The following is a 72,089-nucleotide window of genomic DNA, read 5'->3' on the forward strand; positions in this document are numbered from 1 at the left end:
GGTCTTCGGCCTTTTTGACTTGACTACCATGTCATCTATGTAGACTTCCATGGTATCTCCTATTTGGTCTTTGAACATCATGTTGACTAACCTTTGATAGGTTGCACCGCATTCTTTAATCCAAAGGGCATAGCAAAGATAACAAGATATTCCTCTTTCGGTGATGAAAGTCAGTACTTTCCGATCTGCAGGGTGCATCTTTATTTGGTTGAATCCACTGGAGGCATCCATGAATGTTAAAATCTCGTGGCTGCAGCAGGCATCCACCATTGCATCGATGTGTGGCAGGGGGAATGGATCTTTGGGGCAGGCCTTGTTTAGGTCGGTGTAGTCTACACATACTCTCCATTTGCCGTTTTTCTTTTGGACGACTACTACATTTGCAAGCCGTCGTCGGGTACATTACTTCCCCGATCATTCCCATGTGCAGTAGCTTGTTAACTTCTTGGTTGATGATTTCATGCCTCTCTGCAGCAAATTTTCTTCTCTTTTGCTGTACAGGCTTAAATGATTTATCAATATTTAGCTTATGGGTTATAATATTAGCATCTATACCAGTCATATCAAAATGTGACCAAGCAAAACAGACATTTTAGTTTTGAGAAAGGCGACCGGATCGGGTCCGACCGAGTCCGTGCATCTGACCCTACAAGTACCTTCCTGTCAGGGAATTCTGGGTCCAAAATGACCTCTCCTGTTTCCATCTGTGATTGTGCAATATATTCTTCCCTGACAGGTGACTTTAATTGCTATGCAAGGGACTTACCTAACTTTGAGGGTTTCAAAGCCTGGGTGTAGCATTCCTGAGCCGTCCTTTGTTCTCCCCTGATGGTGGTTATCCCCCATTCGGTTGGTATTTTCACACATTGATGGTATGTTGATGGGATTGCTTTGATGTTGTGGATCCATGGTCTGCCCAGGATTACGTTATATGAAGATAGACAATCCATTACCCCGAATCTTTCATATGAAGCCACGCCTTCCACATAGGTTGGCAGGCTAATTTCTCCCAGGGTGTTCTTCGTTTCTCCGTTGAACCCAACCAGGACGTTGGATTTCTTGATGATCTTTCCTTCATCTATCTTCATAGCTTTGAGGACGTCAAGCATCACCAAACTGATTGAACTGCCTCCGTCTATCAGGATTCTTGATACCTTAGCTGTGCCAATTTGCATGGTAATTACCAAGTCATCATGGTGTAGATCTGATATTCCCTGCAAGTCTGAGTCATCAAAAGTAATAGCAGGAAATGACTTAGGTCTAAGAGGGGGCTGAAGTCTAGACTCCCTGGATATTCTTTTGGCAGCCGAGCTGGTCAGACCACAGATTTATGATCCTCCATTTATGAACTTGACTTCATAGATGGGGGGGAGGAGGAGGAGGATCTCTGCCGCTCCCTGAATCTCTCTTGTTTTGTCCTTCATCTTTGTTCTTTGGCTGCTGGATTAAGTCCTTCAGATAGCCTTTCTTTAGGAGGTATGCCACTTGTTTCCTGAGTTGGATGCATTCTTTTGTGGTGTGCCCGATGTCCTGATGAAAGTCACACCATCTCGTTGGATCTTTCCTGGGGTTGTCGGATTTTTTAGGCTATTTGACCGTATCTCCCAAGCTTTCCAGGCGTTTCATTAACCCTGCAGTATTTATAGAGAAGTTATATTCAGGAATAGTTGGTAGGGTAGAAAAGTTACCTTTGTGTTCTTGTGTCATGTTGACTTCAGATCGTTCAGGCCTGGAATAGGGTGCTGATCTGGTATTGCCTCCTTTCTGGTAGGAGCTTTTCCTGTTAGTGTGTCCATAGCCTTGCTTTCCTCCGGATGAGTTTGTCCTGAAGTTGAGATCTTCCTCCAATCTGACATGCTCTAAGGCGATGGATTGAACAGCGGCAAAGGTTGGGCATGCTTTCTTGGTTAAGTGTGCATAGATGTCACTGTCAAGCAGGACTCCTTGCACAAGGCTTCTACTGCTGTTTCTTCGTCACACCTGGGAATGGCTACCTTCTCTTTGACAAATCTTGCCAGGAATTCTTTGAGAAATTTTTCAGGAAGTTGTTTTACCCTGAACAGGTTACTGGGTCTCTTGGCCATGTCTCTACTGCTTGCGAATTGTTGATTGAAGGCATTGATCAATTCTGCAAAATTCTTGATACCTCCATTTGGGAGATTAATGAACCATTGTAATGCTGCTCCGGTTAGGGTTGTACCAAAGCCTTTACACATGCAGACCTGCCTGAGTTCACTGGGTATTGAGGCAGCCAACATCTTCTGTTTGAATATGGCAACGTGATTTTGTGAATCAGAGGTCCCATCATAAGTTCTCATGGATGGGACGGTAAATTTCTTGGGGAGATCAATCTTTGCAATTTCATCTGCAAAGGGTGAATCTGCAAAGCTATCAACTTCTACTTCACCACGAGTGTCCGGCACTCCGTATATTTTCTATTTTGTTGTGGAGTTTTTGGATTTCTGAAGCATAGCCATCATTATTCTTTGCTTGATTTTGTTCGTTTCATCATTGGAAATGATTTGGGTACCGGATAATGTATCCTTCTACGGAGTTCCAAAATTGGAAAAGTCAATATTTTTGATAATGGATGAGAATGGGGTTCCTGGTTCGAATCTGGTCTTGGAGCCTGAAGCCTGATTTTCCAATTTTTTCCTCAGGCTAGACTCAGATTCTTTCACCCTCGATTTTTACCTTACGCTTGGTGCCTTCTCTTGAATTGTCTCCAATTCTTTGATCTTGGCCAGGGCAGCCGCTAATTGTTGTTCTGAGGTGAGTTCCACCATTTTTGTATGTGAATATTAAATGGAGAATGGTAAAAGGATTTTTTTTTTTGATTAAAGAACTAGATGCCCCACGCTGGGCGCCAATTGTTTTAGCAGGATTTTCCCTGAATAGGATCCGGCTTGAATAATTAGGGTATCTAGTTCAATAGGTATAGAATAACAATATAAATAATAAGAAAGAGTTATATATAAGAATGTTGCCCGTATTACTCTGGAAAGCTAAGTAATAATTTGTGTATATCACTGAATATTCAAGAAGGGATGAGAATTAAAGTGTGAATAACCAATAAATAATGAATCGTCTTACAAAGTGTCAGATTACAATATTTATAGTTCTAAAAATACTAACGTTGTATTGATCTCAACGTCCTTCTCTATTGTCGGAGTTGTTACCGGATTAATAGGGCACATTCCCTATTAATCCGGTTGACTCGTTCTCCTCTAACTATTCTTTAACTTAATTCCTTTTTGCACGTCTTGATTCATGGAGATGTTATAGTCTTATAGTTTAGACTTGGTCTTCCTTGAGAATAGGACATGAGCATTTATCTTCATATAACCGTTTTGCTGCTCTTTAGCTTAATCCAGTCTGCTTAGGTGTGCTGCCAGGCTATTTCGTGCTTACCATCAGGCTTTTCTTCTGGGATTTAGTAGCCTACTTATCCTGTAATACTCTTCATCTACCGAATAGTGGTTAGATTTGTCCGGTCTCTGGTTGTCTCAATCAGCCTAGTAAGGTCAGGCCAAGTTAGAGTCAGACCAGGCTAAAGTGGGCCTAACAAAAGTATTATAAGTTGTGAAATTTATAGCTGAGAGAAAATAATAAAGAATAAATGATGAATAAAGAATAGATAAAGTAATGAGAGTTGTTGATTTTTTAGGAGAGAGAAATTAATAAAAGATGAATGAAACTTACCAAAAAAGGAAAGAGGGAAGATAATCAAACTTGTGTGAAAAAGGAAAGAGGGAAGATAATAGGAAATTGGATATGTAGGGGTTTTTTTTATCAAAAGTTACTAATATGATGTTTAAATAAATATAATAAAATAAAAAATATTCGATGTTTTTTATAACCAACTTCGATGTACACTTTTCACTATTGCAAATCAAAAGTTTATTGTCTCGCTTAATCGTGACCCTGGAAATCAAAAAAAAAAAAAAAAAAAAAGTTGTTCATGACTCATGAGTGAAATTGGGCTTGAAAGATAGGTGCTAACTTAAGATACAGATTTATCATACCTTCTGTTCTTGTCATATATTAGAACTATACAACACTATAATTTTAAATTAATTATGCCTTTTGTTTTGAAATTTAATTAATAATATTTTTGTAAAAAATAAAATGTAAAGCGTTCGTACTTGCGCCCGCAAAAGTAAAATGCGTAGTCGTACCTCTTTACATAAGTGGGGATCAGTAAGATATTTAATATCAATCCGCTTCGTATTTAGGACATAACAAATGTGCCCACCACTTTCTTCTAGGTACCTATTTACCCGCCTCATCATGTAGCGATTTCTCGTTTACCCGCCGATTAGATGTTACATTGCATTCCTATGCCTTGAAGGATCAATTTACTTCGCTTTTTAAAACATAAAATTAAAGCATAATTCTGCCGTATACAATTTTATTGTGTTTATGCTATAAGGTTTTGAAAAAAAAACAATGAATTATAATTAATTTATGTAAAAGAATTTATATAGAGTTGTACATTTAAAAATGATAATATTAAATTTAACTATTACATTTTGTGTAAAGGAAAATTTATAAATGGATACAAAACAATTTCCATTGAAACAAAAAAGACTCGACAATATACAACTCCCTATTAGACAACTCAAATTTGAGGAGTTGTCAATACTTAATAGTGGACCTGACAAATCGGTCTTTAGGATCGGGTCATTTTCGAGCCAACAACTTATCGGGTCACCTTCGAGTCGGGTCAATCTTGGTCGATTGGGTCATTTTGGGTCATGGTTTTGGCATAATTAAGTCATTTCGAGTCATGACTTTGACATAATTAAGTCATTTCGGTCAATCGGGTCATTCTGCTTCACTCTCAAGTCGGGTAACTTCGGGTCTTTAGACACTTTCGATTGACTTCAAATCATTTTCGGGTCCCGGGTCAGCCTTATCGGATCGACCAATCTTTAACCGTCTACTCCGTAGTCGGTAGCATCAAATCAGAGAAAATCACCCAGCCCATTATACCTGGTCTACAATACAAATTGCAATCAATACCTATCTCATTACCCAAACAATCTATTATAAATTTTCTCGTTTTTAGAACTCAACTATTACTAATCAATTAATAAATTATACAACCAGTTGTATAGAAAAAAATCGAGCTTTAGAATTATTTAATTGAGCTTATACCCTTATTCTCAAACCCTTATTCTCTCTTTCGTCTCTAGCCGCGCGCTCCTTTATTTCACTAATACTCCCTCCTAGTCGCTATAATGTTCCCTCTTTCCTGAAACGGATTATTCAGATAATGTTCCCCTTTCCTTTTTTAGTAACTTTTTCATCTATACAATTACCATTCTATCCTTACTTCTTTCTTATATTTACACTTTATACCTACACTTTATTTCCTAACCCAAACACTAACCCACCTTATTAACCCACCCAATTAACACTAATACTAACCCATTAACTAATCCAGCCCATTTATCCCTAACCCTAATTGTACCCGCCATATTTAAGGCCCTAATCACCTAAACCCTAATCTCACCCTCTCTCTCTTCCGCCACTCTCTTCCGCCACTCTCTTTTCCCTTTCTCTATCTACTTCTCTGTCAATCTCCATTAAAATCCTTCGTTTCTCATCTTTTATCCTCCCTTCTGATCTACAATTAAAATCGTCTCTCAATAATTCAATATGTCAATGGATTTTTATCTAAATCGCCATAAATTTGAATTTTTTTTCAACTGTGCTCCAGATCTGAGGTATGTTGATGATGATTTTGATGACGGTCCTTGTTTGTTCAACAACTCCGTTGATGTTGTTGAGATTGATGATGATTGTGGGGGTCAGAAGAGGAAGACTGAGTTTGAGAAAGGGTGGGAAGTGATGGCATCCTTTATGAGTGTTGATGTTGAGAGAAGGATGAAGATTTTGAGGGAAAGGCGTGAAAGCCCGGAGTACCGTCGTTTGGTTTTGACTCAGATGGCGAAAATTGATCCTATGTTTGCCATTGAAAGTGAGGATGACGAGGGTGTGAAGGGAGATGAAGTCATGCATGAGGATTTTGTTGATGTTGGTGGTTACAGTCAACCCATTTTCGACTCTTGTGATATTGTTCCTGACACCTATGGGGAACTTGATACGTTTGTCCCTGATTCTCAGTTTTCGAGTATGTTTCTGCCTGATTTGGAAGGCGAATACGATGGGAGGTCTAATTTTATCACTCATTCTTCTCCTGATTTATTATTTTTATCTTTTAAATTTGGTTTAATGGACTAATGATGTTAATAAACTGTTATGGATTAGATTAACTCCTTTTTTTCGATGCTCAATGATAATTTGAGAGCTAAATGATGACAATCCATGCATTACGCCACCATAAAAAATTGTGATGCACGCTACGCATGGATTGTGATCTGTGGTTATCTTAACTTAAAACTCAATGATGTTGAAGTTTTACTGCCATAGCACATTTGCCATTTAACTACTTCAGTTTACATCAACTGCCCAAAAGGATTTAAAAACTTGTGCAAAGTTCAAAAGGGTACATAAATTGCATGTCTGCATACATCTGTTTTTCTGCTCTACATGCTTGTACTCTGATTGCATTCAGTTTGTTGTCTTCAAAAAGTTGACTTGCCTGATTCTGATTTATCATTCCTTGTTGTTTACTCTGAATGCATTCATCTGCCTATCTTCAAAAAGCTGAGTATTTTGTCCTTCAGTCTATCATTCTTGGTTCTGCACTAATGTTCCCTTCATTTACAGTAATGTTACCAACAACTTCAGTTTGGCCTGTTGGGTCATTACTGCAACCTGCATGCTCTGTTAGTTCCAAATCATTTTCTGCACTATTAATTTCATCTACCAGTTCACTTATACTACTTGCATGACCAAGATTTGTTACATATTGTATGCAATTTTTCACCAGTTCTGTGTTAGCAGTTAGATATTCAGGTAATAAATCTTGTGCTGCTAGTTTTGATTTGTGCATATGAGGTATAGGATAGTCAATCCCACCTTTGAGTTGCATTATCTCTATCATACATGCCTGCAAAGTAATGAACACATAGTTAAGTTTAATTGCTTCTAACTGTTCATAAGCTTGCATAACATTGTCAACAAGTTGCTGGAGTGTGTTTGCTTTTTCCTTTTGCTGAAGTGCCTAAATGGCTCTGAAAAACCCCAAATCAAGAACATTTAAGTCTGGAGAATTTGGAGGCTGACAAGTTAGTTGAATGTTCCACCCATCTTCATTAGCATGCCTTCTAAAATCCTCATCCATGTTAGTTATATGGGGTCTTGCATTATCTTGCTGTATCAGAACATTCTTACTAGTATTATCCTGCCATTTAGCCTTAATAGCAGGCAGCACATTAGAAATCAACATTTCTTTTGTTACTTTCTTAGTTATTGACTCTATATTCTTTGTTTCTAATGTGCCTGCAGTTCTGTTTTTTGATTTTCCCTTAGCTGGTACCTCCATTACAAATGGCCATATACCAATTTTGCCATCACAAATTACTTCTTTATTTTCACCATATTTAGGTCTTGATACCGCACACATAAACATAACCTTAGTTATGAATCTTTTTGATTGGGTACATCTAAAAGGTCTCCTTTCTTTTTTTCCTACATAAAACCTTTGACTTGGTTTTGTAATAAAAAACCATTTTTCATCTATGTGAATCACATTACTTTGATCCTTGAAAATAAACTGTTTTGTGTGTTTATCATAATGAAGGTGTGAAAGACAATAAATTAATCGTTCAAGTTTGTTCTTATCTGATAAAAGAGGCTTGATTGCATTTGTATGTGAATCTATGAGATCTGCCTTGACCCATCTGCTGACTGTTGATTGACTAACACCCATCCCTTTGCTTACTCCTTTCTGAGTTGTCCTCTTTAGTAACTCAATGCTCTCTAATTTTTTCGTGTCAAACACCTTTCTTTTTGGCATTTGTCTTCCTTTGAGCTTGCTATTTACACTGATCCCATGCCCTGCTGCATGTTGCATCTTAGCCTGTTTCCAAAGTTTGGTAACTGTTTTTCTGCATACGCCAAACTGTGCTGCAACTTCATTCATTGCCCCATGTTTTAGTTTTCCATCATTGGTTTTTTCTAGTAAAAGATGACAGATTTTTTCTCTTTCCAAGTTATCTAGATTTGGTTTTTTCATTTTTTGCAGTCTTTATTGAGAATTTAGTGACAATGTTTTTGTTAGAAAGGATTGTTTTGGCTCTACACAAATAAATGAGGCAAAATGATCTCAGCCTCTCCAATTATATACCCATGAACTTTGCACACTGTTTTAGACTAAATTTGGGCGCAAAACTGAAATGTTTGTGATATTTGGCTCCTAATTTGAATTTGGTGCCAAATTTTCATATGTGAGGCAACTTGCTTTGATGGATTAAGACTTTGACACTTTGGTTTTTGGTTCAAGGACAACCTAATTGCCTGCCAAGATAGGAGAAATCCATACTGATTACTGAAGTCCTCTAATCACCTACTTCTCGTCTTTTTTTTTAAAAAAAAAAAAAATTCTGTATTTTGTTTAGTAATCAGGTACTAATCATGTGTAATTTGATTTTATTAATACTGTACGTAGTATTATTGGTAAACGGAGGCATGTCTCCGTATGTAATGGTTGTTAAACAACCAAGTTTTGTACTATAATTAGTTATAATCAGTTGTTAGTCTTAATATAGATAAGACGGTTTAGCAATTTAATTAAGCATGTGCAGTTTTGTGTTAACCTTTTGGAGGGAACAATTACCAAAGATCATTACATTATTTAACTACTAACTATTCTTCTCTCTCTCTCCTACCAATAAACCCTACCTTTGTCCTTTATTCTTTTATATTCACTTTTCTTAAGTATCGTGCCATTACCAAAGGGGAACATTATGACGACTGGGAGGGAGTATATCAAATACGGACATCACGTTAAAGCTCATGGTTTGTCCTTGTCGCCAACAGTGCTTGGTGCAATCCTCCTCGACCTGATGCCAAATTAGTCATACAAATTTTTTTTGTAATTGCATGAGGTTACTTGTTATACATGGTCCAAATGGCTTTTTTTTTCTTTAAAAAAATTTGAAATCAACAAAGTGTGACCTTTTTTTTTTCATTTTGTATATTATTTGAAATTAACAAATAATACCAAACACAAATACCACTACTGGGACACAGTCACAGAACATACTACAACTCAATATATTTCAAACCCTGCTGAAGCTCCTAGAAAATCAGAAAGACCTAGACAAATTTCAAGCAGATTGAAGGAATATCATTGTTCAGTCAAACTACCCTTTAAACCCACAGCATTTGCTTCCATGGTTTTCCAAGAAAAGTTACTGAATGAACTTTCCATGTTTGATCCCGAGTATGTTAGCACTCTAAGTCATGTGTTCCAAGAGCATGAACCTGGTTCATTCTTTGAAGCAGAGAAACATGCCAGATGGGTTATGGTAATAGGTAAAGAACTGGCAGCACTTGAAGCCAATAATACTTGGGAATTGACCTATTTACCTGCAAATAAGAAAGCAATAGGATCAAATTAGGTTTATAATTAAAATCAAGCACAAAGCTGATGGGAGCATTGAAAGATTCAAGGCAAGGCTTGTGGCCAAGGGATACAATCAGGAAAGACAAAGACTATAAACACACTTTCTCCCCTGTGGGTAAGTTTGCTACAGTAAGGACATTATTAGCTCTTGCTGCTATTAAAGGTTGGCCATTGCATCAACTAGACATAAACAATGCATTTTTGCATGGATATATTGATGAGAAGGTTTATATGACGCCTCCACGAGGGCAGGGGCGGATCCAGCCCATTGGCTATATGGGCTGGAGCCCAACCTGTTTTTTGAGAAAAAAATTATTAATAAGCAAACATTGTAATTAATAAACAAAATTATGCTCTTGGCTTAGTGGCAAAGTATTGTGATTTCCAACACAGTAATTATTTTAACCATTTTTACTTGTTGGAATTTGTGTTTTTTTGGGTTTTATACTTTATAAACTCGTAGTTTTATAAGATACGGAATTTTTTCTGTGTACTTTTATTGCCTGTCATGATCTTTTATTAATCTCCTTTTTTTATGAAGGGCTTATTATCTAAAAATTTCGTCGGAACATATAACTTTAAGAATTTATCGGCAGAATAATAAGAAGAATAGTTATATGTAAGCTTTATAATCTCGTAGTTTCTATAAGATACGGAATTTTTTTCGTGTACTTTTATTTTCTGTCACGATCTTTTATTACTCTCCTTTGTTTATGAAGGGCTTATTATCTAAAAATTTCGTCGAAACTTATAACTTTAAGAATTTATCGGAAGAATAATAAGAAGAATAGTTATAGTTATACGTAAGCTTAATTAGCATATAGGTACTTGGGTACTATAATGTCCATAAAGTGTCAAAAATCATAATTTAAAATTATTGGCTCGAATATGAAGAAAATGAAGCATAATAATTTTAAACCCTCTTTAAATAGCGTCTCGAAATAAAAAAAATTTATGAGTAAGCAAAATTTCTAGCCCACCGTACATTTGATTCCTGGATCTGCCCCTGCACGAGGGTATACAAAGGTTGTTGAGGGCCAAGTATGTAAATTGAAGAGATCTTTGTATTGCCTCAAACAAGCCAGCAGACAATGGAACATTCAGTGACTAAGCAAGCTTAGGTTTTATACAATCAAAGCATGACTACTCCTTGTTAATTACCAAGAAGAATGAGCAATCAAGGAGTTTTCTTGTCATCTTGGTTTATGTAGTTGATTTGATCATCACAGGAGACAATGAAGATGAAATAAAGGAGGTGAAGAGAAGTTTAGACAGGACCTTCACTATAAAGGATATAGGACTAATGAGATACTTTCTAGGTTTAGAGGTGGCAAGAAATTATACAGGAATTTTATTAAACCAGAGAAAGTACATCACTGATATAATTAAAGATCTGAAAATGGAGAATTGCTCACCTACTTCATTTCCTTTGCCAAGAGGACTGAAGTTGTCCACAGATCAAGGTGAACTTTTGCCTGATCCAGAAAAATATAGAAGGTTATTTGAGAGACGTACTCTTATATTTGTACCTTACAAGACTTGATATCTCTTGCATTTATCTCAGTTCTTGACCCAACCCAGAGTTCCACATCTACAGGTAGCCTTACATGTAGTAAGGTACCTAAAACCATCTGCAAATGCAGGACTTTTCTACTCAGCTAATAGCACTTTGAATTTATCAGCATTTTCTGATGCTGACTAGGGGCAATGTGCCTTCAGCTGTAGATCCTTGTCAGGATACTGTGTACTTCTTGGGGACTCCTAAGTATCTTGGAAAACAAAAAAAACAAAAAATAGTGAGCAAATGTTCAACAGAAGCTGAATATAGGTGTATGTCCTATATAGCAAGTGAGGTGGTTTGGATGGAAATATTGTTAAGGGATTTAAATCTTGAAGTACCTACACCTATCAGATTTTATTGTGATAATAAGGCAGCAGAACATATTGCCATCAATCTTGTGTTCCATGAGAGAACAAAGCATTTGGGCATAGATTGTCATTATTTCAGGGAAAGGATATAAGGACTTCTTACACCTGAGCATGTGAGGTCCAGTATGCAGGTTGCAGACCTAATGACTAAGCCTCTTGGAGGACAACAACATGCTTACTTATCAGAAAGTCTAGGTTTACAATTTCTTGGTGGTTGCAGCTTGAAGGGGGTGTGTGGAAATAATAAAGACACTCAAGCTGCCAATCATGAATGAGCACACGGATTGCTGACTTGGCAACATAGTTAGTTAGTATTTGTGTTAGTTTAGAATCATCTGTATATAAGCATTCATTCTATTGCAGTACTAACTTAACAGAATTATAAACACAAAATATCTTCAATAATATACTGCATTTTATTTACCTCTGTTTTCTTCCTTTCCAAGCTTTATGAGCTCAACAGTGGAGGTTGATCACTAGTTAATTTCACAAACATGTGTAGCTTTTAATTATAATTATAATTATTTAGATCATGTATAGTATGATTGTTAATAAGGAATAGAAATATAATTAGTTGGTCGAGTATAATGGGTGCCGCACTACACCCGCCTCCATTGGGGAATGTATGGGTAGAGCATTCGGAATGAGTGCCTTGACTATTCCCTTGGAATTTCTATTCGAAAGGGAACGGGTACAAATATTCCACCCATGATGGGTGATAGGATGGGGCTAATATCCACCTACGCATCAAAGATGTTTCAAGTTTACGTGAGTTAAGAAAATATTTGTAATTAATGATTTTTAATTAACTTATGGGACGAGTGATTCGCTTACATTCAAAGTTCGATATGAAATAACGCAGGAGTATAAGCACATTAATGATTGAATTACAAATGCTTGGGTTAAGATATGAGAAACGTCTTCACCGATTATTATACCAATTATATATTAATTTGGTCTGAATGTTAGGAGTATTATAAATGTTGAATCTCAATTCAACATTGTATTTGATTTTTATGTGTAAAATGGTGTACATTTATACTATAATATTGAATAATTTTATAATTATAAATTTCAAATGACTTTATATATTTTCTATACACAGGGGCGTCTTAAAACAAATGGAGGCCCGGTGCACCGAGAAAAAATGAGACCCCAAATACGAATGCACAAGGGTATTATACTTCGATTTTTGTATTGAATTTAATCAAAAAGGCTTATAAATTCGGTGTCCAAAATCGGAGGCCCGGTTCCTCCGCCCGTGGTTGCACGTGGTGTTAGACGCCCCTGTCTATACATGTCCCTACAATTTTACACTAGTCCTAAGTTAGTGTGGATTATATATGGGAACTTCTTTCAAATTCCGCATATGCCTTATCTCCATCGGTACATTCCAATACCGTCAATATACTCGAATAAATACACTAATACATATACTCCGAACTTTAATATAGTAAGACCGACCCTTTAATTTTTATTTTTATTTTTAAGCAAAGGCGGTAAGAAACCAGTAGACCACTACAAGAAACTAAGAAGTCGCATAATTTCGGACGAAATACCGAAAAACAAAAGTAGTGAAGAGTCAAGGACGAGAACACCTAAGAGGGGGAGGGGGTGAATTAGGTGTCCAATTAAAATTTTTAAGCTTGAATTAAGCTTCTTTGAAATCTAGGACAATAGACTAAACTGATATGGACAATACGTTAAATGATATAGGTGTTTATACTTAGAACTATTTGAGTTAGAAGTATATACACACGAATTCAGCTCAGTATATGTCACAGTAAAGTCGACTGTTGCACAGACCAGAAAAGTATGAATGAAAGAGTATTTTTTGTTCAACTTAACAATGAAGATATTAAGTGAATACTTTTTAAGTTAAATACTCTTAGCAATGAAAATCTTAAGTGAATCTCTTTTAAGTTGAAAACTTGAGATACTTAATCGTTTTAAGTTCACAAGATTGAATCAACAAAGTGTCCGAGACACGATATTGAACACGTGACACGGCATGTTGCGAGATAAACAATATATAAATAAGGAGAACAAACGTAAAAGTAAATGAACAAACAAGACGATGTTTAAAAAATTGGTTCAGCCTCTACTCCGAGGCCTACGTCCAACCGTTATTTTATTGCTTGTTTAGAAATTTACTCAAACAACTAAACCCCTTACAATTAAAATAACTCGCCAACCTACTCCGGTTGCATTTACTTGAAGCTACTCCGCTTCAAGACTTTCACTTGCTCAAAGCTACTCCGCTTTAAGACTTAAGTTCTGTCTCACAGGTTTACAGAGTCTTTGAATCTCAATCGTTCACTTAATGAACATGGAGATCACAATTAAGACCTAAACACGAGAATCATGGAACAAGCTCATTATGTCACAGTGCAGCGAACTGTACATGGAGATTTACAACCCTTTTGAAAAACGTTTGAAGACTTTTAAAATAGAAAATAATTTTGCAAATAAGTTGAAGAACAAGAGCTGATGTTTTGCAAAGTGTTTTAACAATTAATGCTCATAAAAGTCTTGGGTAATAAATGATGCAAAGACACCCTATTTATAGTGGATTTGATCATCTAAGTAGTACAACTTAGGTTAATTAAATCCAATATTAAAATAGATAGCCTTTGAGTGATTGTAAGTGTTAGGCTATAGGCTTGGAGCACAAGTCATTGATCAAAATCAGAAAACTCTTCCCAAAACACTCAACATGTGACATTTTACCAAAATGGCAAAAAGCATTTCTAGCTTTAAAACTTTGACAAGTTCAACTTACCATTTTAGTAAAAGGTAAATGCACAAATCTAGAGGATTAATCAATGTGGATTTATGACTTAAAATTTCAGATTTAAAACTTCAACACATTTGACAAGTGACAACTTACCACAAATGGAAGAGTGCTTTAGTACTTGACTAAATCAACTTTCCATTCATGTAAAATTAGATGCACAACTTTAGAGGAGTCACATGTGAGTTTTGCAAATTGATTTTTTCAGATTTGTTTTCAAACTGGGATAATTCAAATGTAAAATCTTTTAGAATATGAAATTTGTAAAGATTTTGATACTTAAATATTTCGAATAAAAGTCCCTCCATACGGTAGTATCAGAAACCACAGTGCAGTGCACTGTTGCATGGTTTTGCAGCCACTTGACGTAAATGAGAATGTTACACTTACTCTTACATTTTTCGACTTAATGCTAGGATCATATCATTGTCTTGACTTCTTGTTGACTTCATCTTGATCATGTTAAGTCGTCTTCGAGAGCCAATTTGATTGCTTCAATCACTAAGCATTTATAATCGTTTACAACATTTGACTAAGGCTAAGGGATTTCTTATCATAACTTTATCTTGATCATTCTTGAATCATCTTTGGAAATTCATTGAATGCTTCAAAACTAAACATTATAACTAAGAAGCAAACAATTAAATAACAATGAAACTTGGCATCATCAATCAAGTGTGTTCTAACAAATTCCCCCTTTGATGATGGCAAATTTTAATAATGTGTGAAGTTCCCCCTTAACCTATGGTTAGCCGATCTTTAAGCATTCAACATAAAACATACAAGACATGATCAAGGCATGAAAGAGTCAATATACTTAGTCTAAGTAGAACATCTAACCAAGGTCGCAAGACATATTACGGTGAACGCAAGCCTAAGAGTTAAGGGGTCACACATAAGACATAATTGAACTACTTCCCCCTCTTGACATCATCAAGGGAGGACAAAACATAGTGACGAACACAGTTTGACATAGTTTAACAACAAACAAGGCAAGGTTCAACAAATAAAATAAGTACGGTTTGCAAAAGAATGTGGAAAACATTAAGCAAAAATGGGTTATGTTGATGGAGAACAGGGTTAGAAATGGAGTTAAGCAAGGCATCATCAATTTTCTTGGAGCTTTTCCCCTCAAAGTTTGAATAAGTACCAAAAATTCTTCATTTCAAGTTCGAATTTTCTCACTAACCAATTGAGTAATGGCTACAAGAATCTTACCCAAGTTTCAAGGATTAGGAAAAGAGTTGGTGATGAATGATTGCGGATTAGGTATAGATGCAACATTCACCTTGACAGCGGCATAAATCTTCTTCTTCCATTTTTTTTTTTTTTGGAAAACGCTTGGTGACAATGAGCTTATCATGTTAGTTTTTTTCCAAGTCATCATTAAGGATTTCAAAGATTTTCTCATTTGTAGCATGTGGTAAGGGCAATGGGTCAAGACTATTATTAAACATACTATCTTCATTCAAATTACCAACATCTTCATAAATTTCATCTTCATTTTCAACCCCAATATTCTGGTCATCTTCCTCAATTAGAGTTGTGGTTTCTTTCGTGTCACAGTGACACATGCTGTGGCATCAGCTTTGGGAGGAGAAATAACCTTGGATTTCTTAGAGGAAATGGGTAATTCGACATATGAGCTTCCCAACATTTCATTTGTGGCAGCGGATTTAATGGGAGAAGGCATTTGTTTCTTTGAATTTTCTCTTTTCTTTGGGTCATAAGTATCTTGAAGATTTTGAAGTCTCGGTCGTATGAGGGTTTTGGAGGCTGTTTTTTTTGAAGTGTTGATTCGGACGGTTTTAGTGACATGAGAGAGGTAGAGAGGTTTGATTTTTGAATGTGGGTTGAGTGGTTCAATGCAATAACAATTCAAATGCAAGTATAATTATTCATATTTTTCGAACCTTATTTTTGTATGAAGTAAACTAATTAACAATTAGGGTAATCACATGTATGTCCTCATCTTTAGTCAATCATTAAGGAAAATAAAATAATATTACTCACATATCACCCAATAAACCAATTTCCAACCGAAGTTTTACGAATTGTTCTCTTTCAAACGGTTTTGTAAAAATGTCCGCTAATTGATTTTCCGTTCTACAAAAACTAAGACAAATATTCCTTTGTAAAACTTGATCATGTAAACACCATGTCTTATGTCGATATGTTAAGTTTTAGAATGTTGTATTGGATTCTTTGAGGTATTAATTGCACTAGTGTTGTCACAAAATATAGGGGTAGTCTCGAAAATAAGGCCATAATCATGCAATTGTTGACGTACCCAAAGAATTTGTGCACAACATAGAGCGGCACTCACATATTCACTTTCGGCCGTGGACAATGCAACAGTGTTTTGCTTCTTAGAAGCCCATGAAATGAGACACGGCCCTAGGAAAGTAGCAATGCCCGAAGTGCTTTTCCTATCCAATGTATCACCGGCATAGTCCGCATCCGAAAAACCTACATGATCAAGTTCGTAGTGAGTTGGGTACCAAAGATATAGCCTTTGTGTTCCAATCAAATACCTAAAAATCCGTTTGACGGCTTTGAAATGAGATTCTTTAGGATTTGGTTGGAAACGGGCACAAGCACACACACTAAATTGTATGTCGGGTCGACTAGCGGTTAAGTAAAGTAAGGAACCGATCATACCTCGATACATGATTTCACTAACACTCTTACCATTTTCGTCTTTGTCAGGATTGATGTTAGAAATCATTGGTGTAGCGAGAGGTTTAACATTAGTCAACTCAAACATACTTAGCATTTCCTTCAAACACTTTTGTTGATGAATCATTGTACCTTTCTCACTTTGTTTGATTTGAAGACCAAGGAAAAATCCAAGTTCTCTCATCATGGTCATCAAAATCAGAAGTTATTAGATCCAAAAAAGTATTTAAAAAGGACGCCATTTGTTGCACTAAAAATAATGTCATTGACATATCCTTGCACAAGCAACAATTCCTCGCACTGTGACTTGATAAATAATGTCTTTTCAACCAAACCACGTAAACAACATTTTCCAAATAAGAACTTTGAAAGCTTATCATATCAGGCTCATGAGCCTGTTTTAAACCATAAAGTGTTTTATTAAGTTTTAAAACGTGGTTAGGGAACTCATTATTTATAAAGCCCGGTGATTGTTCGACAAAAATCTCTTCTTCAAGATATCCATTTAGGAAATCAGTTTTTACATTCATTTGAAAAAGGTTTTGTCAACATGAGATGCAAAAGCTATAAGCATACGTATGGCTTCAAGCCTAGCTAGCGGTGCAAAGGTTTTATCATAATCGAATCCCTCTTATTGGTTAAAACTTTGCACCACTAGTTTAGCTTTGTTCCATACGATTTCGCTAAAATCAGCAAGCTTATTGCGAAAGACCAATGTTGTACCAATTACATTACACTGGCCTAGGGGTAAGATGTCATACCTCATTCCTTTGATTTAATTCCTCTTTCATGGTTGTCACCCAGTATGCAACAGTGAGTGCTACTGTGACATTGACAAGTTCAATTTGAGAGAGGAATGCATTGAAGGCACAAAAGTTTTGGAGTGAGGATTTGGTTTTCATTCCAAAATTTAGATTACTGGTTAGATTTGAGAGAGGGTGAGCTTTGGTGTTTCCATTTTTCCTTTTTCGAATAAGTGGGTTTGAGGAATCGGTTTGTTCTTGTGTAACAGTCGAGGTGACTGTTGCATGGGGATTATTTGAAGGGGATGATTGTGATTCGTTCATTATTTGGTTGGGCTGTTCTTCACCATCCACATTCCCCCTGGATGAGCTAGTATCTTCTTGTGTTGGAGGACGATTAGTTCCCCCTGAATTTTGGATATCATCCTCAGGCAACAGTGGCTCCAACTGTTGCTCAGCCTCTTCCACCACTTGATCCATATCTTAACAAATCATCCCAATCTCGAAATCATCATCTTAATCTTCTTCAACCTGTTCATAAGACACAAAAAGGACTAGATTCATCAAATATGAAATGAATGTTTTCTTCCATTTTAATGGTTCTTTTATTGTGCACTTTATAGGCCATGTTATGATCCGAATATCCAATAAAGACGACCTCGTCACTATGAACATCGAACTTATCCAAGTTGTCTTTCCCAATTTTTGAACAAAGTATTTGCAGCCAAAACATCTTAAGAGGGAATATTGGGATTTCTTCTTTTCAACAAATCGTAGGGAGTTTTATTAAGAATTTTACGTATCATAACATGGTTATAAATTAAGCATAAAAGTGTTGATGGCTAAAAAATAACTACTTTGGCAACTTACTACTTAGAAGCATGGTCCTAACCATATTCTCAAGATACGGTTCATACGTTTAACAAACTCATTTTGTTGAGGTGTTTTACGTTGGAAAACTTATGACTAACACCATGTTCATCACAATGGGTTTCAAATGATGAATTCTTAAATTTCGTTCCATGGTCGGGTAAAAAAAAATCAAATTTATTTTACACACTTTTCAACCAAATAAGAAATTCATCAAATGATCCATCTTTAAAGATAAAGTAAGTAGCCAAACATATCATAAAATTTCATCAACACACATGCACAAGAACCGACTTCTACCTCTACTTTTAATATACATTGCTCCACACAAGTCTATACAGAAGAGTTTTAGAGGTTTTAGAAGTACAAGAAAAATAATTTTTGGATTTAAGGAGCATCTTACTTGTTTTACTCTAGCACAATCATCATACATCTCTTTAAAATTGAATTTTAATGTTAGGAATGTCATCAATAAGGTCAAGCTTTCTAAGGGTGTTCAATGTTGTAACATTTACATGATCTAATTATTTATGCCAAAGCCACGAGTCATTCTTTAAGACACACATACAAAACATGATTGGACCGGACAATGAACAAAAATTAGTCAAGTAAACATCATTAGCATGTTTTCCTTCAAGAACAAGTTCCCTTGTTTTTGCATCAAGAATTCTACATTCACTAACAAGAAATTCAACAACATTATCATTATCACACAAAAAAGAGACACTAAGAAGATTGTGCTTCAAACCTTTGACAAGCAACACTTTGTCGACACGTTGTGACGATGACTTACCAACTTTTCAATACCAACAATTTCACCTCTTTTTGTTATGGTCAAACATCATGGTGCCACCTTTGTAGGCTTCTAGTGAGAGAGATTGGCTTTCACTTCCGTCCACAATCAAAGTACCAATTGCTGCTGCCTCTCACTAATGCCTTTAACAAATCAAACATTTAGTTTAGGAACCCAAATTAATTTGGGTCCCTTCTTGTGAATCATGTCCTTTACCAAGTCTTTTCGGATCCACACTTGCTTGACAACCTTAATGTTTCTTTTAATGCCATTCATTCTCTTTGTACAACCATTAAATACATGACCAGTCTTGCCACAATAATTGCAAATAACATATTCAGGAAATCCAACATGTTTTCTTCTTCGGAAATATGTTTTGCTTGGTTCTTGGTTTTCGAATGCAACAAAGGTGCATGTTATCACAGCATTTGAAAACGAGTCCAAAGATTCTTTTCACTTTGTTGTGACTGACTCGTAGAAAACTTTAAAACAGTTTGACTTCCTTCCTTTTTCTTGTAAAACTCTTTTGCATCATTTAACTCTTTGTTTAAAATCTCAATTTTGGCAAGATAGTCAAGATTTAATGTTTGCACATTTTCAAAGGCGCTCTTAGCATGACTTGTTTCATTGTGTAGCATTTCTGCTAATTTTTCAAGTTCCTTAAGATGACTTTTACAAGAGGTTAGGTCAATTAAAAGTGAGTCTCTTTCTTGTGTTAACATAGAAACATGTTTGGTTAAAGACTCGTTTTCCTTTTCAGCATCATATGTCACAGTGGGTGTCTCTGTGACATTCAAATGCAGTTGACCTTATTTACAAGAATCAGATTTTGCCTTTTCAGTTTCCTTACTTGTTTCTCAAGACAAGGTGAAATGTTATCAAGCTCCTTTAGACACTCTCTTAGACCAACATTTTCCTCGGCTATGTTTTCAATTTCAATTTGCATAGCTTCAAGTTTATTGTTTTGGACACGACATTTATCAATGAATTTATCTAAGAGTAAACATACTTTGCTTTTGGAGAAGGATCGAACCTTTGTCTTGAGATTATTTACTTCATCTTCGAAGTCAGAATCAGAATCATCGGGATGAGCCATAAGACATTTGAATGTTTCTCTTTTTGGAGACCTAAGGGCATCATTATTAAGACGAGTAGTAAGACACAACTTGGCATCCAATTCTTCCTCAAGGATCTCGTCCTCATCGGAATCGGACATTCCCCAAACAGCACACATTACTTTATTCTTGTATTCCTTCTTAGCCAAGTCACATTTTTCTTTAGATTTGATGTTACCCCACTTTGGACATTCATTCATTTGGTGACCTTTTTCGTCACATTTAATGCAACCAACAATGGAAATAGATCTCTTCTTTGAAAAATGTTTCTTACTAGAATTGTTGTTAAACCTTTTAGGATTATGACCATTAACAATATCCGCAATATTTCTAGTGAACATTGCAAACTCATCGTTTCCATCATCTTCCTCATTAATTGAGGATGATTTGAAAGCAAGCCCTGATCTTACTTTAGAGCTTTCACCAAAACGCTTCATGAGAGTTAACTCATGAGCCATAAGTGAGCCCATTAGTTCATTGAGGGTTAAAGTGGATAAGTTTTTGGCCTCCTCAATAGCCGTAACCTTCGGTTGCCAAGTTTCTGTTAAACTTCGAAGGATTTTACGGACCATATCCTCGGATTCAAGATTTCTACCAAGACTCTTAAGGTCATTAACAATACTAGAAAAGCGAGAGGAAAGACTATTAATTGACTCATCTTTCATCATATTGAACATCTCATATTGTTGCATGAGAAGGTCAATACGATGCTTTTTCAGTTGAGACGTCCCCTCATAAGCAAGGCTTAAGGTGTCCCAAATTTCTTTGGCCGAGGTACATCCGGAAATCCGGTTTACTTCTTGCTCGCCAATGCCATATTGAAGAATGGACATGGCTTTTGAGTTTTTCTCGACCTTTCTATAATCAGCCTCGACATACTTATCCTCACTTTTTGGGGCAGTAGTACCATTAGCACTAGTAACCGTGGTAGCAAGGGGCCCTTTTTGGATTATCAACCAACACTCATAATCTGTACTCTTAACATAGTGTTCCATGCGATTTTTCCACCATGAATAGTTATCCCCAATGAAGATAGGATGCTTAGTATGTTTCCCGTCCATGACTCTAGGATCAACTTTTTGGTAATTAACCAATATCAAGAGCACGAGGCTCTGATACCAATTGAAGAGTCAAGGACGAGAACACCTAAGAGGGGGAGGGGGTGAATTAGGTGTCCAATTAAATTTTTTAAGCTTGAATTAAGCTTCTTTGAAATCTAGGACAATAGACTAAACTGATATGGACAATACGTTAAATGATATAGGTGTTTATACTTAGAACTATTTGAGTTAGAAGTATATACACACGAATTCAAATTAAGATATATGTCACAAGAAAGTCGATCCTGACGACAGAAAAAGTATGAATGAAAGAGTATTTTTTGTTCAACTTAACAATGAAGATATTAAGTGAATACTTTTTAAGTTAAATACTCTTAGCAATGAAAATCTTAAGTGAATCTCTTTTAAGTTGAAAACTTGAGATACTTAATCGTTTTAAGTTCACAAGATTGAATCAACCAAATAGTCCGAGACACGAGATTGAACACTGTGACACGATGATTGCGAGATAAACAATATATAAATAAGGAGAACAAACGTAAAAGTAAATGAACAAACAAGACGATGTTTAAAAAATTGGTTCAGCCTCTACTCCGAGGCCTACGTCCAACCGTTATTTTATTGCTTGTTTAGAAATTTACTCAAACAACTAAACCCCTTACAATTAAAATAACTCGCCAACCTACTCCGGTTGCATTTACTTGAAGCTACTCCGCTTCAAGACTTTCACTTGCTCAAAGCTACTCCGCTTTAAGACTTAAGTTCTGTCTCACAGGTTTACAGAGTCTTTGAATCTCAATCGTTCACTTAATGAACATGGAGATCACAATTAAGACCTAAACACGAGAATCATGGAACAAGCTCATTATGTCACAGTGCAGCGAACTGTACATGGAGATTTACAACCCTTTTGAAAAACGTTTGAAGACTTTTAAAATAGAAAATAATTTTGCAAATAAGTTGAAGAACAAGAGCTGATGTTTTGCAAAGTGTTTTAACAATTAATGCTCATAAAAGTCTTGGGTAATAAATGATGCAAAGGCACCCTATTTATAGTGGATTTGATCATCTAAGTAGTACAACTTAGGTTAATTAAATCCAATATTAAATAGATAGCCTTTGAGTGATTGTAAGTGTTAGGCTATAGGCTTGGAGCACAAGTCATTGATCAAAATCAGAAAACTCTTCCCAAAACACTCAACATGTGACATTTTACCAAAATGGCAAAAAGCATTTCTAGCTTTAAAACTTTGACAAGTTCAACTTACCATTTTAGTAAAAGGTAAATGCACAAATCTAGAGGATTAATCAATGTGGATTTATGACTTAAAATTTCAGATTTAAAACTTCAACACATTTGACAAGTGACAACTTACCACAAATGGAAGAGTGCTTTAGTACTTGACTAAATCAACTTTCCATTTATGTAAAAGTAGATGCACAACTTTAGAGGAGTCACATGTGAGTTTTGCAAATTGATTTTTTCAGATTTGTTTTCAAACTGGGATAATTCAAATGTAAAATCTTTGAGAATATGAAATTTGTAAAGATTTTGACACTTAAACATTTCGAATAAAAGTCCCTCCATACGGTAGTATCAGAAACCACAGTGCAGTGCACTGTTGCATGGTTTTGCAGCCACTTGACGTAAATGAGAATGTTACACTTACTCTTACATTTTTCGACTTAATGCTAGGATCATATCATTGTCTTGACTTCTTGTTGACTTCATCTTGATCATGTTAAGTCGTCTTTGAGAGTCAATTTGATTGCTTCAATCACTAAACATTTATAATCGTTTACAACATTTGACTAAGGCTAAGGGATTTCTTATCATAACTTTATCTTGATCATTCTTGAATCATCTTTGGAAATTCATTGAGTGCTTCAAAACTAAACATTATAACTAAGAAGCAAACAATTAAATAACAATGAAACTTGGCATCATCAATCAAGTGTGTTCTAACAAGTAGCAAGATACCTTTATAGTATGGATACCAAGACATCTACTACTCCGTATTAGAATTTAGAAATAGGTAATGATATATCACAACTCAAATTTTTTATTTCCAAATTTTGATTTCTGATAGAGTATATTTAATTCAAGTTTATGTCGGAAAACAGAAACCTGAAGTGCACAACTTCTACAATTACCACAACAGGTTTACCCCCTTATATCGTCTTTAAATTTCAAACTAAGTACTTCGATTTTTAATTGTTTCTAGTATATGGCTTCCGATTTCTCGATGTTGCCTCTTGATCTTCTTGGTGTCATTGCATTAAAGATTGAAAACTTCGAAGATTATATTAAGTTTTCTGTTGTATGTCGTTCCTGGAATAGTGCTTCATCTTCAGTAAAGCATCAATGGAAGGCTAAACCAATTGTACCATGGCTATTACTTGCTGAAAACAATCAGAATAATCCCGATTGTGTTCGCAAGATTTTTAATCTTTCTAATAACAAGTGTTACAATTTGAACCTTCCGGAGACTTTTGGAGCAAGGTGTTGGGGTTCGTCTTATGGCTGGATTGCAATGATTGAACTTTGATGTTCAATTGTTTAATCCAATTATTAAGGCACAAATTCCTTTCCCTTCTCTAAAACCTTTGTATGATGGTGATGAGTTTGATAAGAATGGTGAAAGTCATCAGCATTGGTTTTTGCGTTGTTTTGCGGAGAGGCTCATTGTGCTTAAAGTACCTCAAAATAATAATTACGAGTTTGTTGTTCTGGTAGTTTATGAGTATTACGATAGCCTAGTTTTCGCTAGGCAAGGTGATCAATCGTGGACACCTGTCTTTGTCAAATCAAAACATCAAATGCTTGATGTTGTCGGAATGGGTGATGAAGTATTTACTTTATATAGAGACGGATCAATTTTGTGTTGGAATGTCGAGGAATTCAACGCTCTTGAGCTTATTAAACCAGCAGACTATTCACCATGTGGCCATGAATTTCTCGTGGAATTTAACACATGGGGTGTAAACCACACATATTTTGTAGGATCAGGTAGCGATCTCCTCGCGGTGCTAAGATATAGGCAAGGATTCAGTAATGAGGATGATACTGATTACGATGATGAGGATGATGCTGATCACGATAATCAAGTTGATACTAATTACGATGATGAGGATGAGGATGATGCGGATGATGCTGATCTCGATAATAAGGGTGATTCTGATTATGTTTGCAGGACAAAAGATTTCAAGGTGTATAGATTTAAATTTGAAGACGAAAGTTGGGAGGAAATTGAAGATTTAGGGGAAGTGGCATTGGTCGTAGGTGGTAATTCTTCCATGTGCGTCGCTGTAACACATGCCAACGGATTGCAACGTAATTGCATATATTTCACTGATGATTTAGATTTGTATTGGCGATCATCAGTAAGAAGGCCGGGTGGACATCATATGGGTGTCTTTGACGTCAAGAGTCACAAAATACGGCGATTTTACGAAAGTGATGATATGTACTCATCCTTTTCCCCGCCAATCCTGTTTATTCCCCAATTTTAAATTATTGGTAGTTCTTTGATCTAATTAATTCTCGTCAAATTTTCGCCAAAAAAAAAATATTATTTGTAATTCCGGACATGCAATATAATTCTTGCGGCAATAATGTATGCAAGCCGTGATTTTTAAAACTTTGAACTTTTACATAGGAAATCAAGCAATTCTGTTAGTGTAAATATGTAAATATTTATATCGTATTATATTATCGTATTATATTTCGCCTTGTAAATTAGGTAACGTATATTGACAATCTATATATATACATAAAAGAGAGTTTTTTCGAGCGATTCTAGAGCGTCCACATCATCAAAAATTAATTTAGGAAAGTTTCATAAATAATATTTTCCACATAAAAAATAAAGTGGAGAATCTTTTAATTATTATAATATCTATATTTCCTATTTTATATTCATGAGAAGTTTCTAATTTTTATATAAAAACTTTGACATTTCATCTAGCAAAAAAATGTCGTTATAAAAATTATGAAAATAATATAATTAGATTCGTGGCAAAAAATGCTTTCATTAGAGTATAGATTTCATATGATTTGCACATACGAGTATTAAAGATGGTGTACTTCTTTTAATATGTTATATGTCCCACATTGAAAAACAATGTTAGTGTGGTGATTATAATACGTATAAATTATATAATTGTCCCACATCGAAAGATTAACATAAGGTGGGTGATCCTATGATTATAAATAGAAGTCATCATTGGACCTATATACCAACCAAAAACCTTTTGAGTCTCTTAAGTATTGCTTTGGAGAGCTCTTAAGAGTTTATATCATTATCTTCACAGTATGATATATACATATTTTTTCTATATTATGTATTATATTCAAGTGATGTTTATAATCTTTATATAAAAACTTATACATCTCATTTGCCAAAAAAATATTATAAAAAAAACGTGCGAATATTAATAAATAGTACTCCCTCCATTCAAGACCAAATACAACATTTTCATTTACACACTTGCCAAGACACAAATTACAACGTAAATATCTTTAAGTTTACATTATAAAAAATTTAAAGTTTGATATTCTCATTATACTTTATAGGTGAATCAAATAAGATCTCACATGACCATATTTTGTCTTACATATTGCAAGGAATCGTAAAGATTCTATTCGTTCATGAATAGTGTAAAAAAAGGAATGTTGTATTTGGTCTTGAATCGAGGGAGTATAGTATTTGCTGATTATTATTAACCTGGGTTAGATGTCGAATTATGTACGAAAAAGATGGTGTATTTCTAAGTATGTTATTTGTCCCACATTGAAAAATATGTTGGTGTGGTGAATATATTACGTATAAATAATAGAATTGTCCCACATTGAAAGTTTAGCATAAGGTGGGTGATCATATGATTATAAATAGAAGGTATCCTTAGAACCTAAATACCAACCCAAAACCTTCTGAGTCTCTTAAACATTGTCTTGGAGAACTCTTAAGAGTTTATATCATTAACTCCACGATATGATATATATATTTTTTATATTATGTCCAAGTAATGTTTATAATTTTTATATAAAAACTTATACATCTCATTTAGCAACAAAGTAACATAATTTTTTTTTTTTGAAAAATTATATAATTAGATTCGTGGTAAATAAATGCTAGCATTAGAATATAGTATCATATTATTTGCACATATTTTAATTACGATAAGAAGTTAAAAAATGTATTATACGAATATTAATAAATAGTACTCCTATAGTATTTGCTTATTATTATTATTAAACTGGGTTAGATGTCGAATTAGGTATGAAAAAGATGGTGTATTTTTAAGTATATTGTTTCTCCCACATTGAAAAATAATGTAGGTGTGGTAAATATACTACATATAAATAGTTGAATTGTCCCACATTAGAAGATTATCATGAGGTGAGGTATCACATAATTATAAATATGAGTCATAACTTAGGGGTATCAACCCAAATCTTTTGAATCGCTTAAAAATTATCTTAGAGAGTTATTATAAGAGTTTGTATTAACGGCAAACCTTAGTTACAACAATACCATACAAATATTAATCACGTAGATATTTATAAAAGCGATTATATATTACTATATTAGTGATATTATAATGTATATTTTAAGACAATCGATAATATAATAACTTTATTTAAGACAAAGTCATAATTAAAAAATAAAATGGGTGCTAAATATACATAAATTTGTTTGTGTCATATAATGATAATCTCTGCACTAAAATAGAAAATTTATGAATTATAATATAATCAAGTGTTGCATAAAAAGATCTTGAATCCACAAACAAATCAATAATGAGCTTTTTTACTTTGATAAATAGTAGAATTAAATCTTTTTAACTTTCAAATATAGGTAATTATTATGCCTCATTACATGTGAGTAACTAAAATACATCATAATTTTTAACCATTAATCAAAATCGCACCAGAAAAAAGAAATATTTTGCATTTGTTTATACATTCTATTGTCCCTTAATTACATCTTAAAAGTCGTGTTAGGAAAAAAAATGTAATTTAAATCATATCATTTGTACATATTTTAATTATGACAAAAAATGGAAAAAACGTACAAATATAAATAGATAGTATAATATTTTCTCATTATTAAATCGGGTTGGATATCGAAATAGGTGCAAAAAAGATGGTGTACTTTTTCGTGTGTTATTTGTCCCACATTGAAAAATAATGTAGGTGTAGTAAATATACTACATATAAATAGTTGAATTGTCCCACATTAGAAAATTCACATACGGTGGGTGATCTTAAAAATTAATTTAGGAAAGTATTATAAATAATATTTTTTGATGTAAAAAATAAAGTGGAGAATCTTTTAATTATTATAAAATTTATTTCCTATATTATATTCAAGTGATGTTTCAAATTTTTATATAAAAAATTTTACATTTCATTTGGCAAAAAAATATCATTAAGAAAATTATCAAAATAACATAAATTGATTCGTGGTAAAAATGACATCATTAGCGTATAAATTTCATATAATTTGTACATATATAAAATTGTGTACTTCTTAGTATGTTATATGTCCCACATTGAAAAATAATGTAGGATTATATAAAAATAATAGAATTGTCTCACATCGAAAGATTAACATAAGATGTAGTGATCTTATGATTATAAATATGAGGCATCCTTGGAACTTAGGTATCAACCTAACATCACTTAAATATTAAGACCTTATAACCAATTTTTTTTAACTAAGTTAATTACCCCGTTGCAACGCACGGGCATCCAAACTAGTATTGTATATTCTCTAGTATATATATCAAGCATTGCTAATCACCCTAATTAGGGGATTACAAACTAATATGGTATCAGCTAGGTTACAATAGAAACCCTAAACGATCACCACCTTGCTTCGGCACCTTTCTTCTCCACGGCTGTCTTTTTCCCCGCAGTCGATCACCTGTTTCGATGGGCGACAAAACAGGAAACGAAACACCACACTTCCAATCCAAGCCTCCTCTCCATCCCGTGTATACCGTCTCAAACATTCAGCACAAGATCCGTGTTCTCGATGGAACCAAGGTCACATACGCGCCATGGGTTCGCCTATTTACGCTACACGCCAAGGCATATAAAGTTCTCTCTCACATCGACGGTACCGCTCCACCCGAGCCTACTGCCGAAAACTACAATGATTGGTGTGAAATTGATGCTCACGTCCTCCAATGGATCTATGGAACGATGAGTGATGACCTTCTTCCTCGGGTCCTTGAAGACGAGTCAACGGCTTATGAGGCGTGGAACCGTGTTTCTGCAATTTTCTTAAGCAACAAGGGGGCGCGTGCCGCTGCCTTAGAAACCGAGTTTAACAATCTTAAACTCGCTAATTTACCCTCCCTTGAAGCTTACTGCCAGAAGTTGAAGGACCTTGCTGGCCAATTGAAAGACGTTGGAGCGGCAGTAACCGATCAGCGACTCGTGTTACAACTTGTCCGAGGTCTACCATCATCTTACGACACCATCGCATCCTTTATCAACCAATCCCTCCCTACTTTTGAAACAACCAGGAGTATGTTGGAATTGGAATCAAATAGGCAAAATGCCCGTGATGACTCCTCTGCCTCCGAGGCTCTAGTCGTCTCGAACTCTTCTTCTCCTGATTCGTTAGGGTGGAGTGACAAGCCCAAATCGTCCCAGCAACCGCCTCGCAACTCTAATTATCGAGGTAATAATTATGATCCGAATTTTAATGCAAATAATTCTAATCGCCGTCGCGACAATCGCAGCACTTCTACTGGCAAACCACGACAATATGCGCCTTCTGGTTCTGGCTCGACACCTTCTGTCGCGTCGTGTCCTGCTGCTCCTGGCCCTTGCCGTACCCGTGGACATCCCCACCATGTCCCTATCCAACGTATCCAGGGTGGTCATCGCCTTGGCAAATGTGGGGTGCACCACGTCCCATGAGGGCTGCTGGCCGTGGCTCTTCTGCCCAGGCCCATGTTGCTGAGACCGAGACTCCGCAACTCACTGATATCGGACAAGCTCTTCACGCATTGGGGTTACAAGCACCCGCTGATGGCCCTTGGTTTATGGACACTGGTGCCTCGTCCCATCTGACCTCCGACGCAGGTACGCTGATTTCTCCTTCAAGTGCTAGTAATATTCATTCTATTTTAGTTGGCAATGGCAATAGCATTCCTGTTCGTGCCTCGGGTACCTCGACCTTACCTGCCAAAGACCGCACGTTATTTCTTACCAATGTCCTATATACACCCCATATAATTAAAAACTTAATATCTGTCCGACAATTTACAAAAGATAACAATGTATCAGTTGAGTTTGACCCGTTTGGTTTTTCTGTGAAGGACCTTCAGAATGGGACTACGATAATGAGGAGTGACAGTAATGGCGAGCTTTACCCCGTATCTTCCGAGTCCAAGTCTCCCTTATCTGCCCATGGTTACAGTTTTCTCACCCATTCCAGTGATGTTTGGCACAGCCATCTTGGTCATCCCGGGTCAAACATTCTTCAGCATCTTAGGAGTCAGTCTTTTATTAATTGCAATAAAGAGTCGAATAATAATAGTCTTTGTCATTCTTGTCAGATTAGTAAACACAAACGATTGCCATTTAATGATTCTACATCTATTACTTTTTCTCCGTTTTATATCATACATGCTGACTTGTGGACAAGTCCAGTTTTGAGTAAGAGTAATTACAAATATTATCTTGTGCTTATCGATAATTTTACGCAATTTGTTTGGGTTTATCCTTTATCTGCTAAATCTGAGGTCTATCAAAAATTTACTCAATTCGCGTCCTATGTCCGTACTCAATTTCAATGTCCAATAAAACAATTTCAATGCGATTTAGGCCGGGAATTTGACAATCATAAATTTAAGGAATTTGCGAGTAAAAATGGCCTCCTCTTTCGCTTCTCTTGCCCACAAACTTCCCCTCAAAATGGTAAAGCTGAGCGCATGATTCGTCGGTTAAATGAAATTGTCCTCGCTCTTCTTTATCACGCATCTGTCCCTCCGTCTTACTGGGTCGATGCCCTACATACCGCTGTCCACCTCCACAATATTCTTCCCACAAAAACTCTCCGCTTCCGCTCCCCTACCTCCGTGCTTTTCTCTAAGGAACCATCATACGATCATCTTTGCGTGTTTGGTTGTGCTTGTTACCCAAACTTATCTGCTCAACGACCACATAAATTAGCCCCTAGGTCCGTTAGGTGTGTATTTCTTGGATAACCTCCCTACCACCGCGGGTATCGTTGTCTTGATTTAAATACGGGTAAGCTCTACATTTCGCGCCATGTCACTTTTGATGAATCAAAGTTCCCTTTTGCCGAGGTACCTCGTGATAAACCCACCTCATACTCCTTCCTTGACCACTCCCTTCACCCCTCACTCTACGACTCCTTTATCCCACCACCACCAGCTGCCCAGCCCAACCTCATGCCACCACAGACCCCTGCCCCTCACACCCCTGCCTCCCCTGTTTCTACCCAGCAACCCGCACCTTCTTCAACCCCTGCCTCCCCTACGACACCTAGTCCCGCTATGTCTACCCAACCTACCACTCCTGCCTCCCCTGGCCACCCCTCCCCTTCACCCTCTCCTCCACCACCACTCCCACTGCCACCCCAACCCAGTCACAAAATGACAACCCGGGGAATGCACGGTATTTTCAAACCCCTCTTACCGAAATCCGCTCAACTTGCTCATCCCCCTGTTGTAACACCCCCTCATACCAAGGTGCCTTACCAGGACCACCCTACCATGAAAGTGTGTTACCATCTCGGTTGCCCAAGGTTAGTACATATCAAAAAGCGTCTGAACTGAGCACATTTATTAAAGTATTGTAAAGTGTAAAGTTTACATCAACCAAATCCAAAACTAATCCAAACAAATACAACTGCAATGTCTGACAACTAAAGAAATCAAAGCTAAGACTCGGACGGTGATGCTATGACTGGTGATGACACACTCCCATGATTGTCCCAAGCCCATCACTAGCAATACCTGTCAAGCCTGCTCACCATCCCCGAATGGATCACTGCAGATTCCACAAACAACAACGGGGTCAGTATTACTCAAACAATATAAGACAGACAAACGATGTAATCAACTGATCATCCTCCAATTCTAATCTTTGTTCACATACTGTAACCGACTACACACCAAAGTGTGTAGCCCTGCCAGATTACCCATCGCAACAGGTAATCCTCGCCGCCAGTGGGTGACCGCAGCCGATCCTACCTAGTCTAGCTCCTCAATGAGCGACAAACAATCCATGTCCCTTAATGTGCACATCCCCTCCCGTGGCGGGTTCCACGGAGGGCGAACTAGGGTGTGAAGCCACTCCCCCAAGTGACTCCATCACAATCACAATCATACAACATCACAGCCGTCTCAACACCCTCATACCAACATCGTCACAACAATCTCCATACTCCGATGATCAACAGATAACAATAATCACACAACAACATGTCTTAACAATGAACAGTAAACTGAGTAGGGAAACCCTACCTTAGCAACCAACAGTAGTATGCAACACGGACAATCAAAATGGCTCCTCTACGAAGTCTTCTCCTATACAATAATCATGTAACACAATTACACATTGCACAATTCCCATAATCCCATTTCCATATATATATATATACAGTAACCCCAAAGAGTACAAATAGCATAAAGATAGAACTTACTAACAGTGCAACGAGAACTTATACGCAAGAGTCACGAAGATTACCCACACGACGATGCTACGGAATGATTAAGGGAAAGATTAGGGGATGATTAGGGTGTAATTAGGGTAACGTAGAAATGATAAAGCTTTGAAAATGATGTTTAGAAACCGACGCGAATATAAAATACCCTAAACATTCCCTAATCAAACCGTCGAAATAACACTCCGCCAGACCGGATACTCGGTCGAGTAAGTGTATACTCGGCCGAGTATCCTCTACTCGGTCGAGTATTCACTATACTCGGCCGAGTATTCCTCGGCAGAACCAAAACGACACACGACAACAGCACTACTCGGCCGAGTAGGCTCTACTCGGTCGAGTAGTCACCAAAGAAAATCCGTAGTGTTACAATCTTCCCCACTTAAAAAGAACTTCGTCCCGAAGTTCACAATCTACTATAAGACAAAGCACAACACTGCGCCACAAGACTATACTAACCACATATAACAACACCAAGGAACTATACAAGTCACCACAAAAATCATTATCCCGACTCAAAGCAAAACAACAAACAAAACCAAACAAGACCGCGACCATCTCCTACCCCCCTAAAAAGACAACGGTTACGTCCCCGTAACCAAACATACCTGATCAAAAAGGTTAGGAAAACGTTCTCGCATAGCTTCCTCGGGTTCCCATGTGGCTTCCTCTACATTATGATTAGACCAAAGGACCTTGAGTAAGACCGTCTCACCATTCCGGGTCTTACGAACCTTGCGATCAAGAATCTCCTTAGGAATCTCGGCGTAGGACAAGGATTCATCAAGCTCGATGTTCTCCATTTCAAGGATATGCGACGGATCGCTCACATACTTCCGTAGTTGAGATACATGAAAAACATTATGCACCATATCCAAAGCTGGTGGTAACGCTAACCTGTAGGCCACCTCGCCAATACGGTCCAAAATCTCATAAGGACCTATAAACTTTTGGCTTAGCTTACCCTTTTTCCCAAACCTCATAACACCTCGCATAGGTGACACTTTTAAAAGAACCTTGTCACCTACCGTAAACTCAATGTCCTTGCGGTGTAAGTCGGCGTAGCTCTTCTGACGATCTTGAGCTGCTCTCATCTTTTGCCGAATTAACTGGATTTGCTCAACCATATCTTGAACCAGCTGTGGCCCTAAAACCACCGTCTCGGAACTATCATCCCAACAAACTGGACTTCGGCATTTCCGGCCATACAAAGCTTCAAAAGGTGCCATCCCAATGCTTGTATGATAACTGTTATTGTATGAAAACTCGATCAGATCAAGCCTGTCTTCCCAATCGCCCCCAAAGTCCATAACACATGCCCTCGATGTCTTCTAAGGTCTTGATGGTCCGTTCTGTCTGACCATCGGTTGCCGGATGAAAGGCTGTACTCATCTTTAAAGTCGTACCCATCAACTCTTGCAGCTCTTGCCAAAACTTGGATATGAACCTCGCATCACGATCAGAAACGATATCTTTAGGTATACCATGTAACCGAACCACATGCCTCCTGTAACCCAATGCCAGCTGCATCTTAGACCAAGTATCTTTCATGGGAACAAAATGGGCTGACTTGGTTAACCGATCAACAATCACCCAAATCATGTTGTTACCTTGTTGTGACCTAGGTAACCCCACAATGAAGTCCATGGAGATAGACTCCCACTTCCACTCGGGTACTTTCAAAGACTGAATCTTACCTTGTGGTCTCCTTTGTTCACCCTTTACCTTTTGACAGGTCAAACATCTGGCCACAAACTCAGCTACATCTCTCTTTATGTTTGGCTACCAAAAAGTCTTCTTAAGGTCTCTATAAAGCTTGTCACCACCCGGGTGAACTGAATAGGGAGTGCAATGAGCCTCCGTCAAGATCACTCTCCGCAACTCTGCATCCTCAGGAACACACCATCTCCCATCAAAACGAACACTCCCATCTGGATGGATAGGAAACCTGGAAGCCGTTCCACTCTCTACCTTTGACTTCCACTCCTGAACTTTAGGATCAAGCTCTTGCTTACTTTTGATGTTCTCATACAACTCTGGCTCGATCGTCAAATCCCCGATGGTATCCCCCTCTCGAATCATAAAGATCCCCAACCTAGACATCTCATCCCTCAGTTTCAGCAAGGACATAACAGTACATAGCGAATGAACGCTCTTCCTACTCAGTGCATCTGCAACAACATTAGCCTTACCCTCGTGATAGATGATCTCCATATCGTAATCTCCAATCAGCTCCATCCACCGTCTCTGTCGCATGTTAAGCTCTTTCTGAGTGTAGATATACTTTAGACTCTTATGATCAGAGGAACACCTTAAAAGTTGCTCCATACAGGTAGTGTCTCCAAATCTTAAGAGCGAACACAACTGCACCCAGCTCCAGATCATGAGTAGGGTAGTTCTCCTATATTGCTTCAGCTGCCTCGAAGCATAGGCTATGACTTTCCCTCCCTGCATCAAAACATAACCAAGACCATTCTTTGAAGCGTCGGTATATACCTCAAAGTTCTCACAACCCTCTGGCAAGGCTAGGATAGGAGCTGTGGTCAAACGTTCTTTTAAGGTCTGAAACGCCGTCTCACAACTCTCATCCCAAACAAATCTGACTTCCTTCCTCATCAAGGATGTCATAGGTCGCGCTATGGTAGAGAAATCTTTAACAAATCTCCTGTAGTAGCCGGTAAGGCCTAAGAAACTCCGAATCTCAGCAACATTCTTCGGCGATTCCCACTTGGTAACGGCCTCAATCTTACTAGGATCCACAGATACCCCCTTCTTAGATATTACATGGCCCAGAAAAGCCACTTCCTCTAACCAGAACTCACACTTGGATAGCTTGGCATAAAGCTGATTTTCTCTCAAGGTCTGCAGGACTATCCTCAAGTGCTCCTCATGCTCTTCCTTAGTCTTAGAATAGACTAAGATATCGTCGATGAAAACAACCACAAACCTATCCAAAAATGGTGTAAAGATCCGATTCATCAAATCCATAAAAGCTGCTCGCGCATTGGTCAACCCAAAAGGCATCACCACGTACTCGTAATGACCATATCGAGATCGGAACGCTGTTTTAGGAATATCCTCATCTGCTATCCTCAACTGGTGATACCCCGACCTCAGATCAATCTTGGAAAACACACCTGCTCCACTTAACTGATTAAACAGGTCATCAATTCTCGGCAACGGATACTTGTTCTTCACAGTGACCCGATTGAGCTCTCTATAATCAATGCACAGTCTCATACTCCCATCTTTCTTCTTTACAAAAAGAACTGGAGCTCCCCACGGTGACACACTAGGCCTGATGTAACCCTTGCCTAGCAACTCATGTATCTGCTTTTTCAACTCTGCCAACTCTTTAGGTGCCATACGGTAAGGTGCTTTAGAAATAGGACCCGTTCCCGGCTTAAGCTCCACGCTGAAATCAACATCCCGCTTGGGAGGCAAACTCGGTATCTCCTCCGGAAAAACATCTTCGAACTCTCTCACCACAGATATCTCAGAAGCTGTCGGCGGCTCTACTCGGTGGTCTCTCACATGACAGAGAATCAAAGGACACTTCTTCCTCAAACATGACTTTAAAGTCATCACAACTATGAACCTACACTTAGGCTTTACCATAAACCCTCTATAGGACACCCTAACACCCTTGGGACCCTTTAAAGACACTCTCTTTTGTCGACAATCTATCCTGGCATCATACTTACCTAGCCAATACATCCCGACAATCACCTCGAACCCATCCATAGGAAACTCTAACAGGTCTACTGGTAAGTCTACCCCTCCAACTACCATGGATATTCCCTTATATAACTTGAGACACGACACGACTCCCACCCGAAGGTATGAACACATCATCTTTTACAACCTCAAACTTCCCAAACCCATAGACACAGCATGACTCTTAAACACAAAAGAATGTGTAGCCCCGGAATCAAACAAAACAAAGGACGGTACATTATGAACAAGAAAGGTACCGGTAACTACATGAGCATCATCTTGTGCTTCCTGCTTGTCCATCATGAAAAGCTTTCCACTGTTTTTCTGTCCTCCACCCTGAACTGAAGCATTAGAGGTACTTGGCTTGGCTGCCGAATCCTGGGTGGTGATGTTGTTCTGGCGCTGATAAGATCCACCACCACCACCTCGGTTGTAACTGCCCTGGTTTCCCTGTCCACCTTTGTTGCCCCATGAACCTCCCGGTCGATTACTAGCAAAACTCTGAGTTGGCCCCTGAGAAAAGTTCCCTGGCCGAGCTCCTGAACCAGTGCCGGGCTTATAACTCGTGCATTCCCGTCTTCGGTGGCCTACACCACCACAGTTGAAGCAAGTAAGGTTGGAGTTGTCACTCACAGCCCGACCCCCATTCTTTCCCCAGCCACGAGATCCTTCCGAAAAACCAGCTCCACCAGAAAAAGCCTTAGCATGGTTGAAGTTCCCTTTCTTGTTGGTCGGCTGACTGTTGTTTCCACCATCAGCCTTCCTCTTTTCTGCAGCAGTCCTCTCATCGATCTCTCTTGAGAGATCTATCATTCTCTCAGCTTGACCCGCTCTCAGGTACACTTCCTTGAGGTCAATAGCAACCCCGGCTAGCATACGACTCACGATCTTAGCAGATAAACCCCTCTCAAAACGGAGAGCCAAACCTCTCTGTCCTAGCTGCATGTCCTCAACATAACGAGATAACTCCAAGAACCGATGATAGTAGTCAGTGACTGTCATCTCCTCGGTCATGGTGAAGGAATCAAAGTCGGATCTCATCTTGTGTCGGATATGCTCCGGCATAAACTGTTCTCTCATAGCACTCTTCAACCCAGACCAAGGAATAGCTCCCTCAGCTTGATAAAAAGCTCTAGCATCTTCCTTAACGTTTTGCCACCAAACTGCAGCTTCACCTCTCAGGTAGTACACTACCTGCTCGACGATCATGTCTTCGGGGCACTTAACCATTTCCATGAGAGCTTCAATCTCACGGTGCCATTTTTCGAGTAGCTTTGGTTCACCTACCCCATCATATGTGGGAAGGTTGAAGCGAGCAATGATGATGCTGAGCTGAGTAGCATCCATCGACTTCTCGTTCCCCTTTCCCACATTTTTGAGAGCTTCAAGGAGAGCCTCTTGTTGCTCAATCATGCGAGCAACCTCATCAAGAGTCATCTCAGAAGCTTGGATCTGCGCAGGAGTTCTTTTGGGCGGCATTTTGAGCTGATAAGAAATAAGGAAACGTAAGCACAAAAGCCTACGGCTCAAAATATAACGATCTTCCGCCATAAGAACACTCGGCCGAGTATACACCATACTCGGTCGAGTAAAGACTACTCGGTCGAGTATCCCCTCAGATACTCGGTCGAGTATCGACTCCAGGAGCAAACGTCAAAAATCCAGAAACAACACTCGGTCGAGTAAAACAACACTCGGCCGAGTAGACACTACTCGGTCGAGTATACTTACATACTCCGTCGAGTTATCACATACAGTAGCGATTGCTACTTTACATCAAACAACACTCGGTCGAGTGCTTGGTTACTCGGCCGAGTACTCCATACTCGGTCGAGTACCTGCCCTGCTCGGCCGAGTCACACTATAAACGGGTATACAGAATAAAGTTCCCCTATCATGCTCACTATTCCCGCAGCAAACACATAATATTAAGGACTTAAATGCCATGTTATAATCATATCAGCATACAAGTTATATATATCAAGAACTTTAATGCCACATTATAATCATATCAGCATAAAATTCATGCATATGCTAAATCCAACATGACAAACATTCACAAACCCGTCACATCCACCATTCCTCCCATCACCACACTTACGAACTTCATCACACATACTTTCAACTATCAACTTTTACCAACATGCATCTTCACATACATGTACATACAGAACCTAACTCTCATCACACTTCCCATGTTACCGGCTTGAGTTAGTTTTGCGACTCCGGGACGTCTCCCGAGTCTTTGCGGTAGCTCCAAACAACTCTCCCCGGGTTCATTTTATTTAGACTCCCTAGGTTCATTAGATTCATTTGTTTTAGGTGCCGGAATCTTCGGCTCTGATACCACTTTGTAACACCCCCTCATACCAAGGTGCCTTACCAGGACCACCCTACCATGAAAGTGTGTTACCATCTCGGTTGCCCAAGGTTAGTACATATCAAAAAGCGTCTGAACTGAGCACATTTATTAAAGTACTGTAAAGTGTAAAGTTTACATCAACCAAATCCAAAACTAATCCAAACAAATACAACTGCAATGTCTGACAACTAAAGAAATCAAAGCTAAGACTTGGACGGTGATGCTATGACTGGTGATGACACACTCCCATGATTGTCCCAAGCCCATCGCTAGCTAGCAATACCATCAAGCCTGCTCACCATCCCCGAATGGATCACCGCAGATTCCACAAACAACAACGGGGTCAGTATTACTCAAACAATATAAGACAGACAAACGATGTAATCAACTGATCATCCTCCAATTCTAATCTTTGTTCACATACTGTAATCGACTACACACCAAAGTGTGTAGCCCTGCCAGATTACCCATCGCAACAGGTAATCCTCGCCGCCAGTGGGTGACCGCAGCCGATCCCACCTAGTCCAGCTCCTCAATGAGCGATAAACAATCCCTGTCCCTTAATGTGCACATCCCCTCCCGTGGCGGGTTCCACGGAGGGCGAACTAGGGTGTGAAGCCACTCCCGCAAGTGACTCCACCACAATCACAATCATACAACATCACAGCCGTCTCAACACCCTCATACCAACATCGTCACAACAATCTCCATACTCCGATGATCAACAGATAACAATAATCACACAACAACATGTCTTAACAATGAACAGTAAACTGAGTAGGGAAACCCTACCTTAGCAACCAACAGTAGTATGCAACACGGACAATCAAAATGGCTCCTCTACGAAGTCTTCTCCTATACAATAATCATGTAACACAATTACACATTGCACAATTCCCATAATCCCATTTCCATATATATATATACAGTAACCCCAAAGAGTACAAATAGCATAAAGATAGAACTTACTAACAGTGCAACGAGAACTTATACGCAAGAGTCACGAAGATTACCCACACGACGATGCTACGGAATGATTAAGGGAAAGATTAGGGGATGATTAGGGTGTAATTAGGGTAACGTAGAAATGATAAAGCTTTGAAAATGATGTTTAGAAACTGACGCGGAATATAAAATACCCTAAACATTCCCTAATCAAACCGTCGAAATAACACTCCGCCAGACCGGATACTCGGTCGAGTAAGTGTATACTCGGCCGAGTATCCTCTACTCGGTCGAGTATTCACTATACTCGGCCGAGTATTCCTCGGCAGAACCAAAACAACACACGACAACAGGACTACTCGGCCGAGTAGGCTCTACTCGGTCGAGTAGTCACCAAAGAAAATCCGTAGTGTTACACCTGTAGCCAACCCGTCCATCTCCCCACTACCTAAATCACCTCATGAGGCTCTTCGGGACCCGAACTGGAATATTGCTATGCAGGACGAGTTTCGAGCACTTAAGGAAAATCAAACGTGGGACTTAGTCCCTCGGCCTGCTGACACTAATGTGATACGGTGCTTATGGTTATTTCGGCACAAATTTCATAGTGATGGCTCTTTACAACGGTACAAAGCCCGTCTTGTCGTAAATGGTAAATCTCAACAGGTTGGTGTGGATTGTGATGAAACCTTTAGTCCTGTTGTTAAACCTACTACCATTCGTACCGTGCTCACTATTGCCGTATCCCGTTCTTGGCCCATTCACCAACTTGACGTTAAAAATGCATTCTTACATGGTGACTTGGCCGAGACAGTTTACATGCACCAGCCCTCGGGATTCGTTGATAAATCAGCTCCTTCGCATGTTTGTCGCTGCGTAAGTCATTATACGGTCTTAAGCAAGCCCCACGTGCCTGGTTTCAACGATTTGCGACCTTTGTTCTTTCACAGGGATTTAAAAGTAGTGTATGTGACACTTCTCTATTTATATATCGTTCCGGTTCTGACACTGCTTATCTTTTACTGTACGTGGATGATATTATTCTCACTGCCTCTAGTACATGTACATTGCGGCGCATTATTGGTTCTTTGTCGCAGGAATTTGCTATGACCGACTTGGGGGTCCTTAATCATTTTTTGGGTATTTCGGTTACACGATCCAGTAATGGCCTGTTTTTATCTCAAGAAAAATATGCCGAGAGCATACTTAGTCGCGCCTCTATGACCGCGTGTAATCCGACAAATACACATGTTGATGTGGGCTCTAAACTTGACGCCGCTGCCGGTCCTTTAATTTCTGACCTGTCTCTTTATCGTAGTTTGGCTGGAGCCTTACAGTATTTGACTATTACTCGGCCTGATATTGCCTATGCTGTTCAGCAAGTGTGTTTATTTATGCATGCACCGCGCGAGCCTCATCTGCATTTTTTGAAACGGTTGCTTCGCTATGTCAAAGGTACACTTGCTTACGGTCTTACTATTTCCCATTCTAAATCTATGTCCATTACAGCTTATTCTGATGCCGATTGGAGTGGGTGTCCTAATTCCCGCCGCTCGACATCTAGCTATTGTGTTTTTCTGGGAGACAATATTGTTTCATGGTCGTCTAAGCGTCAACCGACTGTCTCCCGGTCTAGTGCAGAGGCCGAGTATCGTGGTGTTGCTAATGCCGTTGCAGAGACTAGTTGGCTCCGGAATTTATTATGTGAACTCAAGGTTCCTGTTTCACGTGCTACATTGGTCTTCTGTGACAATATTTCTGTTGTCTATTTGGCTGGCAACCCGGTACAACATCAACGCACTAAGCATATTGAGATTGACATTCATTTTGTGCGTGAGAAAGTTCAAGATGGTTTGGTTCGTGTCCTTCATGTCCCTTCTGCACATCAATACGCTGACATCTTTACAAAGAGACTTCCCCGGTATCTCTTTCATCGGTTTCGATCCAGTTTGAGCGTCCGTCCTCCTCCCGCTCCAACTGAAGGGGCGTGTTAGTGTAAATATGTAAATATTTATATCGTATTATATTATCGTATTATATTTCGCCTTGTAAATTAGGTAACGTATATTGACAATATTGTACATTCTCTAGTATATATATCAAGCATTGCTAATCACCCTAATTAGGGGATTACAAACTAATAAATTCTTTTTAGGTTATTCTGCATTGTGTTTGTTTGGTTATTTACTCCATATTAATTTGCGTCTGTTTCATTCACGTTATGCTGGATAGTGGATAAAGAGTAGAGTATCTAAAGAGGCTATGAAAGTAATCTGTATACTCTAATAAGTAATATTGTGTTAACGGGTTGGTTTCACGTGTAAGACCAACTAACCCACAAATTTTTATTTTCTTAAAGCAAAGACATTAAGAGACCACTACAAGAAACTAAGAAATGACTTGATTCCTGACGAAATATCGAAATATAAAAACGATCTAATTAACTACCTTTGTAGTAGAGCTGACCATTAACACAGGCTGACCCAACCCGGTCCGCCTTAGCACGTTATTTTATGCAACTTGACCCGACCCGACCTGGCATTGGCCCACCAGGCCCGGGCCTAAAATTGCAGCCAGCCTGCCCTTGGCCCTTGCCCGGCCTAGCCCGAGTACAGGTCTACTTTGTAGTATGGAATTCCAAGCCATCTATACGATAATATAAAAAGACAAGTTGAGTAGTTTTAGAAGCAACATGTGGCACACCCTAAACTCATTTCATCTATCATATTTGATATAAACCTCCTTCATCAATAAAAATTTACGTTGTCCAATAATGCAGCTCGCTCTTGACCTCCCTTTACTTCTCTAGCTCTCTCTACAACTTCTAAATCAAATTCAACTTGTCAAATTCAATGTGTCAATTTATTATCACATTATTACATCTCAATTACTACCAAAGTAGTTAAATCACCGTTATCTATTTACATACCAAACCATTTGTTTATCTCCCAGCAGTCGTCCCATATGAGAATCCTATGTAAAAATTGAATTTATTTAATTTCTTATTGTACTTATTTTGCCCTTTAAATATGGAATTATCTTAACTTCACCACTATTTTACAAGGTTGTAACAGTTGCAATTTAAATATCTACATCTGTAATTATTCTGTATATTGAAAGATCAATGTGTTAACACAAATTCGTAAAATTGCAAATAACAAAAATACGAATCAATCAATCAATCAATCAATACATATATATAAAGCAGAAATTTTTCGAGCGATATTAGAGAGTCCAAATTTTTTAGAATTCCTATATATAAAATAAGTTTTATATAAAATTATTATCATTATCCTAATAAGTGTAGATCTAGCTTTTTTCTCTTAATAATTTATGAGAAAATTATCCTAATCGGAGTAGATCTAATAATTTATGAGAAAATAATCCTACTAGAAATAGATCCGTTATTTATGAGAAAAATAATACTAATAGAACTGGATCTAATAATAGGAAAATAACTTTATAAAGAATATTTATTTTAGAAATATTTATAAGGCAAAATGTCATTTAATAAACGTATAAAAGTGTTAAAATTGCCTACATTTTACACAAATTGTATCCTACAACCAGTTGTATATGAGAATTATACAAATTGCCTACATTTTACACAAATTGTATCCTACAATCTACTAACTGTACATTTTATAAACATAGAATTACTCTTTGTGAGAAAAAAAAAAAAGATCCTAATTTTTTACAAATATAAAATATTGTCAAAAATCTAAGTTGTTCGATTTTAACTACTTAGGGAAACCCGTGTTGTAATAAAGATAATTATATTTTAACACTTTTTTGAATATTTAAAAGATTTACAAAGATTCGAGTTGTTAATTATAACCAAACACGTAATTATCTTTTACAAAAACTTTAAAAAAAAGCTGATTTTTATTTTAAAAAAATAATTCAGGAAATAGTAACATGTCATATTAGAAAAAAGAAGTAAAGAATGACATTTACTTAGCATTTGACTTATACAATGGCGGTGGAATGAGAATAATTTCTATAATGACTATATTAGAAATAAACAACTACAACGATGGCATAAATAGTTTAAATCCGACTTTCTATGACTTATCAAATGTGTATGATTAGATTACCAATAATATTCACATAAGATTAAAAACCAATTGAACGACCATTTAATAGTCAAGTTTAATCTTAATTAATTACATTCTGGTGACCTAAAATATTTAATAGTCAACTTTAATCTTAATTAATTATATTTTTAGTGAAATAAAGTGCAAAATTGGAGATTACACTACATATAAAATACAATAATCAACATAATATTGCAAAAAAAAGTGGTTGATTTGTTATGTTCAACATATTTTTTGTAAGTATAGGTCACTAAAGTGGATTGTCAAAATCTCAAGGCACCAAAGTGGAGTTATGCAAACCTTGAGGTACTAAAGTGGAATTAGCCATTAGGCTAAACCTCAGGCCACCAAAGTGGAAATACATCTTTTTTGTAAATGGTTAACCATGAGGTATCTTATATGGATTTAATTAGTTGAATATAAGGTACTCCTTAGTGTAATAAATTAGGTCAAACTTATAAGTTTGACGTTACGATAAAAACAACTAATTGCATATATATTGGTTAAGAAGTGAAACGATTGTACATATATATTTAGTCATTTGAAGTCAGTTTTTTAAAATTGAAACTCTTTTCTGAGAATTTGCTCATTTTATTATTATAAATAAAGAGCTGAATAACAATGTAAGATAATGAGACTTGATTTTGTTAATAAATGACATTTCAAATAAACAAAATTGAGTTATAGTTTTAATAAAATTAATCTTAAACTAATCGAGTTTAAGAGTAGTATCCTAATATCCTACTCCCTCCAATTCACACAAAACTCCTCATTTGCTTTTTCTAGATCAAAGTTTGAAAAGTTTGACCGTAATTCACTCAAAAATACATTTCACGACAACAAGTGGACAATAGGTTAAGTAGATGATGAAATTACCCTTAAAAAACAGTCACAGTTTAGAAAGGTAAAACAATGAATGAGACAACGCCCATAAATGAAAAAGGTAAACAAATGAATGTGACAGAGTGAGTAGTTTATAAGGAACTGAAAATTAGGATCTGATAAATTAGCTGGTTCACTAAAAAATATTTGGCAAACTAACAGGTAGCTGATGATTGGTAAATAGCATAGAAAGACATAATAAGTACTCCATATTTAATATCGATTTTTCTAATGTCTTCCCTAAGGGTACACATTAGGAGTCTAAATAAAGAAATAGTTAAAGAAATATTATAAATTGAAGGATAGGAAAAAAAAAAAAAAAGGTAAGTTTATTTCTTCTCACATGCTACATTTATTCTGGTAAATAAGTTACTTACCAAATGACAAATACTTATAAAAAAATAAAGTAAATGATTTTTTTGGTAAGAATGAGCTTAAGCTTATTTGCTTTGCAAACAAGGCTTAAATATTAGATTTTTTTCATGATCCCCTAACCTTTCTAATATCAAATTTATTTCATTTTAATGTTTGTTCCGGGTGTAATTCCGAAGCAGTTATTTGTTACCACTCGTGGCTTGTAGAATGACGTCTTTGATTGAATCCTCCTTTCGGTCTCCTGAAAAAATGAACAAACTGAGGGCTCGGCTTTGTACCGAGCGAACTCACTCCGACGCTCAAGTCAGTAAACTTAAAGGGATTAAGTTGTGTGTTACTTGGCGAAGTATATGTTGTAGAGAGATAAGGAAGATATTACCAGATTATGAGGTGTTTAGGTTATATTTTTCATCCTTTCCTCAATGAGGGTTGAGGAGTATTTATAGACTTTCACCTTTTGTCACGTAGTGGCCAAGTGGCCAAGTGGCTAACAGGTGGAAAGACCGATCTACCCTCGGCCGATGGACCCATGGCAGGCCGGCCGAGGGGTCTTGGATATGAGTACGCGGATATGTACCCCGGCTGGCTAGTTGCCTGGCCGAGACCCGTGTGACAGTCGACAGTGCACGTCGGCTAAAGTCAGTCTAAGGTGTTGACTTGCTGTGGATATCTTTGACCTTGCTCAATATGTTGACTCGGTCAGCGGGTGCAGAATATGCCCCATCAATGTTTTTTGCCTATGTATCAAAGCCACATGAAAAACATTATTTACAAAAAAAAAATCACAAATTTATTAAACTATATTTCATATTATATATTTTGCGTAGAGTTTTTAAGGATAAGTAGTCTTATTGTAAATAATCAAAGACTACTTCGCTTAAAAACAGATAGTGAGTGCGATAAGAACTGTAACACTATAATTATTCAATCACCCAACGATTTTAATGAAGTTATAAACTAATAACTAATGTTGTCACATATGATAGATACAAGGAGTATAATTATGACACCTGGCCTATTGTTTTACGTAACACCGTTTAGTTTTACTTAGTTGTTGAAGGTTAAAATAATTTGGAAAATTCATAAAGGTATGTTTCAGTTATATAGGGTTCATTTAGGTAATTTGCACCATGTTTATGGACATGGTTTTGTATTTAATTAAAAATTGATGGTACCTGTAGTAGCGACGTACTATAACTATTCGTTTGATGTTTTACAAATGATATGATTACTACTAATTAAACAGCAAACCTTTCGTGCTAAAAGCAACATAGGTGATCAACTACAACAAACCACGAACTTTTGTTTCATCGAATGATTCAATATAGTTAGACCTTTTTTTTTATCAACTTAAGCATATATTTTAAAGATGATCCTAATGAGAGCCCCGTGCATCGCACGGGTTTTCCAACTAGTACATATATATAAAGCAGAAACTTTTCGAGCGATATTAGAGAGTCCAACTTTTTTAGAAATCCTAATAAGAGTAGATTTCAAAAAAAAGTTAAATAAATAAAATTATCCTAATTAGTGTTTAAAACAGATTTTAATAATATTATTCTAATATAAGTAGAACAAATATATTTTAATAAAATTATCTTAATATAAATAGATTAAAATTATCAAATAGATAATAGAAATTCATAATAGTTCAAGTTATCGCATTTATTTTCCCCCGGTTACGGACTTACGGTCTCATACATTTTCAGTTTGTATTCTCGCATCAAAATTCAAGAAGCTGGCGGATAAAAGACGAATTTATTTATTAAAGTGTTATGTTAAGATCATGTAGTGTAATCTTACGTAATTACACGAAGTATAAATTACGATTTCTTCAAAATGTAATCACTAAATAATCATTGGAGTGTATGTATAGAAATCATAAGCATAAATGCCTCCATATACATCCAAGTTATCAATACACAGAACATTTCACTAAATATGTATATGTTACTATTTTTGTTTAACTAATTGACTTTCTATAAGAATGTGGAGATCATTAGATGGAGGAATGAAACCGAGAAAAACTGAAGTAGAATTTAGGGGATTAAACAACTCAAAGCTTTTGTGTAACAATGGAACAACTCATAGTTTTATTCATATGATGAATTGAAGATCGATTCTAGACTCACGCATTAGTAGTATCACTTAATTTCATCTACTACAAAATTTCATATATACCACCAGCATATATCCAAGTAATCTAAACATTACGAAATAGTAGGTACTACACACTCAAAACACACTATATAACTAATTATATGGTATATTAATGTCAATACACATTATTCATATACTATATCTCAGATTTCATTATAAAAATTAACTGAAACCTAAAAAACGAGCTTAAAAGATAACTGAAAATTCGAAACCAATCAGTTATTCGATTAGATAAAAACTACTTTTTAAACTAACCGAAAGATAGCTTTTTTTGATAATATGGCATAAAAGGACATAGTAAGTACTCCATATTTAATATTATAAATTGAAGTATTAAAAAAAACAGGTAGCTTATTTCTCACATGCTTCGCTTATTTTAGTAAATAATTTATCCACCAAATAGTTACAACAAGAAAAGATAAATGAAATTTTGGTCAGATAAATGTAAGCTTATTTGTTTTTTCGAAACAAAGCCTAAATATGAGCTTTTTAATTTCATGATCTCTTGACCTTCATAATATCAAATTAATTTCTTTTTGATAATTTTTTTGGCCCATGTTGACTTACTTTTGAACCTATTGATAGGAGTTAATCTCATGTTCCATTTTTAATTTTATAAGCTTGATTAATAAAATAAATAGCTATTGGTTCAGAATAAATATTAGCAATGAGACATTGTAACACAAAATACGTATATATCATAATCATGAGAAATAGAATAAATTGGTTCAAAATATGTAGCGTTCCATATAAGAAAATTATTAACTCTACGATAAGAAAAAACAAATTTGATGAAAAGGAAAATCTATCACAATTGTCCAATTATATCTCTTTTGTCTTGGATGCAGCGAATATAAATAAAGTTTCAGACTCAAAGTTAATTTTAAATCATGTCAACCATGGGTGTTAGCTAGACATCGGTAAATAAAATATCAGAAATATTTGAAAATTATAGAATAAGCAAGAATATAACATTTATATGGAACGAAATATTTTAAGATTTACACAAGTTGATCTATGGTTTTGAAAATTTTTACTTGTGATAACTAAGGGCATGTAATTTTTCAAATTAATATGGGTATGAGAAAGCCTACATTCGTCATGTCCCCTCGCCCGTATGACATCCTTGATTTTAGTCCCGTTAGACTTTGAGAGCAAAATTCATTATCTTTTAGGAATTTCACACTAAATGTACGTCATCTTCTTCGCAATGATCCTATGTATTGCTTTTGCAGAGTCGTCAATACATTAGTTTGGCCATGATTTTTAACATATTAATGGTCAAAGTTATAAACGACGTTTGACCCTTGAGAAGCAATGGGAAAAATATTTATTAAGAAGGAAAGAGAGTATATATGATGAATATTTAACATAACTCATAATGGTATGATCTACCAAGTGTGGTATGTCGAGTATGTTGTTGAAGAACATCAACTCCGTAAGAGGACTATCTAAAGAGACATTGTCTTATTATCAATCGTCTTGGGAAATTCAAAATAGAAAGGAAGATAATTACGGGTTCCAAAGTTGGCAAAAGGTATGAACCGAGCATAAGAATGACTTTCTCGGATACAAAGATTCCTTTCGTTCTGAAGCGGAGACAATATACATTAAGGCTATGCTACGCTAGACAATAAACAAGAGTCACGGGCAATCACTTAATCATGTTGAAATTTATGTGCTGAAACCAGTTTTTATTAATGGCCACCTTTACGTAGAAGCGTGAAGAACAACATCATCCAAGGGAGACTATTTTTGCTAAATATCGATGATGCGCGAGATTATTAGAATAATAACTCTACAATCAGTGGCGAATCTAGGATTTATGGAATGGGGGTGTTTAATATAATTACTCAAATCAGGGTCGTCTCTAATATTTTGGGGGCCTTGTGCGATATTTAAAATATAGCCACTTTTAACAATAACTTATACTAATATATAATTTTTAATTAATGCTTGATAAATACTAAAACAATAATATAATAAATGAGAGCGATAGCAAGGTTCACCGAAGTACTTATTTTTAAATATGATTACGCTTCTTAAAAGTATCATTGTCATGGTGGTTGAATGAAGGTAAAAAGCAAATAAGTTGATGCAGGTTCGATCCTTCCTAACAGCACTTTCAATTGATTTTTAATATGCAAATTTAAAAATAAACGAAAAAAATGAAGTTGGTGGAGCTCGAACCCAATTTGCCTCAAAGGTGGGTGACTATTTCTACCACTAAACCAATAGAGTTAATTGAAATATAAGCACACAATTATACATATATCTTTTGTTTTTCAAGATTAATGGGGGTGAGGGTTCACCCCCATCACCCCCTATAAATCCGCCCCTGTCTACAATCCAATTATATGTGAATGTTATACAATTGATATAGTCAATACAAAATGCCAACATTTTTGTTGCGTTTTTGTGAGGGGAACTGATGACTAATCACTCCTCATCTAAATCAACTCCAAAAATTTTGTTTGCTCTCATTTTCAGCATGGTTTGACTTTTTGTTAATTTAATAGTTTTATATTAACAGACCATGGTAATGCATAAAATACTAACTTAGTAAGTCAACGATTTTAAATGATGTCATAAAACTAATAAATGATGTTGCCCCGTGAATTCTTTGTAGAATCACAGATATTGTTGATTGTTTTTTAGAGACTAATAATTCTATTGAAATTCAGTTTGGATTTGATGTTGCGAGAAGTTTATTAGGAGCAAATACTCTTAATTGTAAATATATATAATCAAGGTAAAATTATGTTTAAGAGATCTAGCATTTTCTTTGAACACACTATATATAATTATGATAACTGTTTTACGTAACATCATTAAGTTTTATTTAGTTGTTGTAGGTTAATATAATTACAAGACTCATAAAGGTCTGTCTTCGTTATTAAGGATTTATTTTGGTGAGTTGCACTATCTTTACAGAGAGAGCGTTTTTATTGAATTAAAAACCAGTTGTGCTTGCGAAAAAGAAAAACAAAGTACATATTATAACTAAATCACTTGATGTTATAAATACTATTGAATGTCAAATTTTTACGGTCACTAATAATTCATCAATCAACTATGATAACGATGAATTTTTTTCATCAATGATTCAACATAGTTGAACTTTTTTGTTAACTTAAAAATATATTTTTACAAATAATCCTAATAGGAGCCCTGTGCATCGCACGGGCTTTCCAACTAGTAAGAGAACAAAGTATGAAGATAGCACAATGTCCCAATTAAAATTATTTTGCCCTTTAAATATGTTCTCTATTCTCACAATCTTTAATCTTTAATAATATAAGGCTAAAACAAAAGATAGCACAATGTCCCAATTAAATAAACTATTATTAATACTTGAATCCTCTGGCAAGAGAAATATTCTCTGCCATCCTGCGCCTACTGGTAGTATATCAAGAATCGCATTGAGCTTGTTTTCTGCTTCTGAAACTAAGGATGACGGCGTCTCTCCATGGACTTCTCCTTCATTAACGAAAACAGTGTTGACCGTAGTCATAATTAGATTAGATTCAGCGGCATCGTCTAAGTCTAAAAGAATCTTCCCCTCTTCAGCGAGCTGCATGATTTTCTCTTTGAGCGCGATGCACTTCTCCAACGGGTGACTGACAACTCTATGGTATTTGCAGTACTAGGGATCTGTGGTCCGGCCTGCTTCGCATGGACGCTTGGATTCGGGTAATGTAGACACCGAAATTTTATATTTTTGGTATCTATTTATTTTAACAAAATCTTTAGTATTTAAAGATAATTATCAATAAATATTGTGATAATATCTTGGATATTTAGAAATATTTATCTTGCCCTCTAAGCCAGCTACAACTATAAATACACTACAATCTCTAGGGTTAGAAGGGGAGCATAGATGGATTAAGTCTCAAACGACCCCGTCTTCCTACTATCAAATTGTAGGTAGGATGGAATAAGTCACAAAAAGATCCCATCTTTTCTCCCTACGAGATTAAGTCGTTAAGACCCTCGTAGCCCTATCAAAACCCTAAATCCTTAGAGATAGAATCAAGAGAGTTACGGAAATTGTAACCCTTAATCTTTCAATAATAAAACTCTTGTTTTCCGTATTATTTTTGTTCCTCTTTATTGTTTAGAAATATTTATCTTGCCCTCGATGACTTTCTTTTCTAGCAAGTCCTCTTGCGAGATCTGATACTGGGAAAGGATATTTCTTCTTTTCCAACTCCCTCAAGGCCGGGCGTTTCTTCTAGGTTTCTTTAGAAGATGATGGCTCTTTCTTATACGCCTTTGGCTTGGCCAAGATTTTTACTGGTTTTACGACAACTGCAGTCATTGCCTCTTTGGTCATTCCCTTTGACGTCTTCTCCACCTTCTCGAATTCTCGCCTCTCTAACCTTGCTTCCGTCTGATTAAAGAGTCGTCCGCCATGACTAGCTATAGTGATCTCCAGGTCATGGGCTCGCGTGGCTAGATCTTGGAATGTCCTTGGCTTAATCCCATGAAGGATATAGACCAAGTCTAGGTTCATGCCTTGAATACACATCTCGACGGCAGATGTTTCTGACCAACGGTCTTTGCATTCTAAACTAAGAGCTCGCCATTTATTAATATAATCTATGACAAGCTCATCTTTCAATTCCATTGCATGGTGTTGGTAAGTTTCGTCATACTTACGATACGCCTAGTGGTGTAATAACAACTGAGAAACTCTGCCTCTAATTGATCCCAATTGTCAATGGATTCGGAATTCAAATCAGTATACAAGTCAAAAGCCATCCCTTTAAGAGAGCGAACAAACTGTTTGACTAAAAGGACCCCCTCGGTGCCCGCTGTATTACACGTTTCGATGAACTGGGCGATGTGTTGTTTAGTGTTGCCATTTCCGTCAAATTGCGGAAATTTTGGGGGTTGATTCCCAAAATGCATTCGAAGACGGTCTATTCTTTTAGAATAAGGCTTGACGTAACGATGGCCCTCACGGCTTGAATTTGTTGAACTGTGAAAGTCCCTCCTTGGCTCTTACCCTTGGCGTCGTCGGAATCGGCATCGTCGTCATCTTCGTTGATAATTTCATACTCTGCGCGTTTACCAACTTTTTTGTTAACGACGCAATCTGACGCCCCTTCTCCTCATTATCCTTCCAAAGATTTTTAAGGAGGAGTTTCATTTCTGCTAGTTGTTCTTCGGTGGTCTTGGCTTCATGCGTCATTACTGGAGCAACCACAGTATGATCGACTTCGTCGAACCAACTTGTTCCCTTCCTGGTGTTGGGAAATGTGTCCTCAACAATAGTGCGATCACATGATTTAAATATCATTATTAAATCTCATATAAAGAATACGTAAGGGATGATTCAATTATATAGTCAACTGATCAACATTAATCGGTAACGATTGGCTTGCTAGAGTTTGACGTTACTGTCGTGGGACGGTGGTGGTCAGTTGATCCCTTAAGGTCACACCTAAAGGATGATGCCCTTGTCTATAAAGTTAATTAATTGTATGTTGATACAAGTTGATTAATTCCTTAAAAATGAACAATTTATTTTTAATAAGAGGAAATATGTATCTTATGTTAATGTGATTAAATAAGATCACATTTAGTGGATTAATATGTTAATTCACTAAATTATGTTGAGGTTATATAAATGTTTCGAGGTAGAGGTAATTAGTTATTTACATTTATAAGAGGTTGTAAATTTAACTAACTAACTATTATGGGACCCATTATATGTTGATATAATGATAAAATATTACTCAATAAGTTGAGTGAATATATGTTTATTAATTTGTGTCATAATTGTTGTATGATCAAATTAATATTTAATTATATAAGATAATTAAACATAAGACTTATAAGCATTTGTGGGACAAATATTATAAGACAAAAATGGACCATAATTAGTCCATATACACCGATTTTTGGAGGTCATAGGACACTTGTCCTAAGTCTTCTATTTTGTCATAAAAGTTTATGACACAAGCAACACTTGTAATGTTGCACCTACCAAAAATCACTCTACCAATAAAGCATTTGAAAAAGAGTTTTGGGAAGACAATTTTGCTCTTATTAAGAGCATAGGGTCGGACCACCTTATGGTGAGAGAGCCTTTTGTTCTTATTTTTATCTATCATACTCTCAACACATGAACATGCAACAAAACCTCTCTCTTGTTCATAGTTTTTCCTCTAAAAACTTGTGAAGTTTGATTCAATTTGTTCATAAAGATTACTAATATTATTAGTGTAATATATGAGTATTAGTAATCAATTTTAAGGTAAACTACTAAACAAATATCTAGCAAATATTATTTAGTGGGGATAAGGGATAATCTTGGGTGCAATCAAGAGGAGTGACTTCTATACTTGAGGTCTTGGAGGATCATCCTATTACTCATCATAGCTCAAGAACAAGTGAAGGTAGGAGACCTTACTTGTGCCCATAAAACCGAAATCAACAATGTAAGGGACATTGTTTTCTTATAAATCTTTCATTTTGTTATGCATGCACTAGATCTTAAGAACATATAATTAACAAGTTAATTTGTTCACTATTAGAGGAGTCTAATAATAGGTATATGAACCTAACAAGTGGTATCAGAGCATAGGATGTTGCATGCATAATCGGTTATGGTTTTTCCGAGTTAAAAGGTTAACATATAAAACTTAAAAATTTGTGATTTGTAAGTATAAGCCACGAAATCACCATGCATGTTATATATTCTGGTCCTAAAATATTTTTAGGTCATTTGTATGATTCATGGAAATTTATTGCTCATTTTAAGGATTTTTGGTCATTTTATTACATTTTTATGACTAAAATGGGAATTAAAATGCTAAAAATAGTTAAATTTCGTTTCTGACCTTGAAAAATTTATATGACCTCACATGCATATTTTACAAGTTGTGTGTAAAAGGACGAGTTAATTTGATTAATTTTGCATGATTTATGATTTTTATGAGATAAAGATGGATTAAAAGAGGTTAAATGGTTAAAATTAGTTAAATTTCGAATTAAGCCATGATCTTTTAATATGATGTCACATGCAAGATTTACAGAGAGTATGTAAATTTCTAGATTTAAATATCTTCTTTAGCATGATTTATGGATTTTTGAGTAAAAATGGCATAAATAGTGACTATTTTAGCAAAAATTAGCTAAAACGTATTGCATGGCTTGAGAAAATTATTTTAAGTTGAATTAATATCCCACTAATCAGATCTAAAGTTGTAAAAATTATTGGAGCAATTTTCGTATACTTTATGTATTTTATGAGATAAAACCGATAAAATGCAACTATATTTTCTCAAAATTAATTCGAAAATTTTAACCATGTTTTTTTGACATTATGAGGGTCATGGAATTATTCCAGAATGTTCAAAAATTTAAAATTCAAATTTTGAGACTTTTATGAATTAATTTGGATTTATTTCATAAATATTGTGTTTTTAAGGTCAAAAATGAGCATAAAATTAAATCAAGTTGAATTATTGTCAAAAATTTAGTGATGACTAATTTTTGAGTCCTAAAATGTGTTAGGATAATTAACTTGAGCTTAGATGTGATTTAAGTGTTAATTAGTGATTTTAAAAGGTTATTATCACGCATTTCCATGAAACCGGGTTATATGTACGACATAAGTTAAATAGGGCGATTTGACACATCATTTTGCATGATAGGAACATATTATAGTGCTGCATATTTCAATTGTTGAATGTTTTTATTTATATATAATTTTGAATTATGTAATTTTATCTTAGTATGGCCTTAGTTTTAATCGATATTACCCGTAATGAAAGGGAATATTGATTCGGTTGTAATTTAATGTGATCTCGAATCACTTTTATTTTATTTTATTTTTAGTAGTTTTTCCATTTTACAAATGTATAATAGGAATAGCTTTGTATTTTTATTATTATTTGTAATTATGGAGCATCTTCAAGACGGTGCCATTCGGAAAGGTGATCCGACGAAGACGGTGTCTTGGGAGGCGTGTCACTTGACGATTCAAGGGACCAAAGGAGTTGGTTTCCGAATATGTAATAGATTATTTGATTTTCTATTTTAGGAAGGCCATACTAGGAATTTTATTTATTGCTTTGCATTTCTTTTAATATGTTGCATGCATTGCCAAATCGCCATAACAACACATGCATATCATATCGAGTCATCGACCGTGTCAATTATAATTATCGTAGTTCACCGCTTTAGTTCACTTAAAACGTGATAGATAATAAATTGACAAGACCTCTCACATATTAAAAATTGAGATAAAGCCTTACCAAATAGTAGAAACTCATGAAGTACCAATTTCACAAGGGAGTTAATCCGGCTTCACCGTAATACAAACCTTGTTACGTTGGCGAAGTGGGGTAGTAAAATGTTATTACATCGAAATTTGGATTGAGCTCAACGGAAGTATTGTTGACCGTAGTCGCATGTGTTCCGGGCTAAAGATGAGAATTAGAGTAATTTTTATCGACTGAGAGTTCTAAAAGTAGAATCGATTAAAGAGTTAATCCACCGAGTTATATTAATAAGGGATGAATCGGCTCACCGTGCCCGAGTTGATATGAATTTGGATCTCGGAATCATTTATGTAGTTGGGTGGAGGTCACTATATAAATGCAATGCTTGTAGTTAAATTTACGAGTATTATTAAAACGATAGATGATAATTATTTCCTTCATTTCCGTTTTTGTAGTTAATTATACGCAATGAATTCATCTAATACTCCTACACCAATCACCATTGAAACATGGCTCCAATCATTCGATGATAAATGCTCCGAGTATGACAATGAAACGATTAGAGAATTACGCATTGACATTGGTCAGGATGGAATTTTTGCTACTTTACCACCTCCAATCCACCCACTCCAATATTATTGCCCACCACCTTGGAAAAAAATTCTTGTGAAGAAAATCTTACAAAACCTAAGGAATCCTTGTGTGAAGAAACAATGAGAAATATCAAATTGAGTGGGAGTTCTAGCAAGAGTGTCCTTGCAAATGAAAGGAGTATTGGTATTAATAAAGGGAAGGCAAAGATAGGCGAGAAACCCAAACCTGATTATAAATTGGAAATGGATAGTGGGACTACCAAGACCAAGACCAAGAAGGGTGCCAAATCCTATGAGGAATGTCATTATTGTAATGTCATGGGCCATTGGAAGCGAAATTGCCCCAAGTATTTAAAAGATATCAAAGTTGGGCTTGTTACTCCAAGTGGGACTTGGAAATGTGGAAGAGCTAAACAAGAGTGATATGAATCTCCGACAACGAAATGGAGCTCGGGTAGCCACCACTTCAAGAGAAATTTATATACTTGTTTTTGCTAAATAGCTTTGAGTTATGATTTACATAATTGTTATTATGTTCCCACTTAGTCTAAATCATTATTTCCATGTGAGACATGAAAGGATCTATATTTTGTCCTCAAAGACAATTGTTGTATTTTATTGTAAATAGACATGGATGTGAGCCATGTCACTTATCTTTATGATACACAAGTTTTAGACAGTTCCAACTCATGTAAAGATATCTACATAATACGCACCAAAAGACTCATAACAAGTAATCCAAATGATTTGTACATTTGATTTTTCAATTAGGTTACGTAAATGAGAAACGCATTAAAATGCTAGTGTCGACTAGAATTATTAGACCATTTGATTTTCAATCATATGGAATATGCGAATCTTGTCTCCTTTGCAATATAATTTGTACTTCCTTTAGTGGTAAAGGAACAAGAGCAAGTGATTTGTTGGGACTAATACATGCCGATGTATGTGTTCTAAATATGCATCATCGCAAAGGATATTTATGACTACTTCGTCACTTTTACCAATGATTCAAGTAGATAAGGGTATATTTACTTAATCAAATAAAAGGTGAAACATTTGAGAGATTTGAGAAGTTTCTTAAATGACGTAGAGAACCAATTGAATAAAGTTCTAAGCATTACGACCCAATCGTAGTGGCAAAGATCTAAGTAATAAATTTGATTTATTAAAGATGGATTATGACCTAGCGTCACTACCCATAAGATCAAACTAATATGAGTCGGTTTGAGTTGATGAACTCAATTTTGGGAATTTGCAATCCAAAACGGACAAGTAATTCTAATTGGATGGTCAACCATGAGATACCTAGAATAGAGAGTCTATCAAACAGATGACATGGATAAGACTCGTATATTATCAAGCTGCCATGTTAGGATAGCCTTTTGACATGGATAAGACTCGTATATATGTTTGTGTCTCACAAAACTATCTCTCAAGAAGATAGATGTATTTCTGAGAGATAGAGTGGGAGAAGATTGTATCGTCACAAACACCTCTTATAGTTGAAATGTTACTTTGTGAAAGTAATTGAATTAATAGAGTGGGAGTTGGTATTGAACTATTATCTATGAAGATAGTATGAGACCATAGTTCAGTGGGAGTCTATCGCACATGTCTTATTGTTTAAAAAATATTACTTTGTGAAAGTAATAGTATCATGACCTTGTTACATACGAGCCGAAGCATTACAATCCGAAAATTGTTACTCAAGAGTGGATTTACTTTAAGGCGAGGGTCTCCTCAAAAGTAAATAGTTCTCTACAGTACATTAATGCATAAGATTTACATGAAGATGTTGATCAAGATAAATTGTGTTAGGAATTGCTACTTTTCATTTTACATGAAGGATGGCAAATAAAAATTCGCTTTTCTAAAATGGGAATTTAGAAAAGGAAGTGTTTGAAAGAAGGAAGTGTTCGAAACACGAAACCTTAGATGAAAATCTAAGAATCCTAACATATTATGCGTAGCTATCTTAAGTGATCACAAGATGGTCTTAAGCTAGCATTAAAGGATTATACTTTTCGTTCATGTGATTATAGTGAATTGTTTCATTCACATGATTGGAGAATCATGATATACATGAAGTTAAGTGGGAGCTAGAATTGTTTCTCTATGTCTTGTATGTTGATAACATATTACTTATTGAGAATAATGTACCAATTCTCTCTTAAGCAAGAGTGATTGGAAGACTTGGAAAGGGATGCAAAGTATTCTTGATTTTGAATCTATGTGAGAGAATATTGGCATAGAGTTGAGAGTCTTATGAGGATAAGATATTTCGCATCTGTTGAACAACAACAAAGTTGAATGGCTTATTCATGATGATGAAAGTGGAATTACTATGATGGAATCATAGTCGTTCACTGAACCCATTAAGTTGTTGATTACATGAAATCGATTGCTAATGTTTCCGCCATTAGAACGATTATGTATGCCAACAGATGCACGTGCTGTGATGTACCATATGCTAGGTGCATGATGAGTCAATAATAAGTTAATTCATAAGACGGGCTTGTGAAAGCCTTAAAGTGCAATTGATAACTTGTACATATGTTTGGATGATAAACTAAGTTAAGGTGTTGAAGGGTTGCACAAACTTTAGTTTCCAAACTATAAGGGATTTGTTGAAATCCTAGGGTGACTTGTTGACTAAGGAGTAAGAGACTAAGAAAAGTGTTTTAGTTTCACGCATTGCAAATTCTACAAAAGGAATCTAAGTAAATAGTGATTAAATGGTCAATGTAGGGATTAAGGGTGAATCCCTCTACAAATGACTTTATCACAAGTTATGCGATAACAGTGGGAGCTTCTTTCAAGTTAAAGAGCTCAGGTCTAGTATGAAGTCTAGACATATACTTAGAGAAATTCATGTCATTAGAGATGACATTGAATGGAAGGAAATATCAATTAAAAAGGTTGGAATATATGGATATCAGGTATATCCACTTGCCAAGCTTGTATTGCATTTTAACTAGTGTTATAATACACTAAAGATTATAGAATATGAAGTAGTAATAGTGTATTGACTATTCATATGTGATAATCACATTTATCGTTTGAGTTTTATTAAACTCACCCGCTACCTTGTCGTATCCGAATGGGTTGTAGAGACAAATTGAACCCCATTAAAGTGAACTGGATTGACATGGTATTCGCCCCTACTTACTTATATGAGGTGACGTCTCGAAGTGACTAGAGTGTGATGCGATTGATGGCAAGTTCAAGTGCCATAGAGTCATATGGGATGACTAGTCGATCACATAGGCGGATCATGGGACAATCGTCGGCGATGACCGCTTATAGAGTTCCGGTAATTCATAAAGCCTGGTCGTGGCAAGAGCTACTATAGTATTCTTATGAGTCAATTCTTTTGACTAGAGACTATTCGCCCAAGTTGGCACAGCTTCTGATTAGCTTTGATTTATACTCTACGATTTCGTAAATGAGGTCAAACTGGGTATATTTTGGGTTATGATGGACTGTGGCTGAACGAAGGAATAAGGCGATAGGAATTGTCCACCCCTTGTCAGGGTTGTTTGAAATCTCAAGGCCACTCGAGGAGTAGTTAACTGGAAATGCGTGGCCACGCTCGGAAGGTATCTTTGATAGATAATTCCGGTCGGACGCTTAATCTCCGGATCGAGAAAACAACTCAAGATATGATCAAATGTAAGTACGACCTGCAAGACACCTTGCATTGAGTGGGAGATTGTAATAGGACAAGAGAATTGGTGACGCACACTTGTCGAGGACAAGTGGGAGATTGTTGGGAAATGTGTCCTCAACAATAGTGCGATCACATGATTTAAATATCATTATTAAATCTCATATAAAGAATATGTAAGGGATGATTCAATTATATAGTCAACTGATCAACATTAATCGGTAACGATTGGCTTGCTAGAGTTTGACGTTACTGTCGTGGGACGGTGGTGGTCAGTTGATCCCTTAAGGTCACACCTAAAGGATGATGCCCTTGTCTATAAAGTTAATTAATTGTATGTTGATACAAGTTGATTAATTCCTTAAAAATGAACAATTTATTTTTAATAAGAGGAAATATGTATCTTATGTTAATGTGATTAAATAAGATCACATTTAGTGGATTAATATGTTAATTCACTAAATTATGTTGAGGTTATATAAATGTTTCGAGGTAGAGGTAATTAGTTATTTACATTTATAAGAGGTTGTAAATTTAACTAACTAACTATTATGGGACCCATTATATGTTGATATAATGATAAAATATTACTCAATAAGTTGAGTGAATATATGTTTATTAATTTGTGTCATAATTGTTGTATGATCAAATTAATATTTAATTATATAAGATAATTAAACATAAGACTTATAAGCATTTGTGGGACAAATATTATAAGACAAAAATGGACCATAATTAGTCCATATACACCGATTTTTGGAGGTCATAGGACACTTGTCCTAAGTCTTCTATTTTGTCATAAAAGTTTATGACACAAGCAACACTTGTAATGTTGCACCTACCAAAAATCACTCTACCAATAAAGCATTTGAAAAAGAGTTTTGGGAAGACAATTTTGCTCTTATTAAGAGCATAGGGCCGGACCACCTTATGGTGAGAGAGCCTTTTGTTCTTATTTTTATCTATCATACTCTCAACACATGAACATGCAACAAAACCTCTCTCTTGTTCATAGTTTTTCCTCTAAAAACTTGTGAAGTTTGATTCAATTTGTTCATAAAGATTACTAATATTATTAGTGTAATATATGAGTATTAGTAATCAATTTTAAGGTAAACTACTAAACAAATATCTAGCAAATATTATTTAGTGGGGATAAGGGATAATCTTGGGTGCAATCAAGAGGAGTGACTTCTATACTTGAGGTCTTGGAGGATCATCCTATTACTCATCATAGCTCAAGAACAAGTGAAGGTAGGAGACCTTACTTGTGCCCATAAAACCGAAATCAACAATGTAAGGGACATTGTTTTCTTATAAATCTTTCATTTTGTTATGCATGCACTAGATCTTAAGAACATATAATTAACAAGTTAATTTGTTCACTATTAGAGGAGTCTAATAATAGGTATATGAACCTAACACCTGGATGGTGGTGAAGGAGAGGAATCTACGCTTGACTGTTCATCCTCCACTATGACATCTCCATTTGTTTCTCCCATGTTCTTCCAAATGGTAAACAACAGTTCGTCATTCCGTCTTTAGACCGTTGAATCAGCGATAGGATATTCATACGACTTTGCCTTGGAAATACCGTGCGAATCACCAATCAAGAGAGTAGCAGATCTAGAATTCCGCGTCTTCGTAGGCACAGATACGGATCAAAGTCTTGCGGCAACAATACTGACGCGAATGGATCTGGCTTTATTCCTCGTGGATACACCAACAAATTGATCTTCAACGTTGATGCCATGAACATTCGAGCCTTCGCCGCCGTGCTTGACCATATCTTGAGGAAAGTTAGGAGTGTCTTGTGAATCCATGAAAATGATTATTTGGTAACTTGAACATGCAAAGAAAGAGATGAGCGGTAAAGATTAGTCCCACCGAGCGTGCCAAATTTGTTAACACAAATTCGTATAATTGCAAATAACAAAAATACGAATAAGAGAACAAAGTAATTTCTATTAATTTTGAATGAGTTTTGGGTTACAATCTCTAATATAATCCACTAATTCGATCTTCGCACAATATTAAAAGAAATGGTATAGAAATGATTTAGAGGAGAGTCTTGTCGACTTGGATCTCCTTTGTTGAATCACTTCTTCACTTGGACTCGATGGCACAATTTCGATGCTTGATGTCGAGTCTTTAGAAAATGATTTGATTTTTTTTTGTGAGGTTTAAAGAGAATAAGATTAATTTCCTATGCTCTCTTCTTTTGTGAATTTTTCTGAATACCCTCTAAATGATGGAGGATGGGTTATATTTATAGAGAATGAAAGATATGAGTTAACCCTAAATGGGCTCAACCCTCATTTCAGCAACTCCTCTGGACTTGGTAGTCATTTGGCCCATTTACGCATGCTTGACTCATTTAAGTGAGCTTGACCCGTCTTAGTGAATTGACCCATTTAGCGGGTTTTGTCACTTTAGAGAAGCGGGTTGGATTAAAAATAATAAAATGGACTAATTAATTAAAATTTTGTCCAAATTAAATATATTATTTTGTATTTTCTTTGACGGGTCAACATTTTGACTTTGACTTCTGATGTGGCTGCATTTTCCTTTTGACGAGGTCAACATTTGAGTTTTGACGAGGTCAACATTTGACTTTTTGATTTCCGACGTGACACTCACATAAATTTTACGTGCCAACACAATGTTTTTGCAGTTTATCCATATACGTATGTATTTCCCATTATTACATATCCTTTAAGAGGCCTTTTTGTGTCGATTGATGATTTCTTTGATGTTAGAGGTCAGGTACAACTCTCTTATCTATGGAAGAAATTTGATCGAACACCAGGTTTGTCAATATAGTATTAGTAATAACAGGTATTTAGGCTATTATCTTACATCTAATAGCATTTATTTTTACTTTTTTATTCTTTAGAAATGAACCTTGTTTTTCACTCGATTGTTTGTTAACAAGTTTAATTTTCAATCTTATATATCAAGCTTCTAAGGCCACTCATCATTGCGAGCGACACTATTCGATCTGCCTCATATTCATATTGTTCTCCTTAACAAGAAAGCCCGAAAATCTTGAAGCAACAAAGGTGTGATTGGTATCGCTTCTCATGAGTTGGAGGATTATCCGTTTGAATTGGGAATTTGGATATAAAAACCGTCAGTATTATATTAAACGCAAATTGTTGTTCATTCCAACACAAGAATGTAGCTAAAGTATATAGTACTCCTTCGTCTCCGTATCACATTTTCACATTATGTTACATTTTCGGTTTCACCTTACGCTGAATACAGAGTCGAGGATCCAAAGGGCAAAGACGGTATTTTTTTATAAAACCACGTCAATACTACATTAAATCTAGGATCAATCCCAATACTTATAATTATAAAATACGTATACTAAGACCGTCCCTTAAATTTTTATTTTTATTTTAAAGCAAAGACGGGTAAAAGACCACTACAAGAAACTAAGAAATAGCATGATTTCGGACGAAATACCGAAAAACAAAGGATCAAAATACCAACCCAATTTTTTTATTTCCAAGACGGTATTATGGAAATCCAAGACATCTGCTTCTCCGTATTAGAAATAGGTAATGATATCCCAACTCAATTTTCTTATTTCCAAATTTTGATTCATTATATATATAGTATATTTAATTCTAGTTGATTAAGGAAAACAGAAACCCTGAATCACACAACTTCTTACAACCCTTAATGTATATACTCTATTTCACGTACATCCCTTTTATCGTCTTTAAATTTCATACTAATACCGTCCTTGGAAATAAAAAATTCTCTATTGTTTGTAGTATGCACATGGCTTCCGATTTCTCGACGTTGCCTCTTGATCTTCTCGGTGTAATTGCATTAAAGTTGGAAACTTTCGAAGATTTTATTAAGTTTTCTGCTGTATGTTGTCGTTGGAATCATGCTTCGTCTTCAGTAAAGCACCAATGGACAGCTAAACCAATTGTACCATGGCTATTACTTGCTGAAAACAATCATGTTGAGTTTAAGGATTCAAGTACCTAAGAGGGTGAGGGGGTGAATTAGGTACTATTTAAAAAATTTATAACTCCAACTTTATTGAATTAAAGTGAGTTACGAGGACAAAAGAGATGAGAAGATACTTTGAATAATATTGAAAGATTGAACAAGTATCACGATGAATGTTTGCTGAAGTATGAAAGCAACAATCATTCTGACTGTATCTATTTGTCTCAGTTTGTGGAATATGACTGCAGACCAAATGCGACATTATGATGAACTGTTACTTCTAAGGTTAAGCAAAGCAAAACAAACAAACAAAGTAAATTGCAGCGGAAATAAAGTAAAACAATGAACACGAGATTTTTGAATTGGTTCGGCAAGAAACTCAAGTGCCTACGTCCAATCTACCATTTTATTGCATTCTTTTAGTGATCTACTCCGACAACTAAAAGACCCTTACAATAAAAGACACCAACCTACTCCGGTTGTAAAGCTAGTACAAGAACTACTCCGTTCTTATGACAAGCTAACTCGCAACCTACTCCGGTTGCCAACTCACAACCTACTCCGGTTGTCAAGAGTTAAAGACTACTCCGTCCTAAACTCTACTAACACACTTAGAATGTTATAGGATCAAGTTTCCACTAAGACATTCTTAACAAAGAATAGAGATGGACAACTTTTACAAGATCAACAATTCATAAGCAAGAGAGTTTAGTATAGAAAAGCAACAGTAGCCACGACTGTAACAACTTGAAGACACTTGAAGACTTTTAAAGGTTTTTTGCAAATAAACACGATTTTTTAAGCTTTAAAAATAATTTGCAAAGATGGAAGAATTAATTCAGAAAAGTCTTGGGTTTTAATGAAGGAGAGGCACGGTTTATATAGAGGAGGTGAGTGAAGGAGGTTGCTAGGGTTTTGAAGGGTCAAAGACCTCACATGTGAAGGGCATTTGCAACCACCCAAACTTGCACCAAAAAGGCCTCTTTTGCAAAGGTAAGAATAGAGAAAGAGTGTTTGAAAGATAACCTTAAAAGCTCTTGCAAATTCAGAAAACAAAGAGAGAAAAGACAAGTCACATGATGACAAGTTGACACTAAAATGGCAAAAAGCATTCTTTGTTTTCTTAAAGAACCAAAGGGTTGAATTTGCATAAAGAGGAAACATTTTGAAAATAATAATTCAAACCACTCTTTATTGAATATCATCTCCTTAATAAAAATCTGATTTTTATCTTTGAAAAATAAGAGTCACGTGAAAGGGACTTCAAGTTAAAATAATAATTCAAACCACTCTTTATTGAATATCAAGATAAAAAGGGACTTCAAGTTTTACGAGTTGTGGCAATAATCCAAGCAGCTGTTTACTCGTGAAAGCAACAGTCGTCTGGACTGTTTCTATTACTCTAATATACTCTACTTTCTCACTTGTACATTAGATGACACTTGACTTAATACAATGGGATGATTAACAACTTCAACACTTCTTAATCCATGCTTGATATGATCAATAAACCTGAAAAGGTAAACTAAAATGACACAAATCAAATGGGCATGTTATCATCAACATAAGGAACCCAACAAATTCCCCCTTTGATGATGACAAGCCCCAAACGAATGTATAAGCAATGTAAACACCTTGATTCAAGATTTTAAGCAAGCAAGATCAAATGAGAGAAGGGACAATATTACCTTTCCTAAGGCAAAAGCTAGAATCAAACTACCATGACAATTTTACATTGCCCCAAAACAAGATTCAAACTAAGAAGGTTAGACATAGACATTAGTTAATCAATAAGCAAAGAGATTCAAAGCATGAGTTTACCTTTTCCCCCTCTTGACATCATCAAAAAGGATAGGGATGTCAAAAGCATTAGAGTGCAGATATTTCACAAGAAAACACAAAAAGACACATGTAGTCGTGACAAGGTAACAAAGTCAACATAAACAAGGATTAAACATAAGTTAATCAAAGTTCAACATGGCTAAAGATAGTTTAAAATACACCACCAAATGTCAAGATAACAAGCAAAGAAAATATTGTCTTAGAGGGGCACAACCAAGGTGAGACAAAATGAAAGGGCACGGGTAAAAGGTTAAGAGGGCCGAGAGTAAGAGGAATAGGCTAAGGGGAGGAAGCTTGTTCACCATCCGAGCCACTACCCAAAGGATCATCATCCACATGAGCATCATCACCAACTTCTTTTGTTGACACAAGGGTGGAAATGATATCCACCTCTCCACGGATGAGGTCCACTGTAGAAGCAAGGGCCGAGATTGCCAAGTCCTTTTGACGAGCATCTTCCTTAAGCCACGCACTCAATTCAGCCACGGCATTAAGAACTTCCCGCATACCACCCGTATTCACTTGACTAGATGACCCAACCTCCGGGTCCTTCTTAATTTTCACCGAAATTAATTCATCATTCTCAATTTTGATAAGCATCTTCCCCATTTGACCATCACTCATAACATCACACATATCCAACGAACCCAAGCTAGTACTCACTAAAACCCCTTATGCCTTGAGCACAACCGACAACCACATTCCATAGGGTAAGTGAATCATGCTAGAAGAGGGTCTACGAAGTTTGGTCGAGATGAGATGAAAACGCTTAAACATTAACCCGACTAGGTTCAACTTCTTATGAGTTGCAATGTGATAAATAAGGTATTGTTGGGTTATGGTGAGTTTTCCCCTATCACCCGAGGGATAAATTGAGCGACAAAGCATATTGAAAATGATACGAAGAGGAGGTGGGATTTGGGTATTGCTAATTGGACCAGGAGAGACAGCTTTGGGACACACGGTTTGAGCAACACTAAGAGGTGAGGCATAAGGTAAAGCAACCCATGTTTCGGAGGGGAGTTTGTCATAACCTCCGACAGGAATATCAAGGGCGGTAGCGAAATCAGATTGAGACAGTTTAAGAGGCTTACCATTCACCTTAGCCGTAAGAGATTCACCAGATTTATCAACCCGTACCGTTGCAAAGAACTGAATCACCTCGCTCACAAAGACCGGTTCACGCATTTCCAATAATTTTTCCCAACCTTGAGCTAAGACCATGTCACGGACTGAGTGAAAAGCAGGCGGCTCGAACCATCTTTGGTTGTAAACCCGAGGAGAGTGGATTGCTTTGATGTTCATCAACCTTTCACAGTTTTTGTAAATGAAAGTAGGGAGGTCTATGCTCTCAAGATGATCCCAAACAATGGCCAAGTCCCATTTTGAGGTTAGGGAAACCGGATCAGAGGGAGAAAGGTACACAAGCTTTTTCTTCAATGGTTTCGATTTTTTTCTGGGGAGGTTCACTAGGATTTTCAATTGGAGTATCAACAATGGGGTTTTCGATGTTACTTTGTTCAACATTTTCTGAAATTGGGGGTAAATGGGATGAAGAAGCTTTTTCTTTCCTTTTGTTGTTCTTTTTCGCCGGAGTCGGGTCAGACTCACCGGACTTGGTGGGATTCTCATTTAAATCAAACTCGGTTTCTTCTTCAACATCTTCAACAATCACTGGTTCAGAGGAAGAGCTTGGAATAGTAGAGCTTTTCTTTCGACCACCTCGCGTGCGCCGTCCTACCATAGTGGAGATAGGGATGTCGTCGGATGATGGTGGATCAGTGGAAGGAGGATTTGGGAGAGGGTTAGGCTGGTTTGGGTTTGGTTGAGGTGATGGAGATGGAGTCGAGGTTGAGGTTTGTGGAGGGAAGGCGTAGGAGATTTTTTGTGAAGTCATTGTTGGAGTTGTTGATGTCGGTGGGTTTGATGTGACAGGTGGTGAGGTAATTTTTGTGGGTTTGATGGGTATGGTTGTGTTAAAGGATGTTTTTACCATGGTGGGTTAGGGTAGGTGATTTGGTAAGATTAGGAAGATGAAGAGATGGTGGGTTAGACGGTTTGGGCGGATAAGAATAGGTGGTGGGTTGATGGAATTAATGGCCCAATAAATGTGGTAAGTGAGGTAGTTGGCCCAACTAGACATATTTAATCACTCGAAATAAAAACGCAAGGTAGCATATAATAAACGTAAATCTAGATATGAGGTTGAGTGATTACCGACTCACAAATACGGTGTCAATTTTTGGTCTAAACATGATGTCAATGCACTTAGAACACTTATTAACATATATCCAATTTTAATTTAATCAATTAAGGAATTTTGTAAAACTCGCACTAAAAATCACGAGCTATTAATTAACCCAATTTATAGTCTAAATTTCTCAAAATGTTCTCTTGCAAGTGGCTTAGTGAAAATATCGGCAATTTGATTTTCAGTTTTGCAAAAGATAAGTTTAATATGTCCTTTTTCCACATGATCACGAATAAAATGGTGACGAATATCAATATGTTTGGTTTTAGAGTGTTGAATAGAATTTTTGGAAATATTTATTGCACTCGTATTATCACACATTAAGGGAATGGAGTCAAAAATAATACCAAAATCCAAGAGTTGTTGTTTTACCCAAAGGAGTTGAGAACAACAATGTGCCGCACTAACGTACTCACTTTCGGCCGTAGAAAGAGCTACCGTGTTTTGTTTCTTTGAGGCCCAAGAAGTCAAGCAAGGACCCAAGAACGTTGCAATTCCGGAGGTACTCTTTCTATCCACCGTGCACCCCGCATAGTCCGCATCCGAAAAGCCTATAAGATCAAAAGGACAATGTAAAGGGTACCATAGGTAGAGATTTTGTGTTCCAATTAAATACCGAAGAATTCGTTTAACGGCTTTGAAATGTGATTCTTTCGGATTTGCTTGGAATCTAGCACATAAACAAACACTAAAGAGAATGTCGGGACGACTTGCGGTCAAGTAAAGAAGTGAGCCTATCATACCTCTATACACCTTATCACTAACATTCTTACCGAGTTCATCTTTGTCCAATTTGGACCCGGCTACCATAGGTATATCATGAGGCTTACCATTAGTCATCCCAAATTTCTTAAGCATTTCCTTAATATACTTTTGTTGATGGATCATGATTCCATCCTTTGATTGCTTAATTTGGAGCCCAAGGAAGAATCCTAGCTCACCCATCATGCTCATTTCAAACTCCGATTTCATTAGTTCCGAAAAATATAAGTAAAGGAGTTCATTTGTTGCACCAAATATAATGTCATCAACATATACTTGTACAACCAACAGTTCACTTTGGATCTGCTTCAAGAACAATGTTTTGTCAACGGAGCCTCTTTTAAAACCATTTTCAATAAGAAATTTAGACAATCTATCATACCAACACCTTGGTGCTTGCTTTAAACCATAAAGAGCTTTGTCTAATTTGAAAACATGGTTAGGCAAGTCATTGTTCTCAAAACCCAGTGGTTGCTCTACAAAGACATCTTCTTCCAAATATCCATTTAAGAAAGCGGCTTTGACAACCATTTGGAAGAGTTTAATGCCTTTGTGAGCCGCAAAAGCTATAAGCAATCGTATGGCCTCAAGTCTAGCTACCGGTGCATAGGTTTCATCGTAATCAATACCCTCTTGTTGGTTATAACCTTGCACCACTAGCCTAGCCTTGTTCCTTACAATTTCTCCCGAGTCATCAAGCTTGTTGCGAAAGACCCACCTAGTACCAATGACGGTACGATTAGGCGGCCTAGGGACTAAGTGCCATACCTCGTTTCTTTTGAATTGATTGAGCTCTTCTTGCATTGCAAGCAACCAGTCTACATCAGTCAATGCGACTGTTACATTTGAAGGTTCAATTTGAGAAAGGAAGGCATTATGGGCATAATACTCATTGAGATGAGCGAGATTGTTGACGGATGATCTTGTTCGAATTCCCGAGTTGAGATCACTTGTGAGATTAGTGAGTGGATGAGAGCTTTGATGTTTCCACTTCTTTGGAACAATGGTTTCTTGTTCCCCCTCAACAGCATCAGTCACAATGACTGTTTCTATTGGCCTGGAAGGTTCTTCATCCTCACTGTTTTGGGTTACTTCAGTTTTGGAGGTGGATGCAGCAGTCGTTGGGTCTGTTGCTTCCAGAGAAGAATCAGTAGCAGTGGTGCTACGTGTTCCCCCTGAGTTGCTGATCTCCTTTGAAGGTGACAGTCTCTGTGTCTGTTGCAATTCAGTGCTGGGAGCTTCTTCATCCGCGAATACGAAGTCTTTTCGAACAAGACCAATCTCAAACTCATCATCCTCATCCTCATCATCATCATCCATGTTTTGTACCTGTCCAAGCACACTAGATTCATCAAAAATGACATGGATGCTTTCTTCAATTAACAAGGTTCGTTTATTGTAAATTTTATAGGCCTTGCTATGATCGGAGTACCCAATAAATACTCCTTCATCACTACGTGGATCGAACTTACCCAAGTTGTTTTTACCATTGTTATGAACAAAACATTTGCTTCCAAAACATCTAAAATATGAAATGTTGGGTTTTCTTCCACGTAACGATTCATAGGGAGTTTTATTTAATATACTCCTTATCATGACACGATTATGAATGTAGCAAGCGGTATTTACCGCTTTAAAAAATTCTTAGGCAACTTACTAGATAATAACATTGTTCTAGCCATTCCTTCAAGGGTTCTATTCATCCTTTCAACCACGCCATTTTGTTGTGGGGTTCTAGGAGCCGAGAAGTTATGGTCTACACCATTGTCATCACAATAAGCACCAAATGATGAGTTTTCGAATTCGGTTCCGTGATCGGTTCTCATTGAAACAAGTTTTAAACTAAGTTTATTTTGAATCTTTCTTAACCAAATTAGAAACTCATCAAATGTCTCATCCTTAGAGCTTAGGAAGAGTGCCCAACCGAACCTAGAGTAATCATCAACAATGACACACACATAACGACTACCACCTCTACTTCTAGTTCTCATTGGTCCACACAAGTCGATATGTAAAAGTTGCAAAGGTTGAGATGTACTCATAATTCTTTTGGATTTAAAGGAACTTTTAACATGTTTACCTCTAGCACATTCATCACATACTTTATCAAAATCAAACTTTATATTGGGAATGCCTTCAACTAAGTCAAGTCTTTTAAGGGTATTAAGGGTTTTTGTACTAACATGACCAAACCTTTTATGCCATAACCAAGGATCATTGTTCATTACACTCATGCAAGACATGGTGTGACCGGATAAAGAGTTCAAATTAGTTAAGTAAACATCTTTGACACGTCTTCCTTCGAGTATTAGTTCATTAGTAGTGGCATCAAAAATTCGACACATATTAGCACGAAATTCGACAAAGTTACCCTTATCACAAAGTTGAGAAATGCTAAGGAGATTATGTTTCAAACCTTTGACAAGCCGCACATTGTCGACACAAAGTAAGGATGACTTACCAACTTTTCCAATACCAATTACTTCACCTTTCTTGCTATCACCAAACCTTACCGTGCCACCATCATACGCTTTAAGTGAGAGGAATTGGCTTCTATCACCCGTCATGTGACGAGAGCATCCACTATCCAAGTACCAATTGCGGCCGCCTCTCACCAAGCCCTACACAAGATTAGTTTTTGAGTTTAGGAACCCAAATGAATTTGGGTCCCTTTTTGTGATCAACATAACTTGTTGTGTCTTTCTTAATGCTCATTTGTCTTAAAGTTTTGGTGTTCTTGTCAATGTCATCAAACCGTTTTGTACATCCATTAAAAACATGACCATTGTCACCACAATAATTGCAAATGATGTATTCTGGAAGACCTACGTACTTCCTTCCTCTAAAATCGTCTTTAGGCTTCTGGATGCAACAAATCACCGATCATCCATTTGAAGCCCAAACCAGCAACTTTATCACATTTCTCGGTTTGATTCGTGAGGAAATTTAACACGGTTTGACTTCCTTCCCACTTTTCAGTGATGTTCTTAGCATTAACAAGTTCATTGGTCAAGTCTTTGACACGTGAGAGGAGATGCAAATTCTTTTCTTTTTCTCTTTTGAGTTCATCATTGTTGACACTTTCAATGGACAATCTTTTCTCAACAATGAAGTCATGGGTGTGGTTGTTGAGTTTAGACATGAGATACATGATTCTTTCTTTGGACTCTTCATATTTAGATGTCATCTCGTCAAGTCTTTTGTTTAGATCAACGATTTCATCGGATCTATGATGAGGAGAAGACCTACAAGTGCTACATTCGGGCATACCTTTTTGAAAGAAAGTAAGCCTATCATGGAGAACTTCTATTTCATTCTTGAGACAAACAACCTCACCTTTTAGACACTTGTTATCATTATCCAAACATTTAATCCTTTCTTTTGACTTGTCTAAATCGTGGTCAGAAGCAATAGTCTTAGACACTGTTTCTCTTAAGTCTACAACTTCAACTACAAGGTCATAGATCTCATTTTCAAGATCATCTTTGTCCTTCAAAAGATCATCACGTTCCTTGGTTAGTGAGGAAACTTGCATCACCAAGGTAGTGTTGACATTTTCAAGGTCAGAGACGTCCGTGGGTGTCGACCTAAGACGCTCTAGTTCTTTAGTCAAATGTTTGTTTAACTTGTTGACTCTTTTAACTTCATCATATGCCTCAGAGGTGACAGTGACGCAGTCTGTTGCTTTTAGTTCATTTTTCAGATTAAAGTTCTCTTGAGCAATTTCTTCAATCTCATTTTGCATTACATTAAGCTTATCATTTTGAGACCGACATTTATCAAGGAGTTGATCAAGAAGCTTACATACTTTCTCTTTAGAGTAAGTTCTAGTCTTGGCCTTTAGATGATTTATCTCGTTGTCGGAATCGGAGTCGGAATCGTCGGGGTTAGCCATGAGGCATCTTAAGTGTTCAATTTTTGAGGTTTTTGAGACTTTTTCTTTACCATGATTTGCAAGACACATTTTAGCCTCAAGTTCCTCCT

General features: G+C 36.5%; 4 protein-coding genes across 4 annotated transcripts in view; 2 read left to right on the forward strand and 2 right to left on the reverse strand.

Moving 5' to 3' along the window:
• Positions 1-6,691: 6,691 nt before the first annotated feature.
• On the reverse strand, positions 6,692-8,149 carry LOC141614629 (uncharacterized). Its single transcript, XM_074433375.1, has 2 exons — positions 7,169-8,149; positions 6,692-7,021 (listed from the first exon to the last, which is right to left on the reverse strand). The coding sequence occupies exons 1-2, from the start codon at positions 8,147-8,149 to the stop codon at positions 6,692-6,694; spliced, it is 1,311 nt and encodes a 436-aa protein (XP_074289476.1).
• Positions 8,150-20,142: 11,993 nt separating this feature from the next.
• On the reverse strand, positions 20,143-21,525 carry LOC141614630 (uncharacterized). The gene is made up of 2 exons (XM_074433376.1): positions 21,191-21,525; positions 20,143-21,085 (listed from the first exon to the last, which is right to left on the reverse strand). The coding sequence occupies exons 1-2, from the start codon at positions 21,523-21,525 to the stop codon at positions 20,143-20,145; spliced, it is 1,278 nt and encodes a 425-aa protein (XP_074289477.1).
• Positions 21,526-23,753: 2,228 nt separating this feature from the next.
• Positions 23,754-25,038, forward strand: LOC141614631 (F-box protein SKIP23-like). Its single transcript, XM_074433378.1, has 2 exons — positions 23,754-23,957; positions 24,103-25,038. The coding sequence occupies exons 1-2, from the start codon at positions 23,754-23,756 to the stop codon at positions 25,036-25,038; spliced, it is 1,140 nt and encodes a 379-aa protein (XP_074289479.1).
• Positions 25,039-69,108: 44,070 nt separating this feature from the next.
• The window catches only part of LOC141614632 (putative F-box protein At5g55150), a 15,189-nt gene continuing 12,208 nt past the window's right edge, over positions 69,109-72,089 (forward strand). The window contains exon 1 of the mRNA XM_074433379.1: positions 69,109-69,284. Within this exon, the coding sequence (XP_074289480.1) occupies positions 69,109-69,284 (176 nt within the window). The remainder of the gene's footprint in view (positions 69,285-72,089) is intronic.

This window comes from Silene latifolia, chromosome 11 (assembly GCF_048544455.1).
Source record: "Silene latifolia isolate original U9 population chromosome 11, ASM4854445v1, whole genome shotgun sequence".
NCBI classification, from domain to species: Eukaryota; Viridiplantae; Streptophyta; class Magnoliopsida; order Caryophyllales; family Caryophyllaceae; genus Silene; species Silene latifolia.

What these genes read in the sequence shown, in the direction of transcription:
- LOC141614629 (XM_074433375.1), bottom strand. Translation starts at nt 8,149, where the DNA reads ATGAAAAAACCAAATCTAGATAACTTGGAAAGAGAAAAAATCTGTCAT. An exon ending in CAAATTCTCCAGACTTAAAT is followed by an intron (nt 7,022 to 7,168) that starts GTTCTTGATTTG and finishes ATTACTTTGCAG; the next exon opens with GCATGTATGATAGAGATAAT.
- LOC141614631 (XM_074433378.1), top strand. Translation starts at nt 23,754, where the DNA reads ATGGCTTCCGATTTCTCGATGTTGCCTCTTGATCTTCTTGGTGTCATT. An exon ending in ATCAGAATAATCCCGATTGT is followed by an intron (nt 23,958 to 24,102) that starts GTTCGCAAGATT and finishes CCAATTATTAAG; the next exon opens with GCACAAATTCCTTTCCCTTC.
- LOC141614630 (XM_074433376.1), bottom strand. Translation starts at nt 21,525, where the DNA reads ATGGACGGGAAACATACTAAGCATCCTATCTTCATTGGGGATAACTAT. An exon ending in AGCCTTGCTTATGAGGGGAC is followed by an intron (nt 21,086 to 21,190) that starts GTCTCAACTGAA and finishes TCGCTTTTCTAG; the next exon opens with TATTGTTAATGACCTTAAGA.